The sequence below is a fragment of the Atractosteus spatula genome, chromosome 1 (assembly GCF_055471065.1).
Source record: "Atractosteus spatula isolate fAtrSpa1 chromosome 1, fAtrSpa1.hap1, whole genome shotgun sequence".
Classification (NCBI taxonomy): domain Eukaryota; kingdom Metazoa; phylum Chordata; class Actinopteri; order Semionotiformes; family Lepisosteidae; genus Atractosteus; species Atractosteus spatula.
In genome coordinates this window covers 12,564,941-12,637,029 of record NC_142706.1, presented here as the reverse complement: position 1 = coordinate 12,637,029, position 72,089 = coordinate 12,564,941, and the positions used below count along the sequence as shown (strand labels likewise).

The 72,089-nt window shown below is 38.4% G+C and overlaps 1 protein-coding gene across 1 annotated transcript; it reads right to left on the bottom strand.

The window, feature by feature from the left end:
* Nucleotides 1–11,665: 11,665 nt before the first annotated feature.
* chrna6 (cholinergic receptor, nicotinic, alpha 6) lies at nucleotides 11,666–52,777 on the bottom strand. The gene is made up of 6 exons (XM_088939137.1): nucleotides 52,636–52,777; nucleotides 32,739–32,878; nucleotides 32,229–32,273; nucleotides 19,108–19,217; nucleotides 17,915–18,914; nucleotides 11,666–15,051 (listed from the first exon to the last, which is right to left on the bottom strand). Exons 1-6 carry the CDS (start codon nucleotides 52,691–52,693, stop codon nucleotides 14,926–14,928), a joined length of 1,479 nt encoding a protein of 492 aa, XP_088795263.1. The 5' UTR covers nucleotides 52,694–52,777; the 3' UTR covers nucleotides 11,666–14,925.
* Nucleotides 52,778–72,089: the final 19,312 nt, after the last annotated feature.

Below are 72,089 nucleotides of genomic sequence, written 5' to 3'. Positions count from 1 at the left end.
CTTGTACAGTACTGTATATCCCCTAGGACTTCCAGCCACCCCATTTTATTAGTAATTTCCTCATCTTTTAAATAAAAAAATTGGATTAAGACTGGCCTGCAGGCGTTGTGTGCAGATTCATAATATTGTGCTTCCTGGGCTCAGTCAGTCCAATTCACATGTTTTTGCTACAGAGCTTTTTATTCTGTACTCATTTCTTCCCCAGTACAAACTTTTAAATCCCTTTTAGTTCTCTTTTCCTTCAAACGTGCACTGAAACCAGAACCCAAGGTGCTTCAAAGAAAGCAATTTGCTTCTGTAGCAAGCATATTCACACTGTAGTTCCTTGTTAGGTACAGTACTCCACACCTAAGACTTTGCACACAAATGGAAGAAACTTGTTTGACACAAAGATTCTGCATCGTTTTACTTTGGCAACTTTAAAGGCGGACATTTGGAGCCTTTTTTGGAGCCTGACAGATTGGAGGTAAATATATTTGCTTCTCTAGATAGAGACATGAATTGGACAGCAATGCAGAATTATTAAAAAGGCCAAGTGCTCTTTAGCAAGGGAAAATGTGGACATACTGTACATCAAATGATAAGCTCAAGTAGGATGACTTTCAAAACCTTTTGCTTAAGTGCAAAAACCGTACAATTCTTTTCCCTCAGTAGGCACTCTGGAAACAGACGATGACTCAGACTATTAAGCAAATAAAAAATATTGTACCCTTTTCCATATCCTTGATTTCTCCCACTACTGTATGTGTTTAACTTCAGGCTTTACAGATCTTTTAATAACAAAAGAACACATTTTCTCTGAAGCAAAAACCTTTGAAAATAGCTGATTATATAACGTAAAACAGTTTATCATTGAAAAAAGGTAATCACCCAATTCTGTAATGTTATGTTTTTTTTTCCATGAACAAATGTTGGTTTATTTAGGATTTGTTTATTAAATTCTTCTGCATAGGTTTACCACACGATTTTTCATGAAAAAAAGTACTTTAACAGAAATGTGTGAAGCTTTTATATTGAAATTATACTGACTCTCAAACCAGGAATAGTGGAGTGTCTCAAAAGTCCAAGTCTACTATTGCTTTACGTGTCTTTTTCATTCTCTCAACGTGCTATGAATGAGGTTGTTCCCTGGGACATTCAATGTCACCACATTACTACATCTGCTGTAGCAAATTAGTTGGGAAATGTCTGCAGAACCATATGGAGATTTATAATGTATAACCATGGGTCCCTTGGGATCTTTCTGTTTGGAGGCTGACACCTAGGAGGATGAGTAATAGAAATATGGATCATTTGGTAGGAATGTTTGGTTTAGGCAGGCAGAGTTTGAGAAGGAACAAAACTAGTGGTACTGTATTACTCTGGAGCAGAATGGTATTGTTTAAATTACAGATAATGCCAAGAGTTGTACTAGAACACCTGTTGTAGAATTGCAATACTGACATTGGAAATGGACAACCATGTCCAGTGATAATCATGGGGGGGCATCGGCACCATAATAATCCAATTTATTTTAACATTATTGTCGAAGAGCAAAAGAGGTATGATGTTCAACTGTTCTTTTTTTTTTCCTTTGTAATGAAAGGGACAGGGTTCTGACTCTCACATTAAAATTATGCAGATTTTCTGCTCCAGTTGTGGCCCCACTGGGCAGCTGCTGTGACTGTAAGGTAGATGTTATTAAATGTCTCTCAACTCCCGCTGCCAAGAACAAGCTGGTTTTTAAAAGCAAACGTTCCTGAAAAAGAAGCAGCAGGACTCCAAACTTTAAAATGAAGGAGAAAAGAAAACATCTAATAAAATGGTTGAAACCATACCTCGGCTTTTTCTCCACACGATCTTTTTTGTTTTCATTCTCATTGGAGATATGCAACTGAATGCAGACTCAAAGGCATATCCCCCTGGAATAAAAGTTTTTTTTTTTTATAATGCATTTTATAACTAGATTTTATGTTTATATTTCTTTAAATATTTAAGAGCCAATATTCACTTTTTTTTAGTAATTTCATCTAGTCACCTTTGCATAATGTCTTTCTTTGCTCTGGATGTGAATGAGTTTGCAATTGCTCTGGATTGCAGTGTTTTATTTTATTATTCAATGTGCATACTGTATATGCGTGATAAAGAAAAAAGATATTCATCCTCCAGCTTTTCATATTTTATTACTCCTTTCATATAATTTTGACCTACTTTACTCCTGTTAAGTGCTGTGTGTGAATACATTGACATTACTCCCCTTACTAATGGAACTTTTGTTTGCCATTCCCTGCTAGTGTGTTGTGCTCACATGTGTATTTACTCTCTTCTTCTAAAGTGCAATTTAACTGCAATTAGTTGCATAGGGTAGTTGGGCTTTACATTCAGGCTTTTATTGAAATATGGTTTATGGAGACTTAAAAGAATTGCTACAGTAATTGCCACAAATTCTTTGCCACTGGAAAGCAGGTGAAAATTCAGGTGCACAGAACACAGTTGCTGTGTTCATATGCAGGAACAGCATGGATCAAAATCTGCCTAACATACTGTGTGCATGTACTGTATGCATGCTTACCTTTGACTGTTATGGCTACTGTTTTAAGTGTTTTACTGACATTCAGTGATTGGATTCACAATGTCTGTTCGGTGTTCACCACAAGAGGAGACAGAGGAAAAAGGGCAGAAGTTGCTTTCTATTTTTTTATCTTCAAACATGGTACAGTATGTTGTATTATCCAGTATGCAAATAATTCAGCATTTTTGAATGTCTCAGTACACTGATATTATATTTGTTTATCATATGTGGTTAAAAGGACCACATTTTTTTATTTATTTTGCTCAGTAAAACTACCGAGTATGCTACTTTTGTGAAAATAAAAAAAAAACATATTAAGCTTTGATTTATAGTGTTTTTTTTATTTGGAAAGGAAATAGTTCATTAAAGTCAATTAATGAGAGATTTTGGATATAATTATCGCATTTGTGTATGCCAGGCTTGACAGCCATTGACTATAATTGGCCAATAGAGAATCTTTGAAAAGCAGCGAATAAACAGTGATGAGAAAGTAGCTTCAGAGAGGGTCTAATGAACTAAAAGAAGCTCATAGCCTATTACCACAAAAGAGCATGCAATTCTGAAATTCAGAACACATCTGTAGTTATCTCTGTGTAATTTGCTGTTTAAGGAGGGACTTTTAAAGTCTAAAACTTTTAGAAAACAATTTTGAAGCAACGAGAAATATCTACATTTTGTTATTTTTATAATATATAATGAGATGATATAATAATCTTATTTATTACTCCTACTCAATAGTAGTTTAGATAGAGAGAAGTGAATGGTGGATAATAAGTTGACAAGTGACAATTGTGATGTCACATCATCCATTCAATAAAAGCAACATACAGTATAGTACAGTAACTAAACTTTGTACAACATGTGTGCACCACAGTGTCTGTCAGTTGTCACCTAGATAAGATTTACATGCAGAGTCACACATTTTTAAGATAACATTGAATTACCATTCATTATCACACCAAGGTGTTAAAGTAAAGGGTATGTGATCTGTTTTATATAATAACCAGAACAATATCTAAGTAGACCTAAATGATTCCTCTTGTAACACTTATGTTACTTTTTCCTTGAAACAACAAGGTTTTGAACTGGACACAAATCTTCAAGAGATATGAAGCCCAAAACTGAACACAGTGCTCAAAGCAGAATTTCTGCATTTCTGCAGTATCAAGCATGTCTCTAAAACCTCCTGGATTCCTGAACAAATCTGACAATTTTGCATTTTATGTTCCTTGGTCACTCACTTGTGTTAGAAAGTGGAAGACTCTTTTTTTCTCAGTTCTTCTTGTGGCTTTACCAAGAGAAGGAGGTTTTCTGGCCCTTTGTTTACATTAAAGGAGACCCATAAAAACATGAGAACGATTACAAAATGGATAAGAGGTGGCTTCTTGCACCACTTGGTTAAAAAAATGCAAGCCATTTGCACTAACATTATTCTTTTGTGTTCTTTGCAAATGCTTTTATTGTACTTCTGTTAAGCTTCTTAAAGCATCCTGTATATGCTGTAGGAAGGCTCACAAGCATGTTCTATGTACAAATAACACTTACTTCCTTGAATGTGTCTGTGTAATTAATTGACATGTCTTTTATCTTGGTATCTGTGGTTTTCTTGAAATGGTAACTTGAGTTGACATTGCTGATCTCCTTCTGGACTTTTGTCTGCATGTTTCTGTATGGCACATTTGTATAATGTGCAATCAAGCAATTAAGAAAAGCTAGAAATGACTCGTGGGGAATCTGTAGGCCTATGTGAAGTAACATTTCCTCTAAGCCTTTACTTCACATGAGCCGTGGCTAATTCATCCCAACAGGCAATACTGTTATTCACAGAAACACTCTCCCTCAATCCTCCAGCACTGCCAATAAGGTCCTGCTTTTCTAAGCAATATTGACAGTGTTGTGTGTACGGTACTGTATATACTGTACACATAAATGAGCGTTGTAAGAACGCAAAATTATAGGAGAAACAATTTTTCTGTGTTACACTAAATTAGTAACAGCTACAGAAGTGAGTCAAAGTTTGATCCATCTCCATATATTTGGTGTCATATACCATTAGCAGAGCAGGATTTGATGTACTGTAAAAACTTTAAGACAGATCTGTGGACAGGCATGGGACATTTTGTTAGAATGCACTACCTGCATTTAGTGTTGTTATTTGATCAATTTCTTTATAAAAAATAAAGCTGTTGCATATAATTAAAAACTGGGTAAAGAAAGAGGATTGAGATTGTTTTGAGACCCATGTTATTTTTACATACAGTACCGTTAATAATGCTTATCCAAAACACAAAGCTTCCTACTTTTCCATTCTCATGCTTTCCTAAACATTTATCTCGTTATCGACACTTTCTTATACATAGAAGCAGATGTCATGCGCTGAAATTAAATAAAAATGGTATATTTAAGATCCGCAAACTATTTAAGGGTGATGGATGCAATTGCTTTATTAGTGCTTTATTTGACATTATGCTTCAAGTTCAGGGTCATCATTGGTGTAAAATAAATCTCTTTTTCCGTCATTGTCAGCCAGGTGAACATGCTCGTGGATACATTGAAAAGAGAACAAGTATTTCTTGCAAAGGAACTGTAGAACACGGTGCTTTCTTTGATAGACTTTGATTCCATCTACAGTACATCTCTAATTTGTTTGCAGAAATTTTAATCATTTTTAGCAGGGAGTTTCTTCTGGATTTCTGTCATGTACAGAGGATTAGCGGGTATTTTATTAAATAAATCAGACAGAATACGTTGCATATTTTTGCAGAAAATTCCTGTAGTATTAAAACCCATGGAGGGCTGTCTCTTCCAGATTTTCAGCTCTATTTCTCATCTTTCAGCATCCTCAGCATTCGGCATTGAGCACAAAGTTTCCTACCAACAGTGCTGAGCTGTGCACTCATGACCACCGGCAGCAAAGAGCTGCTGTCTCTGTAACTTGGCCTAAGTCACATGTAACACTTTATAGAAAGTGAAGGAACCCATTTTCTGTGGAACACGACGAGAACTGCTGCAGTAGTGAGCATTAATTGACAGTGAGCAGACACTGGCAGGACAAACATCGTACTTAGCTTGGAATTATTTACTCTGTTTGGAGATAACGTTTTTGTATGCCTTCATACTATGAGCATACTAAATATTGTATATGATTAACTATACCTGTACATTCAGAGCTAAAAGGTTTATTTCAATGCATTTTCTGCATGATGAGTAATATGTACAGTATACGGTATATATCTTTAATGAGAGCAAATGTAAATAACACATGACCACTCTTATTAGAGAAGATAAAAGGTATCAATGCTTTGTTTTGCAGGCAGTCAGAATCACTTACCATGATAGGTGGTTTATGAACTCCTACACTGTCAGCTCAATTTATTTAGTCATTTATGAAAGTGGCTTTGAAGCAATGTTTAACAGTTCTCACTGTAGATGAGGATAATTATGCCAACTGTCTTTGAAAAGCATGAATATATCATGTTTTATTGATGATAAATTAATTCAAGCTTAGATATACATATTTTATGTGAACCTAATCAAAATGTATTAATTAACCATCCAGGTTGACACCTAAACATGACAGCTAAACAGCCCTACTACAAAAGCAAAATAGATAATAAATCCATTATTTATACACATACAAATTATACGCATAATGGCATTTCAAATAAATGCTTCCAGACAGCACCTCTAATCAGTTAGATATTGTCTTGATTGTTTTGCATGCAAAAAATGCCTATTTTAGAGATGGCATCTAAATGACAAATGTGAACGAATTTGTTGTTTTAGCATTGGTGATTCACTACCCTTAGTTCCTGGGTTTGATTCTAACTTGGGGGCACCTTCTGTGTGGCGTTTGCACGTTCTTGCCATGTTCACATAGATTTTGTCTGAGTTCCCTACTTACCTCCATAGTCCAAAAGGTAGGCTAGGCTAGCACTGATTGGCTATTCCACACTTTCCCTTCTCTGAATTTCTACAATGGACAAGCATCCCATTCAAGGACAGAGTGGTCTTGTGCCCTGTACCTTTGGGATTGCGCAACTATCGTCAAGACAAGTGGCGTTCTGATAATGAATGGATGGAGGATCATGCGTTAACTTGACTTGGGAGGAAACAGCTACAGGACACATACCTAAAATGCACAGTTATTAAAATGCAACGAATCCAATGCTATGGAGTGTTACAATTCATGGAAAATTGTATGGGATGAATGTAAAAAAATACAACCTGTAATAAAGGCGGGCCTATTCGTAAATGTATAATTCTAACATGAAGCCTAAGTTCAAGTGGAAGTGAAAAATGATACAGGTGAATTTTAAGCTTTGAAGTGTCTGATAATTTATGTAATCTTTCAATCTAAGTTTTTGCAGGTAAGGATATTAACTATGGACATAAAAATGGTTTGGTCTACAGTAAGTTGGCCTGAATGCGTTGAAATAAAAGCATAAAAGATTCATGCTAAATGTCAGTGTTAACAGACACTCGGGAAGTTTAAATTTTGATAAACTGCTGTGCCAGAAGTCTGATTGTCTAGCCGGTGAAAGTACAATGATGACTCAACTGGCAAAAGCCTTGAAAGATTTAAAACAATTTTAAATTATGCATACTGTACATCCAGACTCCTACCAGTTCATTTGGAGTGCTTTATCATCTATCACAGAATCATCTTTATTTTTCACCACTTTCATATTAAAATTCATGACTAAGCTCATTATGTACGTTAAGCTATTAAGCTATACAGTATCTTAAATTGTCTCTAATAAGTGAGAATTGCCACACTGTGAGCTTTCGGCCATGATGATTGTGAATTTCTGCTTGCTTGCTCAAGGAAGCAAGTTTGAAAGCCATGATGCTTCACTGATTATCTTATCGACCTCCTATCCTCCGAGCTCTGCCCCTGTTTTCTAAAAACGGAAAAGTCAAGGGAAGCACTAGCCCTGAAGGATAAGGGTGAAAATCCCATGGTGCAATTTTGCCATACAAAAATATGCTGACTACGAAAAAAAAAAAGAACTGTTAATGCACAGGTACCATTTGTCAAATCTACACAAAGCATTTCCGGAATAATGCTTTGCATGTTAATTATTTATACAGTGTAAGGTCATCTAAAATAAAAATGTTTATTGGTTTTATCTTCAAGCAGAGATAATAGTTCTACGTATCAAGTAATCAATTAATCTAACTCTTTATGCACAAATTGCCTTATTCCTGCATTTTTATTCAGTTCCTTGGTTTTCATCCTTTCTCTAAAGAAACTGGTTTATCTCACTTATACTGTCTTTCATTACAGGTCTATTTACGTAGTTTCTCTTTGACACGGGATAGCCATTAGGTTTGGTTGTCTCAAAGCTGGGCTTAGATTTCTCTGCTACCCATGCAACAGAGTTACTAGCCTAATTAGTCCTGGTAAATAGCCAGGAACCTCTCAGCACACAGTATTATCTCTCTGACCTCTGTCCTTAACTGTTTGTGCTGTGGACTCGAAGTGTAAAAAGCACTGAATGCATTGATACACTTTGGAGGACAATTTATTAAGTGTTCATCTTTCCCTTTTCGGTATGAAGACTCTAGTGGAGAGCTGAATTTATGTTTGGACATTCCAATCTGGTACAAAATATACTGTATCACACATTAAAAAAAATAAAATATGACATACTGTACAGTATTGAATGTTATAAGCAAGGCAGTGTTCTGTGTTTCTTACGGTTTTGTTGCCTGTTGGTTTGATTTACAGTAGTTGTCTAAGAATGTTGTTCCTTTCTTGACCTGGAGTCAGGCTTTCACAAACAAAGAATTTTATTTGTTATTCAATCTGTGTGAACACAGGATGGATGTATTTCCTATTGCCAAAATCTAGGACTTTTGTCCTTTCTTTTTTTTCTAGTGAATAAATTAACTTCTACAGTAGGTAGATTTTTCAGGATAATGAGGAAACATACTGTAGTTTTTGTTTATATTTGTTGTACAATAAGCAATCATCTAATTTTATTTAGTTAATGTGGAGTGGGTTTTCTGTTTTGGATTTTGTGCTATTTCTAGTGCTTCCATTTATCAGTGCACAATGTCCGGAGCCTACATGGCAAGCAATGAGCGCAAGGCAGGGTACACCCTGGACAGGGCACCAGTCCATCGCAGGGCAAGCGCAAGCCAATCATACATGGGAACAATTTGGAGGTCACGGTAAAGGCCGAGGGGGGAAATTTAACCCGGACACCGGGATAACTCCCTACTCTTATCGAGAAATACCCGAGGATCTTTAATGACCACTGAGAGTCAGGACCTCAGTTTAACATCTCATCCGAAAGATGGCGCCCACTAGAGTATAGTGTCTCCGCCACTGTACTGGGACATTAGGCCCCACACAGACCACAGGGTAGGCACTCCCCACTGGTCCCACTAACACCACTTCCAGCAGCAACCATAGCTTCCCAGGAGGTCTCTCATCCAGGTACTGACCACACTCAACCCTGCTTAGCTTCAGTGGGCTGCCAGTTAAGAGCTGCAGGGTGATATACAGTATTTGCTGGCCAGTGTGTAATGCGTAAGTAAAAATGAACCTTTACTCACAAAGAAATTTGTTTTAGGCAAATAAATGTAAAACCCATTCCAATTTCCAGCAAGCTACAGGGTTGCTGAATAATCACTGATTGTTTTAGAGGTTTTAAAAAGGCAGTAGTTGTCTCTCTTGTTTGATGCCTGAGTAAGATACTCTGGGACTGTAGGACCTGCAAGCTGAAGTGAAAACTGTAGGTCATCTAAAAAGAAAAAGAAAATTCTCACAATATGGTGTTAGGTGTCATTAAAATATTGACTGGCTTACATTTTTTTGTCAGGTTACCTGTCAAAATAATACATTTCAACCTGCTCCACTAATTTTGAATTTCTGTAAGCAGTGGTGTCTGCACAAAAACAACTACGATTCCTAAAAACGGTCAAAAGACCCTCCTCATACAGTCTCCCCCCTCTCCCCCCAAAAAGCTGTACAACAAATATGATAAATTTATTAACTTATCATCCTGCTAAGATTTATTTTTCACAGATTGAGTGGGCTACAACCAAACACATTTTCATATGGAGACAGATAAAAGGAAAACATTCATGTCTGGTATTCCTCAGATGCATTGAATTCCACATGCAAAATTTTGGCCTTATTTATTTATCAGTGGCACATGTGAAGAATGTGTGCAGTATTTATGAAGGCATGTCATACAACCATAAATTTATAACAAGAAACTCTCTGTTCTATAAAACGTAATGCCACAGTTATCCAGTGATGAGTGAAATCCAGCGTTGGCTAGACTTCAGGTTGGAATATCCTAGCAATCTGTTGCAATGCTTCAGTCAAGACAGAGATATGCCATCAATTCACTTCAGAGACGTATTTACCATAAAAGCAATGTGTAACAGGAGGCCATTCAGCTCTTTGAAAACATTTGGTTATATATATGTCTGCAGTCTATAGCCAGTAATGCTTATATCTTGAGCATATGGCAGAGCAGGACTTTACGGTCCAGTATGTCATTTATGTCACTGGAGAAGATGGAGTTTAGTGTAGAGTTCTCCAGCTATCATGTTTCCAACCCTTGTAATGGCATCTTATGGCCCAGCCAGGGCCTTTAATAAATCAATGAATAAATTAATCTAATTAATTGACAATCTTGGTGACATAATTCAGGGGAAAGTTGTAATGAAGGCCAGTTAGTAATTCACTGAAAAGACTAGTTATTCAGAACACTTAGACTGGAAGTGACAAATATACTGTACTGTATGTCTTTGGAAAAAATCAATCCTTTTAGAAGAATTAAACTATTTTTAAAGCAGGGGCTTCACAGGATCCAATATAAATAAGTAAAGGGGTAAAAATGCACGGTGTTTTATTTACGAGGAATTCTGTACCTGATGTCTTTCTAAAGTAGCAAATTAGTTGATTGGCAGTACAATACGCACATGAATTCCTCACATCCTCAGACTAATGATTCCATCATGTACATCGCGGAAGAAAGGATAGTGTTAGTCACTGGGTGAGTCAGTGCTGACTGACAGTCCTGCTAGCTAAGCTGGGTTCTCCTTTTATCTGATTGATTTTTACATTTTTTAAGGTGTGTGATGTTTGAAGTCTGTGCTTAGAGTCTCGGCTCCAGTCGAGCTAGTCTTTTGGTCGTGGGCCTCCACTTTAAGCATTTTTTGTTCCCTGCTGGAAAGAGAGGTTACAAACAAAAGGAGGTCAGGCCCACCTCACTTAGTGAGAAACTCAGAGATACTGTACCTGTAGATATCCCAGATATAATTAATAATTATTATTTCTTACACTTATATTGTACTTTTTTGGCACTCCACTCAAAGCTCTTTACAGGTAATAGGAACTCCACCCTCCACCCACTGGCCAAAGCGCCAGTATGCTCACCACACATGAGCTATCAGCAGGGAGGAGAACAGAGTGATGGGGGTTATTAGGAAGCCATGATTGGTTAAGGCCAGGGGGAAATTTGGCCAGGATGCTGGAGTTCCAACCCTACTCTTTTTGAGAAACACCTTGGGATTTTTAATGACCACAGAGAGTCAGGACCTGTTTTACATCTCAGCCAAAGGACAGCACATTTTTCAGTATAGTATTCCTGTCACTATACTGGGGCATTAGGACCCACATGGACCAAGGTAAGTGCCTCCTGCTGGCCCCACTAACACCACTTCCAGCAGCAACCTTAGCATTCCCAGGTTTCCCATCCAGATACTAACCAGGCTCACACCTGCTTCAGTGGGCTGCCAGGTGTGAGTTGCAGGGTGATACAGCTGTTTGTGATGGTATGACTATACAGTATGTTCCCTAATTACTCTTTTACAGCCGCTTGTGCACTTTAGACATGACTTTTATGTCTTGTTTCCAAAACTTATTTGAAAATCCGTGAGCTACTCTGGCCTTGGGACATTTAATCTATCAAAAGATAAGAAAGAAATTGTGTTGCAAATACTGTACAACCCTTGGGTAAATGTGTGTTTTCTTCCCACACTTATGGAAGCATTAGATAATTTATAGCAAAATTAATTAGACAGAAAGGTAGATACAGGAGATGTGAAGTAGAACAATTGTATATTGGAAAAAAAAAATTCTCCAGATAGTTTTAAGGTGTTTATTTAAAATTCAGACAAGAAATATGATCTCAAGACTTTCATACGGCCATTTTCTTAAGAAATAAATAAAATGAATATATTGCACTCTGTGACAGCCTTTCCTGATGTGATAAATATTCCACATAGACACATAAACTATCAGAAAACAAAAAGAAAAATTAGGTACTGATATGAAAAAAATTACAATTGTACAATTACAGACTTTTATTAAAAGAACTGTGTAATGACACTGATAAGCTTTAATTGCACAACAGAACTAACACTTAAATAGTTATTAAATTACACAAGTAGTAATAAACAGCAGTTTGGCTAACAATTAATGATAAGTGTGAAAAAATATTTTTACAATAAAGAGCCCCATGGAATCAACCCCACAGAGAAGTAATTTGGAGGAATGAAGTCTAAAAGAAAACTCTAAAAAGAACTGTAAAGGAGCCATATCATTTTCTTTATTAAACAGGAAGATGTGACATCACAGAAAATGGGATATACAGTATACAAGAACAAATATGCCAGTATATAAACCTTATCTTTGAGAATTAACCTCCTAAACGCTAGCTAGGAGCTAGCCAGCAGAGCTCGTGACTTACAGTATATGATCTTGATATGCAAACATCACAGGAGGTCAATTCTTCACCTTTCTCTGTTTCTGTATGACTGTCTTACACTAAGAGGTTTTTTGTGATCATGTGAAGGGATAGTAAAAATGCCTTTTCTCATGTAGCGCTTGATCTTGAAATAAACAGAGTTGATCATCAGAAGGAAAATGTGTAATTGAAAACAGACAGAAAATTAGAAGTCAGGTCTGTTCAGTAAATACAAGAACATGAACTGCCATAATTAGGATTGCGGTGGTCTACTCTGGGAGAATAGCAGTCTTGAAAATCAGTTGAGCTACCCAAATAAATTTTATGGTGAGGGCTCATGCCTCTGACTTGAGGTCAAAGATCCGAAAAATCTGGTGATCCAAACTGTTTTTATGTTTTGTAAGAAAGACGTCAGATTGTAAAATGTAATGTTATTAATTTTGTTTTCTCCTGACAGCCTCCATGTCCCCATAGTATTTAACAAATTCTTAGGTACTATTTAATATCCAGTAAAAACCTTTTATCCTTGATCAGAAATGCCTTTGTATACAATTTATTTTATGTACTTGGATAACAAATCACTCTTCACTCTCCTTGAACATTTCTGGTTTTAGTTTCTTGACAAACCACCCAACCAGAATAAAACAGAAACAGAACAGAGAAGCTACCAAGGAAAGGAGCTGTTCCTGTGATAGGGTGAATGAAGGGCTCCAGTGAGAGCAATGTTGTCTATAAAAAAAAAGTACAGTATTCGAATTGTACATGCATTCATCACCTGAGACTCCAGAGTTATTCTTCCACTCTGAAAAACATAAATGTGTTTTTGAATGTGAATGTGAAAAACAAATCTGCCTTCACTGGTAATAAAAATGTTACTGAGCCATAAATAGAGTTTTAGTACACATTACTGTGCTGTGCCGAAGTGCCTTTTTTTCTTTGTGGCACAAGGATTGCACTTGGAACCAACAACTTTTTGGTTACAAAACTTCTACATTTACACTGTGAAAAGCTCCCTGGGAAGTTCCAAAATCTATTATTTATATTAGTTTTTTAAATGACCTATCATGTCAGTTGCAACATGAACGTTTTGTGCTTTTTGCTACAGTACGTGCAGCTACAGTAAGTGTTTGGTCGGGCAGCTGTTTTCCTCTAATGCAAACTGTAATCAGTCTCCTGAGAAAATATTTCTGCTTATTAGATTAGGGACCTTCATCAGCATGAGAATAAAATGACACAATATTTTGGCTGCAAAGCCTCCTTCAGGCATGAGAAGACTTCTGCTGGGAATGAATATGCCTTCACCTGCTTGTAGAAGTCTCCACAGCTAAAATATGATTTTTTCTTCTTTTTTACACTTCTTAGAATGGAATTAACCTCTGCTTGTTCATTATACATTACACAAACTGAAATCTGCAGTTCCAGCATTATTGTCCACTAATAAGTGGAAATTCGTCCCATTAAAGATCAATGAGTATCTAATCAAAAATGTTAAATCTTGAATATGTATTGCATGTTTTGCTGTACATGATGTGGTTTAATCATTTCGTAAAGAAATGTTTTTGGTCACAATTTTGAAGTATCAATGTATTTGATACTGTATATTTCTAGACACTCATTTAATTAATGTAATTAATACCCATTTTAAATACAACTGTGGAGCTGAATGCTATAGTGTTTTGAATGAGACTGATGAAATGTTTTGGGATTGTATAGCTAAATTGCAAGAGAAGTTGTGAATGTGAAGAAAATAACCAACAAAGAAATAAGAAAATAAGAATCTTAATCTTAAAATCAATTCTATATTTTATCTTTGAGTGTCCTATAAGGTACCTTTAAGAACAGCATAGCCACTAATAAGAAATAAATATAATTATATATATTATTTAAAGAAAATAAAACAAAGAAAGTAATGTCATGAGTATACAAATTAGGCCTCAAATTTCAGATTTCTCTGCAGCAAGGAAATTATTTTGCACAGAGCCTTTTGTGGATGATGCCAAGATAATGACAGGCAAAGATCGTGGCTGTTGAATTAGCTTCAGGGTGTCCAGCTTGATGTTACTGTAACATGAATGTGAGTCTAACACTAAATGTGTTTAAACAGTGCAAAATGAGATGCTTCTTACTAATAGCTAATTTCATGCTGGATCAGATACATCAAAAGGTTTTGCTTGAAAAATAATCCAATACAATGGCCAGGCTGGATATAACAGACTGGACACCAAAGAAATGTGTGCAACTTGCATCCACAGTGGGAATCACAAAACCAGCAAACAAGAATCGTTTGTATTTTTTAAATAAAACACTTTAGTTTAGGTTTTCTGATTACTAACAGCTCTTCAATGAAGGTGGTTTTCCTTTAAGAAAAGTGACAAATTGTACTACAGTGCAAGACGTCTCTTGAATAAAACACCCTGAGTAATCTGTTTTTTTTCTTTCTTGTATTTTTTAAAGATCTTGTAGATTGTTTTTTTTTTATTCTAAAATGCATCTTACTACTAAGCAGTTTAAGGGCTTCAAATCTGTTCAAGGGGAAAAAATAGCTAAATATACAAAACTGTTTTAAAATGTTCTAAAGTGACTTAATGTACAACACAAATTCAGGTTTACTGATCCAGTGGTTCTCGTGCAATGTTTGGTACTACAAACAATGGCGAATTATTTCATGAAGCCAATAAGAGGCTGGAGGAACAAGCCCAGTGTTCCCAAAACACAGACTAATACAAATACCCAAAGGAAAATCCTGTCAATAACCATGGCCACATACTTCCAGTCATCTTCCACCTGAAAGGGAAACAGCAAGTGTTTGTGAAACAGAAATGGTACATGGTATAACATCTTTTCCTCTCCTCTGGTTTTGTTCTACACTCATTTAGGTTTATTGATTTACAGCTGATCAAGTAGCAAGATAATTGCTACTAACCCTGAACCAATTTCTGGATTAATTTAGGTGTGTGGAATGTACAGTAATTGGACCTTTAGAGAACTTTCTTCTGGCAGGTCCCACCTGTGTCTAGACATCATTAACTGACCGCCCGTGAAGAGCTGCTTATTTAGAAATAATACAGCAAGCACTTAACAAGAAAGCTCAGGGGTGAATGGTTCAGCTGAATTCCTTCACGGCAACAAACTGCAGAGTATTTTCGCAACAGAGCGATTGCAGAAACACATTAAAAAGGTCTCATCATGCAAGGAGTTCGATTAAAAGGATAAATCAGCCTCACTAATTAAGAGCTCATCAGGAAGAAAAAAAAACCCAGAAACCTAAGGACCAGGACTGAGAACTACTGATTTGAGTACGTCTTCTTCAGCACAACAATAAATTATACAGTGGAAACTGTAAGTTGGATAACAGGAACCTTGATTACAAGCTTTGGCTGTGTTTTTTGTGCAGATAATGATGGCTTTATAGCAGTCTTGGGAAGTCTCAATGTTTTAAATATAAAGGCTTTTAAATAAAGTAGGGTACGTAAAGTGAGTGAGGTGATGCTTTTTCATAACTCGGAACAAACTATGGCTTTTGTAATTTAATTTTACAGAAAAATTCATTTTAATAGGAAAACTCTATTCCTAAACCCAATCCTTGCTTTATCCTGATGGGTAACAAACTACACAGAGTAATCCCCATTTTCAAATATTCCTAATTTCTTAATTATGAGTTAGAATTAAGACTCATGAATGCTAGATGCTGTCCTATGGATTCTGGAACTAACAGGCTCACTTTTTATGAAACAAGTAACCAAAACGTCTGTCATTGGGGAGTGTCAATGAGCTCTGCTCCTTCACAGTTTTTCGGTCCTAGATTTGAGTCCACTTTGGCGCACATTCTACATAGAGTTTGCATGATCTCATGTGATCACATTTCCTTCCATAATCCAAAAACAATCAGTTAGGAATTGGCATCTCTAATCTCTCTGTAAGCGTGTCTGTGCCCTGTGATACACTGGCATCCCATGCATGGTGTGTCCACCTTTCACCCATTGTCTGTCCACCCTGAATTATATGAAACAGTTATTAGAGCTATGGTGAGAAAAGGCTACAGTGTAAACATTCAAATAAATCACCCCCTGTTCTTGAGCTACAGACCATTAAGTTAAGTGACCCCCACTTGTCATTTACTGTACCTGGTCACAACTTTTTCCAAAAGAAAATTGGCAATGAAATTTGGTGCTATTTTAAAGCTCTTGAATGGAGCTATGTTCTAATTCCATTAATGTTTCTGTAAAATGTACAACAGAAAGGTTGTTTCTCTTCTCTACATATGGAATTCCCATTAGAAATTATTATTTCAGACTACGAGGTTGTGGCAATTTAGTAAGAGAAATTTAGAAAACAATTATTTTCTGCTGATGATAGATTTTTCGCTGTGTTTTTCATGCAGTCAAGTACTGTATAATTTGGCACTAATCTCAGGACATCTGAGACAGGACAGATGATAAAAACCACTGTCACATTAGGAGACTGTACAGATTGGTACATGCTGTACTGACTACAGGAAAACAGTGTAAAATGACATATCCCAGGAATAAATTGGATTTGTCACACTTCTGAAAAATATTGCCTAGGAGTGACAAAAGACATTCACAAAATAAAGGACAGACTCACACAAATGTATGAAATTCTGACTGATTTAATATCTCGTTAATAATATGTCTAATCTCATGAAGTCACTGCCTTTTGCTTGTGAAGAAAATTCCAAATAAATGTGAATATTTTATACCTGAACGTCTAACTTTTTTTCTTTTTAAATGTAAAGTTTCGTCATAAATATTACAAATTATATATATTGTATACGACATTATTTTTTCTTAAAGGTACACTGTAACAGGTACTCCGGGTGGAAACTGTATGACTGATACCCTATCAGTTGTTGATTTCTCTCAAAGGTTTAGCTGTTATCAGCAAGTTTTAAGTCTTAAGAGTATACTGCTAAAGCATATGACTTCCATATCACATAAAGACAGCTTACATAAGACTGTCAGACCTATTTATCCACAAAGATAGATCTCTCTCTGGTACCCTCATTAGATGCTGCATTGTAAAGTGAACTCACAGTTCATCTAGATACAAAATTATCACACTAAAATGTCATTAAAGTGTCATTTATTGTTAAAGCTATAGTTATTCATGTTTGAATTTTTACGATAGTATAAAGTGTTTAAGAGGTTTGGAAGAGAGAAAAAATCATTTAAAGCCACCGGTGTTTGGCCAATTACTGCAATTTAGCTTAGAAAATGTACTAAAAAAAAGACACAAAGTAGAGCTGGTGCTTTTTTAATATTCCTACAATTTTTAGCTGTAAGTTACTCTGTGTTGGGTTAGATATACTGATTTTAACATTTTCCCTAATTTCAGAAAACCAGCAATGGTCTTATAAAAATTGGTAGGGAACAGTTTTACGGAAATGGGATTGCATTAAAATAGCAATTGTTACTTATACTGAAGTAATGCGGAGTAGTTCCAGGCATACAAAATTTATTCTACAAAAATTGTCAGGCTGATTTTCAAGTAAAAGCATCACAGGGAACGTGTGCGGCATTTTTTTAAATTCTTACTCTCACCTGCGCATTCACTGTCCAAAGAAATCATTTTACCAATTGCAGCGATTAGGCCAGTTAGGTAAAAGCAGCGCCGGCACAGAGCTTACCTCTTTGGCTTTGTTCCTGCTCCTCATGTTCTCTGCGATGTATTTGACGCTTTCGATTGCCTGTTTAATTTCTGGAGAGACAACAGAGAACGCAAGCACAGTATTGATAGACTGGGGGCTCAGCTGTCGGCTCAGCTTACTGGTGTCAGGCTCTGAGGGCTCTTTAGGATGCTGACACGGACATTTCTTTTGATCTTTGGGCAGTTTGCTCTCTCCGTATTCTAGGCAGTTCATAGCCCCCTGTTGAGAAGCGCTGTTTTTCCTCTTTTTAGAGCCGCCCTTTGGCGTTTGCGGGTCCAAGGGTCGTCTCATGAGCATTATCCTGGGCAGGACGCCGAGGAAAATCGAACGCACCCAGACTGGCATGGTGTGCGTCATGGGTGTCCTGTAGTGGACGTTCAGGACGAAGACGGTGATCACGATCGAAAGGGTGACAAATATCATGGTGAACAGCAGATATTCACCTATGAGTGGGATTACCAAAGACGTGGAGGGGATGGTTTCTGTGATGACAAGTAGGAACACAGTCAAGGAGAGCAGAACGGAAATGCACAAGGTGACTTTCTCGCCACAGTCTGAGGGAAGATAGAAGACCAGCACCGTGAGGAAAGAGATGAGGAGGCAGGGGATGATCAGGTTGATGGTGTAGAAGAGAGGCAGCCTCCGGATGTAAAAGGAGTACGTTATGTCTGGGTAGATTTCCTCACAGCAGTTGTACTTGATGTCATGTTTGTAGCCCGGGGCATCGATAATCTCCCACTCCCCACTTTCCCAGAAATCTTTCAGGTTGACTTTAGAGCCAATCAAGACCAAATCGATTTTGGCTTTGTCGTATGTCCAGGAGCCAAATTTCATGGAGCAGTTTTGGTAGTCAAAGGGGAAATAAGTGATGTCCATGGGGCATGAACTTTTAAAAATGGCGGGCGGCACCCAGGTCACTGTCCCATCATATTTCAACAAAGCCTTTGTTTTGTCTTCTACAAGAAAGTCTCCAACAGCACTGATAAGAGAGGAGCAAAACAAAATGTTATTTGGAAGAGGTGAAGTGTAAGCAACTCATTAAATATTGTGATCCTCCAAAAAAAATGGTTAGTGTAATATGTAGTTAGTGTAAAAGGTTAGTGTAATATAAGTCTCAGTCTGTTACTGCTCATACATTTTTTGTATCCGCCTCTAAAATCCTCTTTACTTACTTATTGTAAAGCACAATATCAGGCCTCCATATTTTGTTGGATGGCACACGTATGTATTCAATTCCGTCATATTCTGCAGGAATCCATCTTAACTTGTAGTCATTCCAAATCTGAAAACAGAAGACAATAGTAGTATACCTGAGTGTCTTTAAATTCAGTGGGCCTCATTGATAGAGATTTAGTAAAAGGCTACAAAAGACACATTTAAGAACTATTCTGTCAGACACGTAATACATTTAAAAAAATAAGTTTGTATTCACAAAGGTGAGTGCACATAGGAGTGGTGATAGAAGTCATTACTGTACAGGTCTTTTTGTGCAATATATGCCAGGGACCTGTGCAATACATTTATATTTATATCTATAGTTACATCTATATTTATATTCATATGTGTGATATGAGTGTGATACGATTTTCTGTGTACTGTTCTGTTCTAGTTTGTTCTTGTGTGTCCGGACTGTGAGTAACTCTTGTATTGTATTGTATGTATTGTACTATTATTATATAATTTGTTACACTGTGGCTGTGTTGTGTGTGTTAAGCTGCTGTTGCACTGCAATTTCCCTCACGGGATCAATAAAGTATCTATCTATCTGTCTCAGTATCTCGGAAGCACACATCATATGTGAAGATGTTTCTTAAAGGTGTCTAAATGTCTTGAAATTGAACATGAAGTAAACGTAACAGTCAATTTTGCAACTCTTCCAACAGTAGCTAAAGAGGGGGATAGAATCCATGGATGGAAATATCACCAAAGCAGTGTTGGGGAAGAGTGGCAGAACTGGTCCAAATAGGCCTATACTGAAAGTCTGAGTTCTATTACATGTAAGGTTAAGGAAACAACTGCTAGATCAAAACTAGAGGATCACCTATAAGGAAGTAATATCACAGGGAATAGTCACCATGGATTTAGAAAAGGTAGATCTCAGCTGACAGATTTGTTGGACTTTTTTGAACAAGCAATGTCAATAATGGATACACATACGAATACATGTGGATACATATATGATATGGTATATTTATATTTTCAGAAGGCTGTGATTGTGCATCACTATGTACTATACGTATAATCATAAGTTGAATCAGGGCATTAAAAATGTAACTATCCATGTGCTACCCTTTACATAATTTTGCAATAGATGGTATAATTGAAACATGTTTTATAAGTCATTAACATCAAAGGCTGAGATAAAACAGAATGAAAGATAAATGAAAGAAAATGTCAGAGGATGTGTAAACAGAACAAAGAATACACTTTTACACTGCCCTGCGTGAAAACGGACTCGGCTGCATATACAGTACATTATGTTTTAATGCAATCACAGCTGCCTTTTTGAAATGAAAGCACTTTGTGTGCATATGTCAGGCAAGCAAAGCTAAAACCAATTTGAGCCACAATGGTGATGACTAACATGCTTTAAAATAGAATGAATCGACATCTATGCATAAGCTTAGTGACCTTGTCAGTTTGAAATACACAGGTTTCACAAACTGGCTTAACTCTCCTTTGAAACATAACATGCATGTGTGTATACAGTCCATCCACACAAAGTGAACGTTGCTTTTTCTTGGGCAAAAAAATGCATAGTTTTTGCATTTTTTACAATATCAGACAGCAAAAATAAGATGAAAAAAGGAGAGAGAGAGCCTCTTACAATCCGAGAAGCAGAATATGTCCAAGATATGCTGCTGGTAATCATTTCTTCTAAATCTGTTTTTAATATACATTTTTAAATGTTGAAAAAGCAACACGTTCTCATAGAAAGTGCACTTAACAGTCAGAAAGAAATAACCAGATTAGATCATTCAAACTAACGTATAAAGAATATCATTGAAACAAAGAAGTGACCATTTTCAGCAATATGCATGCATTTGTTTTACTGCTATGTGAAAAAGCTAAGTATAACTGAAATGTAATCATATTAATAATAGTTTATAATCAAAACACTGGCATCAGTGAGTTTGTTACAAGCAGAAAAGGTTTCAATCTGAATGACCAATGTTATTATGGACATGATATGAATTCTCTTTTCAAACGCAATCTCTGAATCAGCATTGGTGTCATATGGGGATTTCCAAAGCAGTATATGCAGTTGTATCCTAATTAGGGGACTGTGATGACCCTGTCTCTCGGCAAACTCTATAGACAGATGCTAAAAGATATGTTTTATTTTAGACAATACACCAAAACAAATGGACTGAGTGACAAAGGCAATTAATCAAGAGCGGTAATCAGCTCTTAAAATAATAAACTTGGTTTAGTTCAAACTGGATAAAAGTAGACAGCATTTCCAACAGTCGTTCAAATATAATCTGAGTATCCACATAATTCAGTGCGCTCTACTGATACTGTGATAGGTGATCATTTAGCTGATAGAACAGCCATGGGGACAATGCCATCCCTCAACTGCAAACTTGGGAAATGAGCCCCACACAAACAGATAACCCATCAACCCCAATCCTAATGAACAATGTATTTTCTCAATAGGTGCCTATGAAGACTAAATAATTGTTAAAAAGGGGAAGGGTATTTTATACGGGAAAGATGTCAACCACCTGCTGGTTTAATCATTTTAATCAAACACTCCAGTCATTACCTGTATTTGGGATTCCCCCTAAAACAAATTACACTGGATGCATTTTTTTTCCTTTTATTAGACGTATAATAAGTAATTTGAAATACAAGATGAATTTGCCTAAGAAAAAGTAGGAGAACTGCAAACTTTGACTACTCAGGCCAGATTTTCCTTCTCAAAGATGTATTAATCCCCCATGCTTGTCATTACAGTGTTTTAAAGTGAGATCTGTCATAATCTGTGTAACTACCACTTCATGATGCAGTGCCATAAAAAGGAGTTAATTAATCTTATGAAAAGCAGGTCACATTTGAGAACTAGAGAGCATGTGGAATCACACAGATATCCATCAAACATGATGAGAGACATCAGTGGGATTCTGTTCTTTAAATCTTCTTTAATCTAGTAATACATATTGCTGCTGAATTCTGCTCAGTTGCACCCAGTGACAAGATCCAGCTGAAACAGGATAAATTCTTAAAGGTTCACAAGCTACAATGTAATAGTTACAGCTACTCAAAATGTCCACATGGCGAATATTTTTTCATTGGATGAAATTCCGTATTCAGTACAGAATAGGTCAACTTTTCAATGGAGTTTTTAATGAAAGTTCGGGAGGAATGAAGGCAGCCGCGCTCATTCGACACAGCTGCTGCAATTCTCACTAATTCTGACGTAAGCAACCGGTCTCCATAAATATCAAACGTCACTCTCTCCTCTTCCTCGTTCGTTTTCTGCATGGTTTGTCTTCGCCTAGCTCGAATCCGTGCTCCCTTCTCATGGATCTACAAATCCGCCGCTCCGACGAAGACCTTTTTGCAGCGCAGGAGACTCTCCCACCCTTCTCGTCCAGTCCACCCCCCACAGCTCCCCTCACCTCCGTCTCATCGCCTCCTTCAGCCGCCGTGCCACATCAGCGCCGCTCATCTCCCAGCCAGTCCTCACAAGATCCAACTCCTCGCCGAAGACTGCGTTCCGCCGTCGTAGTCCCTCTCTCATTACAAACCCAGCCTCCCCGTTCCTCCACGGCAAAATCTCCAAATAACCCCCGCTTCTCTCGAGGATGTCCCTGCCGCCGCGCTTCACGCACATCGGTTCCCCCTTCTCCTGGATCATCCCTCGCGACTTCCAACCGGACCGTAGCAAGCCTCCAGAGGATACTTCGAAAACATGGCGTCCATTTTAAAAGAAACGCTTCCAAAAAAAAAAGCTTGTTTTCCCTGTACTTAACCGCAGTCTACATAAGGAAACATCAACTCCCCAGCTTCCCCCGGCGCCCTCTGATGACATCACTCGCGCTGCCGCCACTCATCCCAACGTGAGGACCCCGAGGCCGCCCGCGCCTCTGCCTGTCGCATCTTCTGTCTTGTCTCGTCTTGTCTTGTCCTGATTATGTCCGTGTCTGTCTCTTCCCCCAAGCAATCCATCCCTCTGCTGAACAACTGCACCCAGCCTCCTGCCCTAATCTCCTTGCTGCTGAGTCTAAGGCCCCAGGCTCACGCCCCCCCCCTTCTCCGCTTAATCTAATTTCTGCACTCTCCTCTGTCTCTACCTCCGGCGTCCAACATGGCTCAAGCTCCGCCAGCTTGGTGCCTTCGGCCCCGGTTTCTTTTCTTTCGGCCCCTGCTGCTGTCTCCACGGCCCGAAGGCCAGCTAGTAAACGACCCCCAGCTCAGCCAGCAGGCGGCCCTTACCCTCCCCCACCCCCTGGCGTCCAAGACGACTCAGCAGCCTCCTCAGTCCTTAACGCAGCCTTCGCCCCTGCTTCATTTCCTCAACAGTCTTCGGCTTCCATATCCCAAGCCACCGAGCTTCAGGCCCCAGATCCGTCAAACCCCTCCTACCACAATCTGCTTTCCGCTCTTCCTCCCTCCTCATCTTCTCCCTTCCCCGGTGTCCAACACGGCATCCGTCATCCCATGCCTTCGGCCCTGGATTCCAATCTCCCCTTTACTAAGGACTTTCCTCTCCGAACAGCCGTTCCTCTCCCAGCTCCTCCTAACGCACTAAAGTTTAGTCCTCCTCCCATTCCCTTTTCACTCCGGCAGCAAATTCTGAGGCGGACGTCAATCTAGCTCACCTTCTCTCTTCCTCCACTTGCAACTCCGATTCTAGAACAGTCGACCGCGGCTCGATTTCCGTTACTCTCAAATCTTCTGACCCTCACTCTGCTTCAGTCCTTCGAATTTTCGACTTCTGCTTGGCTTTCAGCATTTTCCACGACATCACGTGCTCCGCTTTTCCCCAACGTCGTCAGGAACTCGACGATTACGCGCACAGCATCCCCGATCTATCTGTCCTCTTCAAGGGCTCCCCGTTCTACGATTACCATAAGCAGTTCTTGGCCGAGGCCGCTGCCCGCCTACTCCAATGGAACCAGCACACCTACTGGGGAGCCCTCGACATTGAGCTTTACTGCCGCACTTTCACCGGTGTCCAAGCTCTTTCCTGCGACCAAGACTTCCTCTTGGACACATTCATCAAATCTTTGCCCAGATACTGTCCGCAAGCCCAACCCTGACTCCGCCCCTTCTCCCCCACAGCATCTATTCTCCTGCCAGGTCTTCTTCAAACCTTCCCGGTCCAAAGACGTTCGCGGTCGCCCCATCGTGATGATCAGAGGCCAACAAATCTCCAACATCTTCAATTCCTCTACACGTACCTCCCCCCTTCGTCGCTTCCTTCACATTTCCAGCTTCTGCGGCGAAGCTAATGCTCGCTCTGCCTGCCCCCGCCGGCCCTTCCATGCTCGCTCCACCTTCAGCGTTCCCAAAAGACTACTGGCTTTTCCGTCTACCCCAATCGATATCCCCACTCTTGCTTTCGGCCTGCTCCGTCACCCCGACCCCTCTTCCACCCACATCTTACTCGACGGCCTTTCCTTCGGATTCTCACCAGGCCCGTGCACACTTCCTTCTTCCTTCGTCTTTGCAAAAATTTGCAATCTGCCACCGCCGATCCCCCACTCCGTTGATTCCTTGCTAGCATCCAAAGTCGAGAACGGTTTCACGATTGGCCCACTTGACTCTTCCCCATTCCCTGCATACCACATCGATCCCATTGGTATAGCGGTCCGTCCGGGCTCGCCAAGGCCAACATCTCCAGTGCCGTTAAAGTTATGCCTCCCGACCCAGACCTCTGGCACCTCTTCGGAGTTCATTGGCGGTTCATTCTTCGCAGTCCGCCTTACCTTCGGACGTAGGAGTAGCCCAAAACATTTTCGGTACCTTAGCTGAAGCTCTCGGCTGGATCCCCTCGAATAACTATGAGCTTCCTTTTCTCGTCCACCTTCTCAACAATTTCCTTACCATAGACTTTCCTCACACCCCACCTGCAAGAGCCTCCACCACACTTCTTTCCGGTTTTAGGAAACTAGGGGTACACCTTGCCATGGACAAAACAACTGGCCCCTCTCATAATCCAATTCCTCGGGATCACCCTCAATTCCATCAATTTCTCCGCTTCCCTGCCTCGCGACAAAATCGACAAGATCCAGATGTATATCTCTATCTATTCTTCCGCCAAATTTCGCACAAAGAGGGAACTTCTCTCTCTGCTTGGCCACCTTGATTACGCCATGCGTATCATTTCTCAAGGACGGTCTACCTTCTCGACCTCGCCTCTTCCGTGCCCTCTCTTTACCACCACGTAAGCCCTTCAGCCAACTGCAAATCCGAGCTCAGGCTTTGGCAGCTTCTCTTGGCCAACTTGAATGGCATCTCTTTCCTTCGATGACCTCCTCTCTGACACTGAGGATATCCAGCTTTTCACAGACGCAGCCCCCTCAGTCGGTTTCGGAGGCTATTACAAAGGCCAATGGTTTGCGGCCCCTTGGCCTCCTGATTTCTCTCCAATCCCTCTCGCCAACCAGTCATCGGCCTTGTTAGAAATATTTCCAATTGTCGTTGCTGCTTCTCTTTGGGGCCACAATTGGAAACAAAAACAGTCCTCATCCATTCGGCCATCCATGCAGTAGTTCATATAATCAACAAAGGAAGGTCTTCATCCCAATTCATCATGAAATTCCTCTGCCGCCTTAAATGGATTTCTCTCACACATCAATTCATCCGCGTAGCTGCTCGCATTCCAGGCCACCTTAATGAGATAGCTGACTCTCTCTCTCGCTTTCAATTCAGGAACTTGGCACCAGATGCAAGACTGAACCCGTGCACAGTACCTCCCTATTCGGAACTCGCGTTCCTCTGAATCATCCTTTCCATCGCTATCTCCAGCTGGCCCAGCAAACTATCCTCTTAGGGATCGCCCCTCGAATTCTCAATTCTTACTGCAATGCCTGGAAGGGCTTCCAATCCTTCCACCTCTCCGCGAACAAGATTCCGTTCTTTTGACATTCTCACCGTATCATCCTTCGTTTGCTATCGTAGAAACTCACTCAAGGTACGAGCATCCACCGCCAAAGTATACCTGTGCGGCATCCACTCCTTTTCGGCACGATCTGTCCATCCCTTATCCACCCTCAAATTACTCTCCTTAAAGGCTTTCAGTGGCTTGAAAAACCACTTCCGAACCTACGCGCACCACTTACCTCAGACATCCTTGAATCCCGCATCTACGTCGTCAGGTCAGGTTACCACTCGCCCCGGGTCGACCGCCCTCTTGAATCTTTATTCTCGTTAGCCTTCTTTATCTTCCTAAGGTGCTCCGAAATTACCGCTAATTCCACATCCTTCGATCCTTCTTCTCAACCCTGCTTATCCAACATCTCCATCTTATCTTCCGAGACACTGACCTTCTATCTCAAGAAAAGCAAAACCAACCAACTCGGATCCGCCACTCTCATCTATTATTTCAAACTCTGTTCCTACGTAAGCCCTTTCGAGCCTCTATCCCGTTACCCACATTTTCGCACCGCCGCCGGAGCTTCGCCTACTGTCCCTCTGTTCGCAAACGAGACGGGCCGTATCATGATACCCTCCTAAACAATTCTCTGGATCAGGGGCCGCATCCTCCGCCGCTCGCTAAGGCATACCCGAGTATCTCATCAAGCAACTCGGCCGTCGATCCTCTGAGGCTTACCATGCATACATTAAAACTAACCCCGGTATCCTCAAGCAGGCACTTTCTCTCCTCAGCTGAATTGGCCCAATAACCTTTTGTTTTTGTTTTTTCTGCACTGGTGACTGGGGGTCCCGCTTGGTTCTTTTGGGGGGTCCTATCCTCCCCGTCCGACGGCCGGGAGGTTGGCCCTCAGCCAAGCGGGTTACGCCAAATCTCCACATCACAATAAACGATTCTAATTTCTCCCAAGCTTTCGGCTGCTGTCATTCCTCGTGAAATGGAGTTTTTAATGAAAGTTCGGGAGGAATGAAGGCAGCCGCGCTCATTCGACACAGCTGCTGCAATTCTCACTAATTCTGACGTAAGCAACCGGTCTCCATAAATATCAAACGTCACTCTCTCCTCTTCCTCGTTCGTTTTCTGCATCCCTCCTCCACCCCCTCTCCACCTTTGCAGCTACCCCATTGGTTGCATGGGGGTCCTATCCTCCCCGTCCGACGGCCGGGAGGTTGGCCCTCAGCCAAGCGGGTTACGCCAAATCTCCACATCACAATAAACGATTCTAATTTCTCCCAAGCTTTCGGCTGCTGTCATTCCTCGTGAACTCCTCTTTCTTGTTTTTAAGCCCTGCTGTCATCCTTTGACTATTATGGTGATGAAATCTGTCCTTGTACCCAGGCCAGAGTAAGCTCATGTTCGCAATGTTGCAAAGATGTCTTTTTTTCTTCTTCGGAATATTGCTCATAACCGCTCACGTCTCTCCCAGTCCAAAAGCAGAGAAGCTCATACATGCGTTATTTTCCCAGAATTGATTATCGTAATGCAGTGCATGCTGGTGCATCCAAGCATGTTCTTAAACTACAATATGATTAGGACTCAACGACTTGGACCTTAAATGAAACTAAAACACATGGGCCCTGTCCTATGCCGTTGGGGCTCTGTTTTGTACACTAAACTTTATAAAACCTAGAATGTCAATCAGATATTATACTGTAAAATGGATGATGACATGATCATGAAGGTGGATTATCGGATGCGCTTTTGATCACAGATTTTTTTTACTCAGTTTACACTGCGGGCAAGTATAAAGACTCAGCCCTGACAAAATGTTCTAATAAGGAAAAGGGGATAAAGATAACTCCGGTTGTGGACTACAGAGGAACCCAGCTACCCTCATCCCTGCCCAGATATTTCTAGAACCCTTTAAGTACTTTTCTCGACCCCTCCCGTTTCCAGTTCCATTCCCCTCCTACTGATGCCACACCTGGTAGTTTGCACCCCCATGTATAAGTGGGACACTTCTGACCTTGTGACCTTCAGAACCCTCCTCCGGGGCCAAGGGGCAGCATAGCACTCAGTGTTTCAAGACATATGGAAAACAGTCTTTTTTGTTGTTGATCACAAAGAAAAAACCCATTTGCTTAGTTTGTAAAGAAAGCATTTTGGTGATGTAAATGTTCATACTTTGGTTTTATTATTAAAAAAGTACAGGGAATTGGAAGGTCAAGATACAGTATGTGGGAAAATATTGGATGGTTCTATTCAGCAAGATAAGTTTAATGAGCAGTGACAGACAACATTGTCTCAGTTAAGGCAAGTTATGGCAATTTCCAAAATGAACGGCCAAATCATCTAAGGTGTTTTCTCGTGGGACATTTGTTAAAGACTGTAAGCTCTAAGTCTCAGATACAGGGACTTGCTCATGTCTTTTCAAAAATACTGTAGCTGCCAATCTCTGTTTGTGGCGTTTAGTCTTTCTGTAGATTATGGCTTTGATTTTACCGATGCAACTCGGCTACCACTTTTCATCTGTGGTGTGGAAGCAGATCTTAAAATGACCAAAAAATCTGTGAATGTTGCACCTACGAAATGGCAACCCAACAGGAAAGAACATACTGTATGGCAAGAGTCGGAGATGAGTTTCAGCAACATGAAACTACAGTGAGGGGAAGACAGTTGTCTTAACAGCTGATGGAGCCCAGTCCTGTGTGGTAAAAGGACACCAAAAAACTATGAAAGGTGAATGATACTGGAAAACCTTCCCCTGTATTATACATCCAAACATATTGAGAGTGAAAATGGAAATATTCCTGAAAATGGAAATGTTATGACTATGGGTTGTGAAATGTATCAAGTTCATACCGACAAAAAGGCCTAAATCTTAGGCGATTTTAGGTATTTCTATAGCACCTCAAACAATCTAGTGACTGTCTAGGTACAGTATACTAAATTGTGGGACATTGGTCGAATGGTTCTTTGACCTGCTAAAAGAAATATAACTGCTCATGCACAGTTAAAGGAGAAAATCAGACATGAAATAGCTATGCAATTTTGGATTTCACTGTGATACAGTATACTGTAATACTGTATCTCAAGACTATGAATGTTAAACTACAAGGCCGAAAATAGGTCATTACAGAAATGTATGAGGGTGTAAAGGTGTAAAAATGATGTATTTGAGAAAAGCAAATGTTAGCAGGAAATCTGTCACACATATTTCTGCGTGCCAAACCAGTTCTGACTATATGATGAATGCAGCTTTACCAAGTGCTGCAAAATGAAACAAGCTGCACTGAAAATCTGAAAACTGCTTTTGAGATTTTCCCCAAACAGCAATTCCAACTTCATCTCTTTTTTTCAAAACCATTCTGATTGAGCTATCAGGCAGTTGTGCACTGAAGGCCAAGTTGGACTTCGTCAGTATTGAATAGTTTTACTGCCAACTCCCTGTCACATTTCCACTGCTCTGCCTTCAGGCTGCACAGGTTGTGTCAATGTTTGGGAGGATACATTGTGTGAACAGCTGTTCTCGCTTGTGATCAATACATCGCCACAAATATCCTGGGTGCATGATGAACACTTACATTCTTTACTGAGTCTTTATTATCCTTGGGGGGGGGGGAGACAAGTTGTTTCACAGCAGCAGTGTTCAAACAGGAACAACAATATTACTGTACATATTTACACTGAAGGTAAAAGAGTTAAGTAACGATATGGCTACAGGTATAAATGACAACTTGGGGAGTCAGTATCTGTATTCTGATGGGAGTAACTGGAAATTATTAAACAAGGGGTGTGAAGGATCATAGCTGATGGATTTTGCTTGACGTGAGTGATAGATGGAGGAGAGGGCTGGAAGATCAGCACCAATGACCTTCTGTTCACAAGGTTGCCTACATAAATTCACACATTAGTCTCACTGAAATAGTGAGATGGCCTCAGCAAAAGTTGGCCAAGATGAGGCCAAGCAAATATGTAACCTTTGAAAATTCTTTATGCATTGTAGCCCATGTGTATATAGAATCAATACTATGGGCCTGGAAGAAGCCATTAAATCAGAAATGGCCCTTGGTAAAACTCAGTTGGACATTCCTGCATAAACCCATCAAACATAAACAGGTAAATTATTTAGACACAGTAAACAGACTTTGAAGCTGTCTCTCGGGCAGCTTCACTCCGGTTGTGGACTACAGAGGAACCCAGCTACCCTCATCCCTGCCCAGATATTTCTAGAACCCTTTAAGTACAGTACTTTTCTCGACCCCTCCCGTTTCCAGTTCCATTCCCCTCCTACTGATGCCACACCTGGTAGTTTGCACCCCCATGTATAAGTGGGACACTGCTGACCTTGTGACCTTCAGAACTCTCCTCCGGGGCCAAGGGGCAGCATAGCACTCAGCTCACATGTGACCCCTCTCTGGGTTTTCTGGGTCCCTTAATTAGCTGACCAGGGCTGTGTCATCAGCAAACTGAATCAGAACACCCACTGAAAAGGTGGGACCTGTTCAGTGGTATTTTCACAACTTTACCCTTCTTATACCTGCAAGTGGGTGTTCATCATGAAACTTTTCTAAAGGGTGTATGTGTTGAAATAGCACTTCCAGTGGCTGGTCTAAGGTTGAACACATACTGCAGAAGGCCCTGAAGGGTTTTGCATCTGTGTAAGGACCCTGCCTGCTTTTTGCCATGCATGACCAAGTAAGAACTTGTCCTCAACCTTCATTAACACATTCTCTTGGAAATACTCCCAAAGTCTTTGAATCACCCTTTGAATGACACTAATTTCATCCTTGAGAACTTTGAGAATGACCTACCTCAGGGTGATCCCACTCTGGTCCTGCAGTGCCAGTGTGTCTGCACGTTTATATTACAATTTAACTCTTGACGCCTTTAATCACCTCATTATTGCCTTAATTGGACTACTTTACCCAACTATCCCTCTTCAGGTGCTACTGTTTGAAAGAGGTCTAGAAAACACACAGCCACACCAATATTTCAAAAAACAAATTGACCTTCATCATTAACACTGATTGTTCTCTCATTTCTTATTGCTGTCACATATAGTATTGCTTCATTTTTTTAATATAACACCTTTAGGAAGAATCTCTTGTAACATTATTTCAGCATGATGCCAAATTATAAAAAATAAAGTTAAATTGTCACAAAGGTATTCTGCATTTCTGATGTCATTCATAATGGACACCTAGTGCTTACATTCTGCCCTCAGTGATATACACATAATTTGTAAAGATTTTTTTGTCCATTTACCCTGTTCTTGTGCAGTCCTTGTGTTATATCTGTAGTTTTGAGATGCAGGACTAAAGCAAAGTTGCCTCCACAATGCTCTGTTAAAAACCTTTAGATCTTTCTTCCCTCCGAGCTGTTAAGGAGATCTGCTTATCAGCAAAATCACAAGTATGAAAACGTCTTATGGAGGCAGCTGTCAAAAAAATGACAATCATATGTCCACAGCCACCCTGACTTTGTGATTGAATAGCATACTAATGTTTTCTGCGCTGTTTAGTGTGTGCCTAGATCTTAAGCTGACTTACTTCTACATATCAATAGGTACCCTTGAAACTTAAACACACTTTGTGCAAATCATCTAAACGGTAGACTTAATCTTCCCTGGATACTTCAAAACAACTAGTAAATACTTGGCATCTTTGCCTTTCCTCTTGGTCGTCAGTAAAATCCATAATTTTCTGGTCTCTTTTTTACTTTGTAAAGCGGTAGTTTTAACAGACATTGCTCTAAAGTTGTAGACAAGCGATGCAAACAACCAGAATGAAGCAAGAGAAGAAAATACCAATGTTGCCCGCAGCAACGTTCTCCAACGTTTGACGCAACTGTTTTTAAATAGAAGTCTTGTTATTGCAATCAGGCTGCAAACCGATTCTGCACAAAGACAAATAACACAGACAAGAAAAACACCAATGTCTCAAAAAGTGAGGCAACTCGTTTTCAAAAGGTTGAGGAGGACATGAATATAGTATCTTTAGGGTAAGAGTTTATTTTGTAAGCTTCAACTCCTAAGAGAAGATTAGCTTATCTTCTCTTAGCACTTAAGGTTCTTGTTGATGTATGACAGCACCCACTTACAATCTTCCTTATGAAATGAATTTCCCAAAGCTGCATATTGGCACTGATCGCTGTAATGTTAATTAGGTTAGACAGCATCCTCAAAGACCATTGATTTATTTGAAATCAAAGTGCCTCACATTGATGCAGATCAATAGAACTTACATGTCGCAGCCATAGGTTGGTTTCCATTATCTGATTTACTTCATCCTAAAAAACAAAAAATGATATGCAAAGAAAATTATGCAAGGAGACTTCAATAACTTCACGTTCAACAAACCGTAATTCTACAAGATTGCTTGCAGACAAATTGTCTTTTTCAGGGTCTTTCCTTATCTTTTGGATTAACATTACAGACTTATCTATAATCTATAATTATCTATATATTATATTATCTTATCTATAATTATTGTCAATTAGTAATACACATTTAATTTTGCTCAAAAACCTTACATAACAAAAGTAATCATATCAAATTAAATCAAAAAGATATGCTATGAGTTATATAACTTTTTAGCTTTATACTATACTGTATGTCCATGACTGTACTGTCATTCTTCACTTGTAGGTACATAGTTTATGTACTACAATAAATCACATTATAAATTTAAAACTAGAATAATAGTTAAGCAACATGTTTACAATATATTTTGTATGTAAGAAATGTGTTCTTACTACTTTGACCAGCTGTGAAATGGATACTTCGAACTCCACTGTCACTGGGTCAGATACATTTTCTACTGGCCTTATGAACTGGTTGTAGCGCCGGAAGAGTCTCCTGAATAACCTGTCTTCACCTTTGGATGAGAAGCAGTCTGTGTTCCAAGAAAAAGAGAGGGAAAAGAAAATCCAATAATTGTACATTTAAAACCCTTTCAACTTTTTCAATAGTCCGACCACTGAGAATGTTGGTGTTTTACAGCTTGATAAAATATTTCCAGAATACTTTTGCCAAAGTCTAACATGAAATTTTCCAAATGTGTTTCCACCTCACCGTCAGTGCCTGAAAATCTCCAGATTAGTCACGTGCATAGCACACGGGAGATGTTGTCTCAGTGCACACAGGAGAGAAGACGTTTCCAGTCAATGCACACTATAAGCCATTCCCTAGAACACCACAGAGATGTGTAGGCTGCCACAGTTACAGTAAGAGGCAGACAAGCAAATGATGTCAGATATACAGTAGCTGGTAAAATATTAACAGACCACTCAAAAAATCTAAAAGGCTTGAAGGGAGCTAGTGTTATTTGAGTGTTGGAATCTTTTAAAGCTGAACTGATCATCCTCTAGAAAGAGAAACAGAATGGGTCTTATGAAGAGTAAAGAGAATGCCATACAGAATCAGAATCAGAGATGTGAATAAAGATTTCACAAATACCCGATATCAGAAAAATGCAAATGTTCTTCAGACAGTATAGGGGATAACTGCACGTACTTTACAGTAAATTTTTATTATATTAAATATCAAGAAACATCTTCAGGACAAGCACAAGACTTCCTTATAGACCTTTCCTCCAGTGAAATAAGGAAAAGCCTTTTACTGCTGTGCCAAACTAAAGATTCCTCACTTCTGTCTATCTAGGGCCTGTCGTAAGACCACATAATAGGCAAGCTTTGACCTCATCTTTTTCCCATTCTTCTCCGACAAACCTGTTTTTCTTAATAATATGGGAGCTCTATCAGTTCTGGAACTTACTATGTTTCCCTGGATATGGCCAATATGGAGCTGGATCTTTCAAGGAAAAATAAGTAACATCAGCGCTGGCTGATTGGTGTCATCTTTCTAAATCTCACCAAAACTGATGAGATGCATTATATGTATCCATAAAAAACAAACAAACAACAAAGCCTGATTTATACATGAGAAGTGTACCCATAAATTATTTGCCCTAAAGATGTCTTGATAATGTCTGACATGTACTCATTTACAGACCCATAAACATGGTTGACACAGTACTTCAATTACTGTGTATGCCACATGACAAGATCCCTCAGGGAAGGTCATCTAATTAATATGACCAAGGCGACATTTTCTCATCTCAGCACAGGCCCAAGCTAACAACTTAAATACTGTCGAGTCAGGTGGTTTCTCAAGACCCATTACTTGATTGTGCCACCAAAGAAAGGATTCTATGAAACTCAATCATTAAGTGACCGTTCCCACTCTACTCCTATTGGAGACTACTGCTGTGACTGGGTTAGGAAAATGTAGCTCAGTACCAACCTGTTAATTAGAACCTGAGCTGCTGCCTTTTTGACAGCTCCCACCTGTGTATCCTTGCTTTATACTTCTGTGACAGGATTATTCTTGCTTTTCACTAGCTATATCACCAATGCCAAAACATACAGCCCGTGGGCCAGGTCTGGCGTGCCAAGCTCATTTGTTGGGCTCGTGTAGCAGGTGAGGTCGGAGCCTCAGCCAGGATGCAACTGGCACCATGTCAGAGTCTGCAGACGCCATCGGTGATGTTGCTAAATCTCGCATACACAGCAGTCCCTGTGGTTCTAAAATTGAAATTCAATTTCATATTCAAAGAGCTACTGTATATTGGCATGACTGATGACTTAAGCGTGTTGCCAAAGCAGATGCCATGAACACGACATTTACAGTACAAACACACTATTGGACATTTACATACATCACATAAAACATTATTGTAAGACAGGCTCATTCTCTATTCTTCAGGCTGTGTCAGGTGATGACATACTGGGTTGTTAGGGCTCTCTACTTCTGTGCAACCTCAAAGCCCTTGTTTAATGATGTCGCAAGTCTAGTCTTCCTTGAACGAACAAAACTGCACAACGGTGAGACAAAGCTTGGAGCAATGTCAGCGACTCCACTAACTACTGGTCTTACTGAAAGAAAACCTATTTCTTTTTCCTGACAATGACAAAAGCATATTCTTCAAAATAATGCTGTCTGTTTCAAGAAACGTGGAGAAAATTCTGTTACTTTGTTGAAATGAATGGAAGGATTTGCACGCAACAGGTGGCTTTTGCCCAAGGGGAAGAGCAGTAGTTGTGAATATATCGAATAGAAGGGAATTTATTGCTGTTTTTACATCACGGATGTCTAGCAGCTTGTGTCCTTGTGGCTTTTGTGACACGATGTCCCTTTAACCTTAACTATTGCTAAAATTCTTTCCCAGTTAAAAACAGCAGCACACAAAGAAAACAGTTTAGTAGAAATAAACAAATGCAAGCTGCTTTTCATTTAAATGCACACAAATTCTGTGTATTACATTTTTCAGGTTATGCTGATCACTAATCCCAGAGCATGTACTGTACATATATAAAGTAGATACACATTTGTTGTGTCTAGTTTTCACCAGTTATTGAATGAGATGTGCAGACAAACCAAAACAGAGATTTATCTTAGTGTAAAAAAAATACACTTATGATATATGAGTTTATAACTAAACTTTGGGACAGATAGCAACAACCAAGTTCAATTAGATTTGACTGTCAGTAATTAACAATCACTCCTGACATCATTTCCTCTCCTAAACACTATAAATACTGTACGCAGTCCTCTTCTCTGTGCATACTGTACATAATTTTGCATTCCTCCTCCACCTCTCAAGCAGGTTCATTCAAATTTAGACTAAACACTCCATATTCCTTTCAGTACACTTAATTATTGGTTGTTGTTATTCCTAGGGACTTTAAATAATCACAGTTAATAATGCTAAACAAACATCCCCTTATTCAGAAGACATTGAGTAAGTTTGTTAAATAGGTATCAAGTGAATACTGTATGCTTACCTGCTAACGCCCAAAATGTGGAACAATGTAAATGACACTATGAAATGGCTGTGCCTAGAATTCTGTTAATTTATGGTAAATTTGGCCCATTTGAAGCGTGTTTAAATTAAATCTGGCCTACCGTAGCAAATGTGTTTGACACCCCAGAGCATGATGCTAAAAGTGATTAGTTTCACACACCCATTATCAGACAGCTGTTTATTTCAACTCTCAGCTCATCCAAGATGCACATAGTACAAGGGAAAGCTACACCCTCAACCAGGACGCCAATTCCTCACAAGGCACACATATTGAGAGACAATTTAAAGACATCAATTACCCTAGCCAGTAAGTTTTTGGAAGACAAGAGGAAACGCAGGGAGAAAATGCAAACTCCACACAGAATTTGACTCACTCTAGAATTGAACCCAAGACACAAGAACGATGTGGCTCTGACACTACTCCACCACACCCCTTGTCCAATCACAAGCAAAATCAAATTAATCACATTCAATGTTTTTTTTTTCCTGTGCAAATCCCTACTAATCTGACAGCATTTTATGCAGTTCCTATTTATAAACCAAATGGAGCTAGAATATAGATGGAATATTTAAAGCTTGTTTTAAAAAACTGTAGCTGAAGAGAAAAAAATAAAAGAAGACACATGCCATCTGCGCATAAAATAATGAAGTCTTAATTTTGTCTTAATTTTATTTAAGCAAAAGTAATATAAATTTAAAAATTTTATGTAACATTGCAGTTTTTCTGTATACAGTATTGTCAGAGTACTTTGATGTGTTGACTAAAGATGTGTAAAACACCCAGGCTTTGTAAGACACTAGTGAAAAACAAAGTAATGCATGATGGAGGAAGAGACAAAACACAAATTGAATCATAGGGAAAAGAGATGGTTTAGGTAATAAACACTGACAGGATCCCAGAGTGAGACTTCTGGTAAAAATCCCCAAGAAGCTCTGGCATCATGAACATGTAGCAATGTCATCCTAATACCCCACCTCAACAGATGTCATAAACTGAACATGACTGGGCAAGATTAGGTACTTGCCAAACACGGTACTGGCAGACTATGAAATTAATGGCACTTCCAGATTTATGGATTATAACAGCAGATCAATAGATTTGACATTAGAACTAGATGATATTACACTTCTTCTCAACACCCTGAGGCTGTTCTTTTTGAATGGCATAAAAAGTAGGTCCCTCCGATGATAGTTTGCACTTGTACAGCAAATATTCTTGTTTCGATGAAGTTTTCAATTTTGTGCTTGTGTTCATTCAAACACAGGCTATAGTACGTGTGGACTGTGTCAGGTTTTTAATGTCTTGCTGGCATTAGTGGAGCAAAGGCTGTTTGTATTGTCTTCATCTCACACAGATGACTCCATGGACTTAAAGCAGTAATTTGGACTGGTTACGTATATCAAACTGGAGTAAGCAAACAAGAAAATTAAACGGTAAATCCAAATGAACAAAAATTAAAAATGCAGGGTGTTGAGATCTTTAATTACAAAGATATATAAACATCAAATTCCTTTCACACATTAGTTTTAAACAGGTTCCAATGCTGCTTTTGGAAATAATTCACATTACTTTTACTACCGGGTATTAAAGATAAAAGTATCTTTCTCCATACAATTATTTGAAAGCTATATAGCAAAAAAAATCCCAGAAACATGAGTCATTCTCTCCTTAAGTCCATTCCACAAATATACAAAACGATCTTGTCCATCATTCAGTTGTGTTAGGGAGAAAGTCAACAAAGATAAATATTGCATGGATGTGCTTTTTCTTTCTTTGACGGGATGTGGAACCTCCTTTGATATATATACAGTATACTGTAAGTGCTTATATTGCTCAGTTTTACCTGAAGACTGTTTGCAAATAAATATGTTCAGAATCTTTAACCATTTCTTACAGATGGAAATTCTCCTAAATAAACAGTAATTAAACTAATATATTTCAATTAAAACTCATTCATACAACAATAACAATAATAATTAGTCATCCTGCTGAATGACACAGTGGGCAGACCCGAGTGGAACTGTGAGTTCTGAGGAAGTCTCAGAGAGAGAATTAGTTTTCAGAAGGATATTGGTGGAGAGCGACTGTAATTGTGATACAGGTAAGCAGCTTAGTTGCCTGCTGTGTATAGAAAGGGGCTTGAAGCCTAGGTAGCTTTGAAGTAGTGGCTCAAAGAAGACTTTGCGCTATTGATTTAGGAATTTGATTTATTTCCTCACCAAGCAAAATAAAGAGCTCTAGTTTGGCACATTATGATTGGCAGTGTTTGTGTATACAGTAACTATTAAAATGTTGCTGCTATGACATCATAAATCCTGAGTTAGTCACGCTATAGTATGTTACATCTTCAAGAACTTTGGTTGAGGTGGCACTCCCAGTAGTGAAAGAATATAGCAGATGTTACTGTAACAGTGCGGGAGTGGGAGGAGCCGCAGCGAACACCGGTCAAAGTTTACAACCCGTCTGAGGGGAAGGAGGCACCAGTGTGAGGTTAGTGAAAAGCGGAAAAAAAAACACAAAAGGGGAAAAACAAAAGCAAAGGAAAAACGCACTGATGTGTACCGCGGAGTCCAGACTGGACTTACGCTATGTAACGGGGGCCAGCCTGGAAGAACAGGGAGCGCAAGGCCAAAACAAAAAGAGAACTCAACCTGTCCATCATGGCGGGACGGGGGAGGAAAAGAGCAGCCTGCCCCCGGTGGAGACAGGCGAAAAGAAAAAGAAAAAGAAAACGAAACGAAGAAAAACTACGGCCTTACGCTCACATCGCACCCCCCTCTGGGACTGTTGCTGGAAGGTTCTGCCCTTTCGGGGATCTGCTTGTCCCTCCCGGACAAGTGTGTTTTTAAAGCGCCTTCACAGCTGCAGCTCGTCCTTAATCAGCCAGGGCAGTTGAGGTTGCTAAGGGAACACGTCACCCTTTATCCAGGGCTCTGCCTACACACCCAGCACGCCCCCGCATAATGCCACAGTTACCAATAAGAGAAGGTCATTCCACCCATCTAGCCTAATCGGCAGTTAGGAGCTAATGGATCTGAATGTTTCGGATTCAGTATCATGGCTGCGTAACTTGCTCCATATTCCGACAGCCCTGTGTGTAAAAAGGTGTCTCCTGTTCTCAAGATTCAGATGCACTTCCACCAAGTGGAAAAGCAGTAGGTGTTGGTTGAGTCTGTTGGTTGAGTATCCTTGGCCTGTCCTGCAGCAGTGACTTATGAGCTGGAAATATCAAGTAATCAATGCTAGGTCTCTTCTGGCCACTCTCGATCGTTCTCCCCCATGCTGGTAAAAGCCTCAGAGCTGTACCAAGCTGATTAGCCATTGCTGATTCCAAATGAAGAAGGATTTAAAAACTGAAATGTGTAGGTTTTGAAGAGAAATCGGGTGATTGTGAGCTCCTGAGTGCTTCAAACAAAGTAGAGGTTGAACTCTATGATCCAGAAATCATGAGTTCGAAGCCAGGTCATAACACGAGCTGAGTGAGATCTGATCAGGAGAGCACCTCCAAAGTATGCTTGGTATTAGCTGGCTCTCTTGACATTGACTTCTGTGACTTGACCTGATACTGTCACGATTGTAGTTCCTCCTCCTTAAGGGCGCTCCGGCTCTTCCACTTCGGACCTGATTTTGTGCACCTGTCCCTTGTTCCAGCCTCCTTCCAGCCCCCCTTAAAAGCCAGACGCCCACTCAGTTCGGGGCCCTGCATTGATTCCCGTATCGTGTGAGCCCGGGATCTGGATGCGTCATGGTTTTAAGTTTCTGTTTCTGTTCCTGTTCCCTTTCTCCCTGCCGGTTCCAACCCGGTTCCCGTTTTTAACCGTCAGTCTCGGATGGACCGCCCGACTTTGGACCTTTTGCTTTGCGTCCTGGATTTCGCATTGGACTCTGTTTTGGATCGTTTGCCTCGGCCACACCTCCCCTGACCACCAGCACTTCATGGACACGCCCCCCTGTTTTCATTCCCGCTTCCTGCATGCCTTTTTCCCTCGTGTATTCTCACTCAACCCCAGATTGTGTCGTCCGCATAGGGTCCAGAAAGAACTCTTTCGTTACAGATACCTGCAGGCTGCCTGTGATGTCAGTGCTGCTCCTCCAAGTCAGCACCACCTATCCTCTTAGGTGCTGTGGACCTTATCACAAAGTCAAAAAACTAACAATGGAGTGCTGAGATCTCCAACTGCTTTTCCATCCATGCCACAACATTATGAAATCCCCTCCAAGCTACCTGTGCATGCTTAACCCATTTTAAAAGGTCTGTGCCATTTTTCCAGGAACGATGTTCAGATGCACTGTGCGTACGGAACATTTTTTACAGATCTTGTCCGGAGTTAATGGAGGCTAAAACCTCATGAATTAATCATCTGCTTTGACTCTGCATGCTTAAGAACATCCAAGATGAGTGTGTCATCATATTTTTTCTAAGATACAGAGCTGAAAACTTAAAAGGCAGACTTCACTTCCAAAGGATTGTCTTTATTTTTTTAGGCAGGGATAATAAATATAAGCAGACAGGTGATGTGTTCAAGCTGAGATTGTTGCTCGCTATTTACAATCTTCTGCAAGAGTTGCTGATGTTCACCATCTTGCATAAAGCACTGTAAATGTTAGCAAGGAAGAAGACTGGTACATCTCTTATTTTTAGTTTTCTATGATTACAAGGAAGAAAATATAGAATACTGCCAGTTGTTTTCAAACTAATAGCTATAAGTAGCTTCGTCTAAGAAACAGTTTTTCTAAGAGTGGTAAACATAAAAGTGGTTTATTTGGAAAATGTCGCTAACTTATTCCGTATTCCATGCCATGCTTAAAATATTCTGACAGCCTGAATATAAAAAAAAATCCAAATACAAATACTATATAAAAATCCAAAATTGCTTGATGTGGTCTTGAATACTTATTCTACAACATAACATATAGGTAGTAAATATATTCTTTATTAGTAATATATTTTAAATACAGCTTAGAAATATCTTCCACATCAACTACAGTATCTCTCAATTCTAATGTGATTACGTGGGGATCTTGAATTCAAAGCTGGAAAAAGGTTTCTTTGATCTGGTCTAGAAGGCAGTAGACAGTTTTGTAAAATGAAAGGAGGAAGACAGTAAATAGATGTTAACAAAGCAGAATAATCTTGGAAAACGTTTTACATGACAGCACGAGATGCTATACAGAAAATTGAAATATGGACTCAGAATAAATAAGCAATATTAACGGATTTTCCAAAAGAACAACAGCACTGCAACATGGATTAAAAATGCATTTCTGCCCACAACACATTTCCAGTTTCAACAGAGACAGCTTCCTGTAAAAATCTAATGCAGGATTTAATGAGTGCTTTACTACGTACTATAGTTTGGAGATGGCAGGATATTACATGCAAAAGAAAAATTAATGGAACATCAGTCACTGGATATAGACTTCATAGCATTAGACAAAAAAACAAACTTACAAAAAATCAATATTATCTCTGTACTTAGCAATTTAAGACTATCTGTGCCCATTGAGACCCACATAGCAAGGTGATATAATATATTTACAAAAAATGAGGTGCTTAAAAACGAGCAGCACGGTGGTTCGGTAATCTGCATTGCTGCTTCACAGCATTGGGGCTCTGAACCTAATTCCTGGGGTGCTATCTCCGTGACGTTTGAATGTTCGATCCGTGTCTACGCATGTTTCCACCCACAGTCCAAAGATATCCTGGTATCAACTGGCTTCTGGTGAAAAACTGGCCCTGGTGTGAGTGTGTATTTGTTTTCTAATGTCTGTGTGTGCACCCTGAGATGGATAGGTGTCCCATCCAGGGTGTATCCTGAATTGTACCCACTGCTTGCAGGGATAGGCTCTGGCTCCCCTGCAACCTGGTATTGGATAAAGTGCTTAGAAAATGGATGGATAGATACGCTTAAAAAAGTGAATACATTTTTAATAATATCTATGAATAGTATGAATTGATAATTTATCAGTTTTGAAGGTTTTGTACATGCACTGAGATGTAAAACAGTACAGTGTACAGCGTCACACTCCTTAATTACTTCTGAATTAAGGGCATTTCATTCACTAAACTGTGCAACATAATAGGATGAGTTTAATGATTGCTAATTATTTTGTCCTCCATCATGACCAAACTTACCAATGTTCCAGGGGGATACTGTACATAATTAATTACATTCAGAACAGAATGTAGGAAGTAAACTTATAATGATTAACGCTGGTTGTGCATTGCAGTTGCAAGATATCTCTCTGTCCAAAGCATGAAGTGTGAATTTAGCACATTAAAGTCTTGTCTTGCAATGCAATGCACACCCACCATTAATCATTTTAAGTTTACTTTCTTTTGCAAATTAAAATTAATTTAATTACTGGGCTACTTTATCAAGTTTCAAAAGTTCACGATTCTCTACAAATAATCTGAAAGCTATAAGATGATGTAGTTTCCTACCATAAAACTAGGACCAGGCTGTGTCTGATTCTGCTCTTGGACATCCAAAACTCTGAATGAGTCTGCTCTCTGAAGCTCCTGGTGCTTTCCTAAGCAACTGTGTGGTGAGGTGCTGAATGAAAAGTCCAGAAGTGGTACAATCACAATAAATAAAAAATTGGAAGGAAAAGATCTCGGGGAAAAAACTTTTTTTAAAGCTGTGCTATTTAAATTAAAAACTGTTATATTTCTAATAAACCAGAGGAATAACTTTATTCCCCAAACCTCTTCCCATTAAGTGTAAAAGGTAAATTCAACCAGGTCTTCAACATTTAAAAAACAACTTTCAAACAGGATTTTAAAACCTGAAATTACATTTACTTGTGTGTGATGTATATGTAACTGCCTTACGGGGTCAAGAGAATCCACTGTTTTTGAAATACAGAAAAACACATCTTAATCATGGTTTCTTAGTACTGTATTGAGAAGTGAAAAAACAGTATCCAAGGATCAATTCAACTGCCCTGTGTTCCCAAATGTATTCAGAAAAAGTATTGATGGCATGAAACAGCATTTCAAGGGTAGTGTACCAGAACATATCATACATCAGAGACACGATCAAACATTTTTGTTCACCTATAGAACACATATGGTACTCTGATGGTTTCTGACTACATTTTGGCTACATTGTTCTATAAATAGCCTTATGATGGTTTCTGATTGGCTACATTGTTCTATAAATAGCCTTTTCACGGATGACACTGCGTCAAAACGTTTGCCAAATTTAATTGTGCCTGATACTATCCTAGCTGAAAGTGTTTGCTGGTGTACTGATGATGGCAGACAACACTGTTTTCTATTTGCTTTTAGTTGCATCCCAGGGGAAACTAAAAGCACAGCTTGTCTGTACAGTATTGGACTAATACAAAGCAATGAATAACCATGCTGTTGTGTGGGCATAGCCCAGCACTGTAATAGTTTTTTTTATTTTACTTTTTACTTTTTATGCTAGATGTGCAGAATGTATTGTATTAAACGTTAAACAGTAAACATTTACCTGTGCTGCACCAAAGCACTGGAAAACAGTAAGAAATCACTGTAGATACTGTATGTGAGCTTTGTTTGGTACCTGTGACTAAAGTATTGGAAATGACATTCAGAAGACCAGTTTCTTTACCCTTAACATACAATGTTATTTTTCCTAAGAATCATGAATGTTTACTCCCTCCAAATAAATAATAATATAATATCTTGGATGAAATATAATGTAAATAGATCTTTTCAGGTTATATAGGAATACATTTTATCTTCAGTTCTCTCAAAGTAACATTACATTGTTCCCAAAATGTGAAATACAGTATGAACATTCTAAGTTCTCCTTGTAAATGAGTAGAACTGTAGTTGCTGAGTTGCCTAAATTGTGCAAATGAATATAAAATTTAGGCCAATCCACATTAATATAAAATATTCCACTGGATGTACACATTCAGCTGAGCTTTGTAGCTTCCTGGCTCACCATATTAACAGAATGTAAACTGCATGTACATTTTGAAGGTCTAATCCAAATCCATATTATTATTATTATTATTATTATTATTATTATTATTCATGGTATTATGGACAATTCCATTTTCATAAACAAAGGTTTTTCTTTTGGCCTTGTCAAGTGAAATTCAGGTTTACCACATTCATCCTTGTGTTTCAAGTCGAAACTTCCGATTGCTCCTGCAATGACCATCCCACACTACAGTACTTCCCACTAGAGAAACAGAAAATAAATCTACAAAGAGCCCGGAGCAGTGCAAAGGCTGTTAGGCACACTATAACATATAATGAACTGAATCTCCAGAGCCTTCTTCAAAGAAACCTTTGTGACAGGTAAACTAGGCTTTACAAAGTCCTGTGGGGGACTTAGCTTAACCCTAGTCTACATTAATCACACCACAGAAACTGAGCCCTGAGCTCATTAGTTTTATATGAAGTATAGTCATAACCACACAGCTCGTTGGCACTCTCCCAGTTACCTGAAAGAGAAGTATACACTACATACTATCCCGATCTGACCAAGCAATATCCTTATGATCTCATGTAACTTGACTAACTTTGCTTTAAGAATACCGTGCTTCTGGCCTCATTCATTTCCTGGGTTACAGTTATATTGAGCACAACAAATAATTTTACGAGATATTATTTGTATTGTACTATATAACACTTTTAATAATATTCTATTCTGATATACTCCTAAATATTTTCTCATGGGTAACACTAAATTAATTTTAAATTATTCCATGGTGGAATCTGGTGGGAATTCAGCAGTATCCAATTTGTTCCCTCTTTATTTCAAGACTTCCCTTTCCATGCGTAATTTGAGGGCAGAGCAGAGTTGAATCCATCATAAAATTTCACTGGATCCTCCTCTGTGGGACAGTTCACCCCTGTCAAGGTTTCTCTGGTATTACAGTACGTCACTGTAACAGGCCCATACTGTATGAGCCCTGTTACACAAGCAGAATTCTGCTCCATATGCTCATATGAGCCCTTCATCAAACAGAATAGAATCACACAGAAATTTCATTTCATTTCAATTTCAACATTTCCTTAAAATGGAGGAATGTATTATAGAATCAACAAAACACCAGACTTGTGTACATACAGTATTTTGAAAACCCCGGAAAGAGGACTTTAGTCTAATACCTTGGGATATTCTTCATTATGACCTTTATCCTGGTCAGATCTGCTTTTCTGAATCTGTAACGATGAATCGCATACTGTATATGTTTTCACCATACTGTGTCACCTACAGGACCTTTAGAGTGAAAGGCAAACAAACTCAATCTGTTACTTACAGCTACACTGAAACTGTAAGATGCGTTAAGAAAAAGGTCTTTCATTACATCTTTCTATCAGTTGGATTAAAATGAATCCTCGACTTGCAAGTTGCACAACCATTTTATGGTTCTAGGTCATCACTGACTTTCTACAGCCTCCTCTGAAAGTCACGTTATCACCTGGGACTGCTTTTTGAGACGGCATTTAACAGCAGTGGCATCTCACCAAGAACATGTACCTAAACTGCATTAGTGGAAGGCTTCAGGCCCTGAGAAACACATTGCGATGACTTACAATCCGGAGAAACTTCTGCAATTTCTTCACATAAAAAAGAGAGGTAAGAGTGCCCAGCTTATTTGAGTTCTCAAGCTCAAATCAGCACACACAGGCCACATTACAAAGAAAAACATACAGGCAACCGGTATTTGTTTTCCAATGATTAGTAGATTTGGAATTAGACCTACTTATCCATTAGCAGGTGCGCATTCAACTAAGAAAAGAGCTGGCTTCCTGCTTTTTGCATCGGATACTACTTATTTATCCATTAGCTAGCTGTGCTCTATCTAAAAATGATTATAGAACATCTATAATAATAATTCCTTACACTTATTAGTGCTGTTCTGGACACTCCACTCAAAGTGCTTTACGAGTAATGGAGACTCCCCTCCACCACCACCATCAGTGTGTAGCCCCCACCTGGATGATGCGACAGCAGCCAAAGTGCACACAGTACACTCACCAAACAAACAAAAGGCCAGAGTGGATGTCATTCTTAAGAGCCAAGCTGATATTTCTCATTAGCACACAATTAGATGTACAACTTCATCAGCATTCACAGCCATACTCCAGGATGTGAAGTAATGCACAAGGAATACAGGATGGAAAAACACGAGGAAAATGAGATCTGAATAATGACATACTGTACACAGTAGCTTTTGAATTTATTCATACTCTTGGTGAGCTGGAACTAAAAGTTGATCTAGCATGAAAATCCAGGTGTACAGTCAGCAATTCCTGATGGAAAAAAATAGACATGTATGTATAAATAGAATACCTGTCAAAAGGAGTGGTACATGTTTTCTGATTGCATGATTCTCAAATGTATTCGTACTGTACCTCATTAATCAGTACTGTATGGCTTTGGTTTTGATCAACTTTGGCTTTGATAGCCTCGAAGAGATGCTCCCAGTAGACTTGTAAAAGGTTGATAAAGAACCGGTGAGAGATATTTGACCACTTTCTCATGGAGAACATGATTTGTATTATCCTACTGAAAATTCTGAGAGCTTTGTGATAAAATAGTTTTTGCCTTAAATATCCTGGTAAGCTTTGCAACCCATTTCATTTCTAACTAGAACAGCATGGCCAGAAGATGCAAACCCATCCTTAAGCAGAACTGATCCATTTCTATTCTTCACAGTGGGGATGGCATTCTTTTTCAGCATAAGCTTCATCTTATTCTTAGTCCTGGTGTGGGAGTCCAGAATAATTGAATGAATTGCTTACACTTATATAGCCCTTTTCTGGACACTCCACTCAAAGAGCTTTACAGGTAATGGGGACTCCCCTCCACCACCACCACTGTGCAGCACCACATGGATGATGCAGCCAGAGTGCGCCAGAACACTCACCACACACCAGCTATCAGTGGGGAGGAGAACAGAGTGATGAGGGAAATTTGGCCATGAGACTAGGGTAAAACACCTACTCTTTTCAAGAAACACACTGGGATTTCTAAAGACCACAGAGAGTCAGGACCTTGGATTTATGTCTCATCCGAAGGATGGTGCCATTCTACTGTATATATACTGTAACTGAAATGTAGCATCCACTTGGGTAATATAAGTAATTAATTGCTATTGTGTAAATGCTATAAAGCATTGCATATTTTTATGGATTAATCATTTCAATATACAGTATATGAAATATAATGGAACTACAAATGTTTTATTTAACATATAATGTTGATTAAATAAATTTTGGATTATGCAGAGTGAACTACATGAACTACAGTAGATGTTCCGTGTTGGTAAACAAGAAATTAGGTCCTTCATCTGTGACAAACATGCAATATGGCAGAGCATACTACTTGGAGAATACAGTATATGAAGTACAGGTGTCACTGCACTCAATCTGTGAAGCACATGTAAGGATCAAATACCACTGCACCATATTCATCAAAAGGCAGTGAACTAATGATGCATAGCCTGTGTAGCCTCATTATAAAGCCCCATACAGGGGAACAGCATCAAAGCAGAGCTCCAGTTGGGCTCTAGAACTCAGTTTATTTGTGGAGCGCCTTATCTCGTGACTCTGTTTCCTCACTGAATGTGTGATTTGTAATGGCACTTTATAATATCACAGTCAATAAATGATTAAATACTAGAATACAGTGAATAAACAGTAAAAAACAAAAGAGTTTCTTGGTCATCTTCGTCAATGAGAATTTGTTCTAAATTGACATACCTGGTCAAATGATTAAATAAAAAATTATAGGCTCTATTTATATTAACGTTTTTGTCCAGAAGCAGTTATGATAGAAATACGTTGAAAGATATTGCCTGTACGTATGCCTTAGAACTGCATGAAAACAAAAAGGCTAACAAAGCTTTGAAGGCAAAGTGCTTTCTGTGAGTTCTGGCTAGGGAATAAACCATTACACTTTGGAAAACAATCCTAGCAAGCATACATACAAAATTCATGAAAGGGAATATGCATGAGTAATACATACAATTAAACTGCAAAACAAAATATTAGAACAACTTTACTTTGCAGGAAAGAACTCCGTAGGTATTTAGATATTTAACTATATCCCTCAGTTTATAATTCCTACAGTAATAAGAAAACCAATGACACCCAGAAAGGCAGAGTTTCATAGCCCTGTTTGTGACCACGTTGACTCCTTATGTGTAAAAGACACCAAATTTGGATTCTAGCCCAGACTGGACACTTTCATGGTTCACTTGAAAAATCGGAAAATTCACTTTCTGTCACACTGGGGCGTGTTAGGAAAAGTGGTGTACCATGGCTTTTCAGATGACTGTAAAAATAAAAAATTGCATGTGTGCTCTACAAAAGATTGTAGACAAAGGTCTTGGAGTGATGGTATTATCAGCAATGTATTGTACAATGTAAAATGATTACACGGATGAAGGTAAATTAAAGCAAAATTGAAGGACTGTTTAAAACATAAAAGCCAAATTGATTTGATTTTTAATTATTATTATAAGTCAGTTCTACAGGCCTTTTATCTTTCTCCTCTGAAGGACACATCCAGAGAGACACCTCCTCATGGTGGTAGGAAAATTGAGATAATCTAACAGGTTAACAGGGTGTTTACTGTATGTTACATAGTGCTCTGCTTAGTGAATGCATGCATGCTTACAGTCCTAACTTTGACAAGAATTACATCTTTGTCTAGCACAACCAAAGACCTCAAAATTGCTATCAAGCTAACTGTAACCTCTCCTAAGTCGGCACAAAGATAATACAAATAGTATAAAGTCACTGAGATTGCAAACAGTCTCTAATGTCTAGGACTAATATCTTGACAGTATCATGCCATTAAGTTCATTAGGTTCCATCGAAGCAGAACTGAGAAAAAACAACTTTCAAAAACTATAACCCACTTTTATTTCCTTCAGATTCTGTAATATCTCACCTCATTTAAGACAGGTTGCCAAGTTTGGAACAGGCAGTTGTTATTAATTATATCTAACCCTGTACTTTCTTCTGAGAAGGCCCTTTTTAATATCATGCCATCCAGTTAACTCAAACAGAAAACAACTTACAGATTTTGAAGTGGTTCACATGTAGTAGGGTCTTATAACCAGATACTGTTGTAGTCTGACACAAGTGACCAGTGCTGAGCGACAAAGTGTTTGTTCCTTTTAAGAATTTAAGTCCCAATAATACTTCATTTAATGTTACTTTAAACATGACCATCACTGTCCAAAATCTCTCTCTGGACTTCCGTGGTAGTAATAAATAAACAAATCAAAAGACTCAAAACAAAATCTAAAACCATTGGAGAGTATACTATATTTAATTTTTCCAGGACTGTTTTTTAGCTCTAAACTGGCTATAAACTGGGAATCTAATTGGAAACAGGGCTCAACAAAAATCAAACAGCTTGAAACTGGTAACTGGTAACAAATCACCTTTATGTAGTGCCTATTAATTGGTATATACTTTAACCAAGGGAGAAATAGTACTGTATATGTGTGCATTTCATAGAAGTACTACTATAAAATTAATACTGGACATGCTGTTTAATGTTTGTTGTCTTATGCAAACTTATATTCCCCATTTGAAATGAAAAAAATATATAAAAGCTTATATGTTTAACTGGTCATTTAAATTTCACTCTAATGAAACTAGAAGGGTGTGCATTCCACTCTCAGGCAGAAGCCAGGAGACAAATTTCAGCTCGTCTGAGACAGGAGAACAGAAGCAAAGAAATGTGTAACACACTCGCAGATGACTGTCCAGTTCGTGAAAACAAGGAGACAGATTGAGAGCTGGGTTTATGTAGGCAATACGTTATCATGGCTCGTGTCAGGAGACTGGCATGTCTTAATATAAGCCCTCATAAGAAAGACTGCTCTGTGAGGGGAATTAGAAGAGAATTTCAGGCATAATGATCACCTAATCAGCCCTCAACTTGCTGATAATTTCATTTACATATCAAAGAGAAAGGAAAATAACATGTGTAAGAAGCTGACATACAGTAATAGAAAGTTACATCTCAAAAGAAAAAATACCTCAAAAGTTGAGCTATCATAAAACAACTAGAATAGGACAAATCAGTACGAAAGGTCTAAAGAGGAAACTGAGAAAAGTATATGGAGGAAAGTGAAGAAAGTATAGTTAAGTGATACACTGTTTACTTCTCTGCTTTGAGAAGAAGTCATCTACTGTATAAAAAAACAGACAGTTTAAGCACCTACCAGGAAAATATGAAGCAAGTGAAGTGTAGGATTGTAGGTTTTCTGATGCAAAATCACCAGAAGATAATGAGAAGCAAAAAAGTGCATTTCTAAGGGGCAAAAAGTATTTCATTCTTCAACATCGCACAATACTCTTAGAACGATGATGTGTGGGCCAAGAGATTGTCAACATTTTAACGCTTGTTCACATACTGTAGATGGACTACACCTCCTAAAGGGCTCGTCACTTCACAGATCTTCATCATACTTAAATTATACTGAATAAATGTACAGTAACATCACCATGAAAATGATGTCTACAAGCAGCATGAACATTCTTCAGGAGAAGATTCAGGTGAGGGAAGCAAAATAGATGTTGACATTCTGTTACAAATATGTTAAAATGCCTTGAATAAGTGTACCTATGATTGCTATTAAGGTGTAATATTCCATCCATCCATTTTCTAACCACATTATTCAATACAGGGTCACGGGCCAGAGCCCATCCCAGCAAGCTACAGGCACAAGGCAGGATATACTCTGGACAAGACACCAGTCAACCAAAGAGGAGCAATATTTTCAGTGGAAAATATAATTCCAGTGAATAATACTGCACTCTCTTTAGAACACAGAAAGGGACTTTTATTTTAAATCAATAGTTTATGCAGGTTACTCCTATCAACGTTGTACCTCAACAGGACTTACATGTTACCCAATAATTTAGGCCACCACAGTACACAGAATCAGCATGATATTTTCCACTAAACATCTATGCCAGAAGTTACTGTAGCAAACACATTTCAACATTTAAAAAAAAGCAACAGATAATTGTAGAGATCAACACTTCATATTTCTCAAAGTTAGTCTTAGTATTTTGGTATACTTTAGATTGTGATTATAGCACTGAAAATAGGCCAAGTGTTGGAATAATTTAAGAGCAGCCCAGCCATATTTTGAAACGTGTTACCTAATAAACTACTGCTTAAAGACATAGATTTCAAAATCGGTGGCTACTCCAAACCTGCACTGCAATTTCCCTCACGGGATCAATAAAGTATCTATCTATCTAAACCTTTTTTTTCCCCAAAGAACAACATAGATTTGGAGGAACAGATAAAAGCCCAAAATTATGTTTGTTAATGCTTTGAATTAAAACGTAATTTATGATGTAGAGCTAGCAGCTGCATTTTAACAGATCAGTGACTTTTTTTAGCCAGAAAAGGTATGGCTGCTTTTGTTTAACAAAATAGGACAAGAAAAACAGAAAACAACTGATACACAGCGAAACATATTATGTCACATATGCGCCTTGTCAACATAAATGCTCTAACAATTCTTCTGTGTAACAGCCTCAAGCATGAAAATTTTGTGACTAAAATGAAAAAGCCTTTTCAGCCATAAAACAACAATCACAAAACACAGACAATAAACAATGTTTAATTGTGCTTTATCTAGTAGTTGAACTTAAGATATCACCAAACCAAATATACCGTATTTAAACAGGGGTAAAGATAACCGTAGTAATTGTAAGATTACAAATAGTCGTAGTATGAGAAATGAGAACAGAGTAGACGCATAGTTGTTTCATTAAAAAAAAAGTTTCCACCATGAAATACAGTAGTGAGGTGAAATATGCGATGCTTTAAAACATCTCTCTGCATTCAATGATATACAGAGAAACAGAGATGCACTGAAGTGTCACTGTAATAGATTGGTCCTTTCCCCAGTCTTTTTGAACTCTGTCTTTTGATAAAATACCTGCTGAAGTGAGAATAGAGCCTTGTTTAGCTTCGATATTTTTGGCCTCTGAAAAAAAAGTTAAGATTCCCCAAAGACGATTTAATATTAAATTCTAAACAATTATCTTTCACAGATAATAAAAGGAGAGAAAAGCACACACGGGGTGAACGAATAATATTCTGTAAAAGCCCCAAACACTGTGGATAAATCAAAAGTAAGAATAACAAGACGCAACTTAGTTGCGGATCTTGGATCAGAAGTTTGGATAAACATTATTCAAATCTATATTTAACCAGAATCGGAGCTCAATATAAGTAAACTGCTAAAACAATCAATAAACAGTAAACTAAAAAACGAAGGCATACTGTATTTGAATATGTACGTATACAGCAAAATGCATTACTATAAAAACTTCAAATACTTATTGATTGTTTTGATTCCGTTACGATATTACTTTTTGTTTATTTACCTTATTTTATTTACCATTAATATGCAAAATGAATAGGTAGTGTTTTTTTTACAATGGAACTCGGTATTTGGCTGGAGTGTGTCCAACGCATGTCAAATTTATTATTTTTTATTTCGTTAAAAAAGTTGTAAAGACATGACAGCAGGAATATTTGACAAGACGTAGGTTTTGACACAAAGCTCATGCTACCTTACAGCTCGGTTTAAATAAATGTAACACAATAAGACGTCGTTTACTCCTTTTATATATTTAATCCTTTTAATTTACAAGATGTTAAAATGGCCATATTTTCCCAGTTGTTGTTTTTTTACCTTCTCACTTCAATTATCGTTAAGCACTGCAGCGCTCACGACTCACTTTAAACTAAAAAAAAGGCGAACGATTTCGTTTCCTTACCTTTCGTTATCAAAAACACAAAAAGAAGGAGTAAAGTGGTTTTCCCCGTAGAATTCATCTAGCGTGGAATGAGTCAAAAGAGTATTTTGCTGGAAGCAGATGAGAATACAGGCTGGGATGTACAGTAGCAAGCTTGGTGAGCGGCTGATGGAGCGCTCTCTGATACTGATAAGTTCATGTTGTCCCACCCCTCAGGCACAACCTCTCTCTCGGTCTTCTTAAAGGGATGCCAGTGAAAAATAACCTGAACGCCTTCTCGGATACTAAACTAAAAACCTTGATGTCTATGTTATTCAGAGTGAGAATAAATGGCTGTGATTTTTAAACAGACTAAACATACAGTATATTTTATATTTCAGCGTATGTGTTACAGTATGTGTTCACATGAAAGTAAACTACGTTGTACGTTGGTGAAGAAGAAGGAAGAATTCTAGGAATAGATAAACCAAACACACACGGGGTTGCACAGTATGTGTTTTTGCCATTTAATACACAGGTGCAATCAAATATCCGGGAGCCTTCAACAGTGTCTTCTTTTTTCTGTGGCATGTTTTAATATTTGTAAAAACAGCTTGCACATTGCCCTCGCAATGACGAAAAAAGTGTAAAGAAAAAAACTTTCATGCAGACTTCGTTCCACTTGAGACTTCTCACCAATACTATTCTCTTTCGTGTTCACCGTCAACGACTGACTCCCTGTTCAGAAGTCAAACGGATTCACTGTCTTTCCATTCCGCCAATACAGCTGTTGTTTCAAAGTTGTTTCAATAACGGTTTTCTGAATCGTTCACAATGTCATGACGGGAATAAAGTTTGAAAGGCAGGTTTATTTCAGACGTTGAATGTTCCAAAAAAGTAATGTTTTGTGTGCTTTATTAAGTGCCTTTTCATTTCAGCTTGTTGCATTATAACGCGACTACAGCTAAAATGGCATCATTGCTTATACAGTATATACAGTAGATATATTATAGGCTTCTTTATGTGTGTGCCTATTGCATAGATACAATGGTCTACAGTAGATTATTTGCTTTTCAAATTGCACATCATTGACTTTTGGCAAACAGTCAACTATCTCCCTGTCTTTAAAAAATATCTTTATATCTCTAACCATCTCTATGAGCTAACATGACAGAGATGTTTGGATTGTATATACAATCTCATACACACAAGGTCCAACACGGATACAATCCTTGTGGCTCATTATTCGCAGTCCAAGTGTGCCCCAGTGATAATGCGAAAAGAGTCACAAATCTCATTACCTTCTTTTAAACGTTGACTTCTGTTGTCTAAAGGTACCACCGCTCAAATACTGGACGTCACTGCCTGTGTGATGAGTGCAGCTCTCCCTGCCCTTGCCAGGATTTCATCTTAGTCAGTTGTGAGCTTAGAGCACGCATAGTACTCCTCTCGACATTGGATACTACCAGCACACCAAAAGCTTGGTCTTCGGCCACAGCAGGGTTCTCCAGTGCCTTGATTTCAGATGGGAGTGACATCTCACAGATTATGAGCCCTGTTACCCATACAGTATTTATGCCACCTGGACCATGTTGGTATCATCCTGACTATGGGACACCTCAGGGCTACACACCCACCTCACTGTCCCCTTGTCCATTCCTCTCCCTTATGAGTGATTGTGGGCAGGTTCAGGCTCACTGGACAAACACTGACAGCAAATTCTTTTTGTTATTTTGCTCAACACTGCTACTGTAATGGCCCCATACTCCCACCCCTTTAATTCAACAGATTATCATCATCCCACCCTGCTGTTTGTTTTAACAAAACCTTATGTCATAGGGTTCCATGTCACCCCATTGAAACAGAGCCTGGAATTCTGCGGTGGCAGAGAACCCAGTCTTTCTGAGTAGTGGAGTGGAGCTGCTCATGCATTTCATGACTCCCACCAGGAGCAGAGCTGAGCTGCTCTCTTCACACTAGTATCCACTGCAGGCAGCAGTGGGGCAGGCTGTCAGCATTTCATCTAGGCAAGTAGGCTGCCTACTAAATCTAAAGGAGTAAATGCTTCCAATCTTGACGTGTACAAAGCCGGATATCGTGGCGACCAATTCACTATAATTTGTAAATGTTCCTCTAGTGGCTGCTTCCTGGGGTATCATTTTTGTTCTGGTGGGGCAGTGTATTGCAAAATCCCGAAAAAACATCAAAAGGCTGCAGCAGAAACTCCTTAGCTTGTTGTGCTTTTGCTGGCAAACACAAAGGAGGTCAGGCCCTAAAGCTTGTGTCTGTGTTTTAGTCATATCTTAAAAATGATTGCTGACACTTCAATATTGGAACTGGAAATTGTAAAACATGAACAGAATGTGATTAAGGTATTGTATCATCTTTGTACTACTTAATGGAATAATATTGAACTTTATTTTACATACAGGTAGCACATTTAAAACCAATCATCTAAAACATTTGTACAATGCATAAAAAAACACATCACACAAAATAAAACTAAAGGAAATTGCCATTACAATACAGCAGATACAGGAGTAACATGAGTAAGGTCAGTAAGGCAATATGACTTGCATTTCTGATTTCTTTTCGGATGACATTCACAAACTTTGGGGCACAGCAAAAAAAAGTCCTATCACTTATACAATTTGGACAAACCGTGGAAACAAAGGTCATGCACAGGGAAGTACAGTAAATACAGGATATCAGCTAGATACATGTAGAGCTTTAAACCTAAGCAGAAATATGTTAATATCAACTTTCCAACCTGAGAGAAAGCCATTGAAGGATTTCTAGACAGGAGAGATACTGTACCTACTGTAGTTGGGATAACAGTTGAAATCAGAAAATTTTGTAACTTACTGTGTTAGGAATAGCGTATAAGACTCTTGCAGGTGAGGCATTGCTATAAACAGCACAGACTTAAGACATGGATACCATAGGACACAACCTTGCAATACTTCTAACAAAGAAAAGCAAAGTGATTGAAAATCACTCCCGAATTCTTCTTTTGGATCATAATGAATTTATGCAGGTTTACAATAACATCTCTGTCATCTTAATTAAGATGTAAATCATTTTGTGTCATCCAAAGTCTTATTTCAGAAATGCAAACTAAGAGTACTGTAACAGTTACCTTGGTGAGGGATTTATTGTGGATATAGAGCTCAGTATTATCTGCATATACAGTAAATGACAATTATGTGATGGTAATCGTTACTTTGACAAATGGTAAAATGGTAAAGTACTGAGTAACCCAGGACTGTGTAGCCCACCCACTCTCAGAACAAAAAACATCAAGATAAATAATAAGCACTTAGCAAGGTATGATTAGTAACCATTTAAAGGCGATAACAGGGATTACAAAGACACCTGTCAATGAAACAGCAATACTTCACTAAGCACAGTTTCTATTAGTGCTGATTCACCATAGCACTCCATGTCCTCGCCATTTTTTAATTATTCCATACTGTATATACTTGTATTAAAGGAGAATGCTTGTTTGTCCGTCTGTGACCTAGAGCACACTCAGGACAAGCTGTAATTATGCATCTTGCTCTTACTTGTATTAAAGGCAAAATGCAATGAAAAACAGCATGTGAGCTCTCAGCCAATTACAGCGTGGCATGATCTGTATGTATATTGTATGACTAGTGTCATTTTAATGGTTCTCCTGTTTCTCTGTGTGTGCAGGGCTCTGCTGTGGTCTTGATTATTTTTCCTTATTGAAGTTCATGTGAGCCACAGCCTAGCCATCGTAGCAGAAGTACTATAGCTCATTTAATCAGTTTCCTACCTCTTCCTAACATGTAGGAGTGAAGGCAGACAATGCTTTATCTATACAAACTCTGACTGAATGCTTTGGTGCATGAGCCAAATATGCCTTCTTTAAACTAAACAGCAATTTAAAAAGAAACCTCCTCTACATATCTCATTGATTTTGTAACTACACTCTGTGGCAAAATGATCAGTAATACCATAACTGATACCCCAATTAAGCCCTCATACAACATATCGCTTATATGGAAGACATACTGTACTGTACAGTACCTGGCAGACAGTCATTGGAATGCATTTCCATTGAACACATGGTATAATTGCCTCTTTTAGTACTGATTCTTACAGCATTAAATTCTCTGCAACAAATCCCCAGTGCTAAGCAAGGTAATGTTGTTGGCAGAATGTTATGACTCACAGTATTGAATGCAGTAGAGATCTAAGAGAACTAAAATAATGTACCCAAAACGGCTGCCATGAGGAAGTCATTAGCAATTTTAACAAGAGCAGTTTTAGGGCTGTGTAATTCTTTAAAGCCCAACAGAAAGGGTTTAAAATGTTTATTCACAGTAGGTGCAATTCAGTAGCACTTTCTGATATACTGTATTTGCAAAAGACATGTTTGAAATGTGCCAAAAATGTTTATGAACTTAACACTTTAGAGTCTCCATCAGCTTAAGATAAGGAAGCCATGGCTGTTTCTTTAAAATGGGCAACATCTTTTAAGGAATTATCAGTAAACATTATGCTTGCAAATGTCTGATATTTTTTAAACAATAATACTAATAAGCAGAAAAGGTCAAACAAAAAAAAAAATAACCCAGGAAGGACTGACCTACACTGATCTTGGATGGTCAGGAAACTCAACAAAGAAATATTTAACCGAACATGCATTAATATATAAATTTAAGAGGAAAGTTGCAGAATACATAAGCCTATTTTTAGCACAGCCCCAGGAACAAATACAGGATGCGACAACACAATGTATGATATCTGAGAATATAAAATGAATCTAATATCAGAAAATGTGTAAAATGTGTTGTGAGATTAATAATATTACTCAGGAGCACATCAAGGTGGTCCCAAGAAAATCTCAGTAGTTTTTTCTTTCACTTTCTACACCTACAGAATCTAGCACCAATCTGGCCTCAGTTTCATTTTTCTGCAGAGATAGAAGTCCCTGAGTATTACATTTCATACTGTATATCGCATCATGAAATCTTCAGATTTATTTCTGTCAAATTTTAGAATTCACCATATATCAGATCATTCATACAACATCAAGGTATACTGTAAGGCTGGGGCACCTGTTTCTATGCAACAATCACAAAACATTAAGTTCTTCCTCACAGACTAAAGGACCTGGTTTTCTGGGGTGTGTTTCTCAGAGACATTGGAAACTTTGATTTTGCCCTTTTTGTACTTATGCAATTACAGTATGGCATCAAATGGGAAAGCACACTAAAACTGGGTCCAGGTGGTATTCATTATGAAGGTATTTTATCTGGCAGATGCCCCTTCCTTTCCCCTCATACAGTATTTCCAATACAGACATTCACACCTATACAAATATCATAAAGGATAACTACCTTTAATGCATTTTATTTATGCTGTAATTCACATGGTAATTCTTTCTGTATTTACTTCTTCACTTTGCATAATTTACTGTACCCGGCAGTGCTTTTATTTCACTCCGCATTGCGTGCTGGTGATGTTCCCTGGACACAGAACTCCCGCTTCACCTCCTACACAAAATGCTGAAAGTAAAGAACAACAGCTATGGTGTCTGCTCATTATACCTATTTATTAAGACATTTATATAATCCTCTGGTGATTAGTGCTATTGGGAAGAAGGTAATCTGTGTTGTTCTTTAAGAAACTGCAACCACCAGACGATTTATTAGTTTTATTGACTGAATATATTATATTATTAATGGGTTTCAATGACATCCTATTCTGCAGATTTTTTTCAATGGGTGCAAAAAGAACTTGTTTTCCTTATAGTGTGCAGTACTGTATGTCAAGGTGTGGTTTGCTCATTCATGGCTGCAGGAACATTCCTTGCCCTCTAATGATGTAGTTGAAGAACGACTCTTCTTGTGGTCTGTGCAGCAGAGACAAGTGTGGCTTGTTTGGTTACTGCTTCCAAGAAAGTCTCTCTGGGTGTGGTCCATGTGGGGTTGTCCACATCACAGGGAGAACTCTACAGAACAGGGAACTGTGGAGGACTCTGTTGAAATGCGCTAAGATTCTTCACCTTCATCTTCTTCTGTCTTTTGACTGGGACTGTCTTTAACTTTGAGGCCCTTTGTGGGAATGGGGAGATATGGGAAAATATGAGAAAGTTGTATTTCTCTTTGTTGTATTTTTCCCCCAAAACAATAAATTACAAAAAAAAATGTTCATGGAAGGAAAAATAATGTTTTTCAACATCATTGCCAAATACCCTGACCTGTTTTCATTCAGGAAATTATGTTTACTGTTTATATCTGAATTAAATGAGTTTACTGAAGATCTCCGGCACCAGATTTATTTCTTATTGTCCACATAAGCGTGATTAACGTGACTCTTTTTGCAGTGGAATTTAGATAGGTCCAATTAAAAATAGCTAGAGAATGAGCTTTCCAAACAGAACAATGTGAAATTCCGTGGATTAAAGTAATAAATAATGCAATAATATTCACGTTAAAGGAGAATTGACTGTATCTATTCTTTAAATGGACAGATATGTTTAAAGATCTCCCCTGTTTTCTGCAAAAAAGCCTGAGCTCTTATTAAAACAAGGTTTTGATTTTCTAGGAGGAATGCATTAAACTATGTCCACTTGAAGAGAAAGGCAGTTCGATACCAAACCAATTTCAAACTGCAACAAGTAAAGGTACAGAAACCATATTATTAATTACCATATAGACAATTTTCCTACTGTAGTTATGAGCATTGCAAGATACAGTTACATTAAGATTACTTAGAAAGTGAGTGGTGTTCAACTGGAACAAAAGGGGCAACATGGACCTTAAATCACGAGATTGTGTTCACTTCAAACATTAAAGGTGCTGTACCAATTGTAGATGGCCTACTGTAGTTACAGTACGCGCTAAAATGTTTTAAATTTTGATACAGACACAAAGCAAAATTAAAGCAATGCCTTTAATAATACTTTCACTATTAACATTTGCACAAAATTAGTTAGTAAAATAATAACAGCCTAGCATTACAATAACAGAATTAAAACAGACCTTGCCAACTCATAAAAGATGTCATGCTAAGTGGAATGATTACACAAGCAATGTGACACTCCAGTTTCTTTTTATTATGATAATAGCTTATGGTGTTTGTCAAAACCTGCAAGAGGATGTATCAGATCATAGAAAAAATACTACATAGAAATGTCCTCTCAAGTAATAATTTTCTTTCTCTGTACACTGTATGTACTGTAGGAGCTGAGGTTTTATTTTAAAGCAGACATACACCTATTTTAGTTAAAGACCTGGCAGCCTGGTTCTCAGGCCTTTTCTACTTGTGGTCTGAACTGTCTTATCCGATTCACAAACACTTTTGCCTAATATAGAGCTATCCCAGATAATGGTACAATCAGGTCAAAAAACGGAAAAACACTGCCGTAGTTTTATAAGATAAGTTGGAGAATCTTGTCTGAACTTACCACCCTCTTACACTGTATAATACATATACAGTACGTATACTGTATATAACATACAGTACTACCAAAAGGACAAGATAAATAAATAATGACATTTCCCTTCTTGTGAATTCATAATAATAATTATAATTAATTAATAAAAATTGCTTACATTTATACAGCGCTTTTCTGGACACTCCACTCAAAGTGCTTTACAGGTAATGGGGAATCCCCTCCACCACCACCAATGTCCAGCCCCACCTGGATGATGCGACAGCAGCCATAGTGCACCAGTACTCTCACCACACACCAGCTATTAGTGGGGAGGAGAGCAGAGTAATGAAGCCAATTCATAGATGGGGATTATTAGGAGGCCATGATTGGTAAGGGCCAATGGGAAATTTGGCCAGGACGCCGGGGTTAAACCCCTACTCTTTTTGAGAAATGCCCTGGGATTTTTAATGACCACAGAGAGTCAGGATCTTAGTTTTACGTCTTATCCGAAGGATGAATTGACCAAAAACTGCAACATCTAACATTTTAAAGGGTAAAATTTCAGTAAAAAGAACTGTAAAACTTTCCAATTTCAATCTTTTCAATCTTCTGTTAGTGAGAGTGCCCAGGGAAGCGATATAGAAGTGCAAGGAATTATTATTATTTTAAAATGTTCTTAAGAAAATACAGGACATTAGAATAAAGATTTAAGGTCCCTTTGCTTGTTTATTGGTACAAAACTGTTAGCACATCTAGCAAGCTTTGAGTGGTCTGTTTCAAATGCCGAGAGCATAAGGCTGTGGAGAAGGGATAAACCGTTCCAGTGGAACATTAAACAATTTAAACTTTCTCCCAAGTGTTGAGTTTTTAAGTATTCAAGGAGAAATTACAAATTAATTCAGCTGACGCTTTAAGTCAGAGCAACTTACTGAATATCTGTATGGCTGAGCCCTTTTTTCAACCTTTCAGTTAAGAGTGCAGCACACTAAATAGGTTTTCCTCATGTCAAATAAAACCTGCTGCATTCTGGAATTTGAGAACTAAAGTTAGCCCCTGATATACTGTATAAGGCTGGCGAAGGTGGGATTTTAGAAAAATGAACCTGGTCAGTTCTTGAGCGGGAGACTTCCAGAAAAATCAGCTTGTTGCTGTGAGTCAGCGGAGGCAGATTCAGTTCTTTGAAAGCCAAGCGTCTTCTTTTTTTTGTTCAACTTGATCTCTCAGTTATTTAGAAGGTCTACAGAAGGTATTTGCAGTAATCAATGGCAGAAGTGTAATATTTGTAGCTTGGCTCCATAGTACTTCATAAGTATCTTTACCTCTAATTAAATGGATGTTTTGAGTAATTAACTGTAAAATAAAACTTACATAACACCAGGTATATTGTAAAAAAAATATACAGTACTTTTTAAAAGAAAAATATACATGACAACAAAATAATTTGAGTTTTCTTAAATCTTTAATTGCTCATGTTGGAAGAAAAACTAGCCAAGACAAGGGCCTCCAGGAAGTCAGTCTGACACTCCTTCTGTAAGTGGAGTTATACAGTAGATCAATAGGTGGTGCTCTTCTCCCTGGCCAGAATTTCTAAACCAATGCCCCATTAAGATGAGTACTATGAGCAGTATGAGGTACCATCTACCTTGAAAGCTCGTTCCCAGTTATGTGGTTAGTTAAGATCAGCCAAAAAGTCCTAGATCTTTTGGTTGAACAATCCTATCTTGGCTTGAACAATCTATCCCACCAAAAAATTCTTGCCTAATTCAATGGGCAAAGCAGTTTCTCTTTTCTCCACCTGATCTGTGGATGCAATGAGGCTGCTGGCATGTAATGGCTGCTGTGCATCACCCAAGTGGGTGATACACTGCAGCGGTGGATGCAGAGAACCCCCCGTATGAAAGCATTTTGTTTTTTTGTCTGAAAAAAAGTTCCATATAAAGGTAAGGAATGATTAGTTCAGTACAAAACAAGCAAATTAAATGTCCTACAGATCATCTCGCATTTGGGAGAGATGCAGTGTTCAAAGTAGTACATTCTCACATGTTGTACAGTTCTGTATTGATGCTTCTGGAAAACAGGATGAGAAAGGGCTGTCACCATCAATCAGATAAGAATTTAAAACCTTTCATCTGCTCAGACTTAAAAAAAACTCTCTGTTACTTAATAGGATATGCAAGCAGGGATTTTCAAATTATTCTTTCAGGGCTCTACCAAATATTGTTATATCAGATGATTCTCCACAACAGGGGATTTAACCCAATTAAATCAACATGAAGACTTCACCTTTGGCTACATACTGTAGTTAAAATAGACTCCGAATGAACATTGTTTTTCACGGATTAGACATTTTTTAAAGAACAAAGAGAGAAGAAAAAACATTAAAATATCAATATTGCAAATGAGATACATGATTACTTAATCATGAAAGAGTACTATAGTTCAAATCCGAAATCAGTTTAAGCAGTATCTTTCATGTGAAGAGATACCCATACCAGTACTAATGTTAACTTTACTGATCTCAGACTACTATAGGGTATGTGTAGGCTTTACTGAGATTATTAATTGTTTTCCTCTAAGAAACTAGCATTATATACTGTATATATATCAAACAGATATTCTATAGCGATATTTCCTATGGTAATACCATATAATCTGTGGGTAAAATATTATATTCTGACTGGGAATTCTAAGGATTTTGAAATATTCAAAATGTTTCAAGAGCTGCAATCGGGCGGTGCAGTGTCTCTGTGGCTAAGGATCTGCGCCTGTGGCTGGAAGGTTGCCAGTTCGTATCCTGCGTCCGGCAGAGGAATCCTACTCCGTTGGGCCCCTGAGCAAGGCCCTTAATCCCAACTGCTCCAGGGGTGCTGTCCAATGGCTGACCCTGCGCTCTGACCCCAAGCTTCTCTCCCTGTCTGTGTGCCTCATGGAGAGCAAGTTGGGGGTATGTGAAAAGACAAATTCCTAATATAAGAAATTGTATATGGACAATAAAGTAATCTTAATCAAGAGCTGCAATTGCCTGTGTATTCAGACATTGATAAGAACATTAGTATCACTTTCTTAAATGCACACAACTGCATTTAAGCCTTCCTTACATTCCTATAAAAACATGATGCATTTTTGAGTATGGAACAAGCAGCACAGCCATGTTTTGAAATGAGTACAGTGGCCTCTAAAGAAATCGCTGGATGAGATCCTTGGATCAATTAGTTATGAAATTGGCTGGATCGGCTGAATGGTCTCCTTTTGTTTGTAATTATTCTTATGTTCTCCATAGCTTGTATCATTAGAGTGTGCTCATGTGTTCATGATGCATGATTTCTTTGGTTAAGAGTATTTTTTTAGATAGAAAGGACCTCTTAGGTCAGTTATATACATTTATATAGAAAGTATTGTTAGAGCTGTTGTGACTATTGACTTGTCTTTAAAATCTAGATCCAGTGGGTAGCACCTGGCTACTGTCAGTATTTCTGAAGCACCGTGTCTCAGGGGCTTCAAAGTGAGGAGATGTTTGCTACAAAGTAGTGGTGTGAGTGATTCAGTGATTAAAGCATCAGCCATCTCAAAGCATTCATGCAGCAGTGCCAAGGGTGGATAAGGCATTCAAAGAGATTTTGTATCCACAGTGCCTTGCTAATAAAGTCTTCCAATGCTATGTCAATGAAAATCTGTGATTTCATGATAAAGACAAACGTAATTAATCATAACTGACATGGGGCAAAAATTATGCATATACAGTATATAATGCTTGACTTTGTATAATTAAAGTAACATTATATCGTCTTTAATTTATTTAAAGTCATTTAGATAACTTTGAGTTTAGAAATTTGGTATCCTGAATTTCTTATTCTTTCATATTGCAATATTATTAAAATCAAAATATTTGACATTTTAGTGAATTTTCTTTTTCATTATGCATTTCACTCAAAAAAATGCGTTTTGAACTGGCATTTTGGCATTTAACATTTTGAGGTAAGATTGAGTAGTTTGAGCTTTTGTGTTAAGAATAGTCACACAGAGTCAGCACAGTCATCGTGAAATGTGTCAAAGCAATTATAAAAAACTGTAATAATGCATATACCTCTTTAAGAAACCTGCTGTGAAGTAATATAGTAATATGTGTAATATAGAGTGCTAAAATTAAATTACAGAATAATTTGTAGTTATCATTTGTTATTCATTATATCATTATTGGTATGGACATAGAAAGTTAAACGGTGAATTTATCTACAGGCACATTTTATGCTTGGAAGCCTTATGGATTACAATCCACTGGGTGCTAAAGTCCCTTACCAGTTCCCAGTTTTAGACTGGCCAGAGGATTCAACTGGATCAGGAATGTGGCTGATTAGCTAATTTGCATAGTTAAATGCTTAGGTGGAATGGGAGAAAGAGGATGCTCTATGCTTTGGCAGTGTGGGATCATGATTGGTAGAAAACAACTTGTTAAGGGTATGCTGTACAGTATAAATGCATGGAGGTCTCTCACATGCAGTAATTATTTTGACAAATATCCAACACTGTGAACCATGAAGTCAGTAATGACCTGTACCAGACCCTCCAACACCATCATCTCCAGGGTCTGCTTTCTTGGGAAAGTATTTTTTTTTTGAAGAGAGGAAGCCAAAGTTTAAATGACTTAACATTTCTTAGATACAATGCTATTTAGATCATTTGAAGAGCCTTAAATATGTGCTGCCTTACTACTTACTAAATGAATTTCATTGAAGATGGTCATCTTGGATTTAGGACTAAACTCTTATTAAAAGTCAATATCGACCTTGGGCCATAGAAAATTCAGGGCCCTACACTAATTTCCAAATGTTTTAGGACAGAGAAGAAACAGGCATTTAAGTCAAGATGTGATGTGCCTGCTGAAGTCATTATTAAAATGAAAATGAAAAACTGAACCTTTTTTTCTGTTTACAAAATGTTTATTTCTTGTGTTATGCGAGTTAAATTGCGAGATAGTGTCTGTACTTTTTGTAATGAACAGGGGAGTAGATCAAGGTTGCTTGGACCATGTTCAGTGATTTTGTTCTGACCTCTATTTACAGTACACTTCTAAATTAAATTTCCTATTTAGGGATACCTATAAAATGTATAAGTGTAGTTACACAAACACACTTAAACAGGATTACTCCATCCTGAAAATCTGAAACCCTTTCTAAAAATTGATAGACCTCAATATGTTTGTTAAATATTGTCTTATTTCATGTCACAGAAGATGCAGATGATCAGGCAGGTCACTGCAGTGCAATGAATCTACATTTTAACTATGAAATAATAAATATAACATTTTTGAAGACTTCTTTTTAACCTAGTGTGGACAATAATTAGATTCCACCAGTTTATCTTTTTTTTGTGAAAATAAATTATGCAACTTCAAGAACTAGATGCAAATTAAAGGATTAGGGAAGAGCAATTAACATTTTTGTCACCTCTGCATTTGGGTTCAAAATAAGGTGAAACAGCATTAAAGCCTCGAATTTATATAGAAAGCTGAGAACAGTTTAAAGAAATAGAACTGGGTCAAAACCCATTTAAAGAGGTGTTGTTTTATCTAAAATGAAACTTGAAAAGTTCAAGCCAATGCCTGAACCAATTTTAAAAATATGAATCTCTCAAATCACAAAAATACACCTACTAATCTAACATTGTCTTTTTAGTTTTCAGATTTACAGGGTTCACCAGTAAGCTTTAATTAACTGTACAGGAACTGTGGAATATTGTTCGTTGTTTAAAAAAAAAACCCTCATTATCATGATCACCCATTATCTGGAAGCTACTTTTTAATGAGGGTCATGGAAACCTGTTAGAGATGCTTGCTATAGCAAGACGGGAATATACCCTGTATGGGACACCAATCCATTCAAGGAACAATTTAAAGACACTAATTAACCCAGCAAGTGTGTCTTTGCAAGGTGGGAGAAAACTGGAGAACCCAGAGGAAAACAAGCTTTGGATGATTAGCAACAGGCGTTGTTTGAGTATATAATAGAGACGTTTTGATTCTCTCTCCACAAGAAGGGTACTCAAGAAGTTGGCAGTAGGAACCTTGCAGCAGATACAGTATCTGTAAAAAAGCCAGTAGCTCAGCCTTTCCTACTGAGACAATAAATATCAGGTAGTTTACCTCGTTGGTGGCAATGAAGGCTAACGTTTGTTCCATTTCAAGTTAAAAGAGGAAGTCTTTTTTCAAGCATATCATAAAATTATGTCACACAACTGAAGAGGATTCCACAGTTGAAATGCAGTGTTTTTTTTATATTTCATGGGGTTTATAAAAAACGTTCGGGAGTGACGACAACAACCAAGCTCAATCAGACTCAGCCGTCAGTAATTAGCAATCGCTCCTGACAATCCATTCCTCTCCCAAACACTATACATATCTAGGAGATCCCTCTCTCTCTCTTGCACGTCTCTTGCATCCCACCTTCACCCCATCTCCACCTCTGCAGCTGCCCCTTGGTCACCGGGAGGCCAGCCCTCAGCCAAGTGGGCTAAGCCACAGTTTCACTCCATGACGCTTTCATCTTGGGTGTTTGTCATTCCTTGTGAAATCATGGAATTAACCTCTATCCGTTCCTTTAAAGGTCATACTGTGATGCATTTCCTGACATGATTATTAATGACTCTTCAGATGACTGACAATTGCACTATGTGTTGAAATTTTCATTCCAATATTTCTGTAGGAAAGGCAACATCCAGCAAAAAGGCAGGAAGAGCCGGCAGTGAGAACTCAACATTGCCTGTGGATGTTCTGACTTCACCTCATTAACAATGAATTTGCTCATATTTGTTCTTTTCTAAATTTGTTTTGATTTCTGTTTTTGCATAAGAGGTTACCAGAAATATCACTGACATTTCCACATACAACAAATATATTAAATGTTTTAAAAATCAAATTATTTTTTTCAATCCTTTGGCGTCTTGAAATAACGTATTCAAATGCGTAATCCATAATCCTTGCAAACTAAGTAATACACAGATGTTTTCTACTCATATAATGTGACAGGTCTCTAGATAATGTGCAGCTACAGAGAAAAGGATCCATAATATATACTGTATATTAATATATATAAGAAAGAGAACACAACGTTTCGGCCGTGGAGCCTTCTTCAGGTGTGAGAGAGACAGGGCAGTAGGCAAAGGTAAAGTAGCGGGAGAACAAAGGTTGGGAGGGAGGGAGGAGGAGTGAGAGGCGGGAGCAGGGGACAGAAAGAGAGGCCAATCAAGAGGTGTGAAGTCAGAATGGGTGCAGAGAGGTGTGAAATGAAACTACCAATGAATGGAGAAAATTTAAAAGAACAGTAGTCTGTCGTTAAGGGAAGGGAGAAGGTGTGATCCTAGCTGCAGAATAATTTTAGTTTCGGTGGTCTTTCTAATGTATGAGTTCAGAAAACCGTCTTTGAGAACACAGACGGAGAGATTAGAGTGGTCGTGGCCGTCAGAGGTGAAATGAGAAACAATGGGCTTGGAGAGATCTTTAATCTTTACAGCCCTGACGTGTTCTCTGAAACGGTCTCCGAGTCTCCTTCCTGTTTCTCCAATGTAGATGGCTGGGCATTTACTGCAAGAGATACAGTAAATAAGGTTGCTGGAGGTACAAGATGCTGTCTGGGTGATCCGGAATTGTCCTGAGGGGCCTTGAATGAGTGTGGTGGTGGCTGTGTATTTGCAGGTGATACAGCGAGCTCTGTTGCAAGGGAAAGTGCCTGGTGTGGATGGTTGTTGAGGGCTTCCGGATTCCGGATCACCCAGACAGCATCTTGTACCTCCAGCAACCTTATTTACTTACAACCTTATTTAAGAAGGTTCCACGGCCGAAACGTTGTGTTCTCTTTCTTCTTTTTTTCAGCATGGAATAAACCTATTACTTGTTCCTTTGCAGCCTACGCATGCTGACGCAGCTACCCACCTGAACTATTAATATATATACTGTATATTAATAATGACATCTTTTTCTTTGAACCTTGTGCAACCTCAGAATGGTTTTGAAACTTACTGAGTGAGTTTGAATTGAAAGGTCTACATTCATGAAATTCATATATATTCCACAAAATAGTTTTGTTTTTTTCAGTTGCAGACATAATATGTATAACTGGGCAAGCATTACATCCACTTTACAGCATACCTTTATCTCTGTGTGTGTTCCCCCTTGTGTCTCCATATGTAAGAACAGAGAACAAAAAACAATTCACAGCAGAAGTTAATTATTCATAAATTACAACTTAATGCAGAGAAAAGGTATTGTCTCTGAATCTATTAAGACACTTTCTCCTGGTTTCTGTGACAAACGGGTAGACGTAAGACTCCAGCCAAACAGCCTCGCTAGTGACCCGCACTGTAAACTATGTGTTTCTAATAATGGTAAGGCTGCACCTGATCTGCCACAATGAATGAGACCCTGGATTTTGATTTTCTTAAACAGACAGTGAAACACAGCTGCCAAAGAACCATCCATCCATTTTATTAATGTAGGTCATTGAGCAGGTTGTGAACACTGCACACACTTCACAGTTAACGCCATACCTTGATGAACCACTTTAGTGGTCATCTCAATCATTCAATTGGATCATCTCAATCGCATGGAAATGTGAAGTGCCCTTAGCCAAATTTACTGAGAAAGTACAGTATAAAGCGAAAGAACACACTGAGCTTTAAATGAAATCGAAATCATGCTCTCCTTTGAGCTATGAAGCTGAAAGCGGTGCACTTGCCCAAATGTGTCACTCTAGTGTCTGCTGGTAGATATTAATACAGTGACATAAGCTGAAGCCCTTTACAGTTATTGCTGAACAATAAAAAACGCATCACAGCTTACCAGCTTGCTTGACTCTTAGAGGATTAAGATAAATGGAGCAAAACACATCACTGCAGAGCTTGTTTTGTGTGAGTTAAAGAAGGAAATCCAAACTGCGAAAGAATATATTCCACTAAATATATATATATATATTTCTTATTAAGGTTTAAAACATTGTCTTGGATACCTAAAACTGATGTGGGTGAGAAGATCCAATAATGTCTGCTCAAGTGATGTTCAGAAATACCAGCCAGTGGAAATGTGAAAAAACAATTTTGAAATAGTTTGCTTCTCTCTTTTGCACTTTTAGCACATTTTCTGAGACTGGAAAAATGGTATGTGAGCATAATGCTGTTTCTTCAACACTGGTCCACAAAATGGGGCTCATGGTGGCAGCATTCAAAATAAGAAAAAGATGACACCTTAAAAACTTCCAGATCCTGTCTTCTGTGTTTCTCAGCAGCCACATTTTTTTTCTTGATAGCTTGGACAGTCAGCAAAAGGTCTGTCAAAATGGGGGTACTTTTTAATATTTTTACATAATTATTTGGCCCTATTAGAAAAAAGGTTAAATATTTTGTGACAAAGTTCTGATGAAAGGCTGACACTAAGATGAGGTTAATACATAGTGGGGATGATACATGACTCAATGAAAAATCAGACTTATGCATCGTGTAGAAAACATCAGACCAAGTCCTGGTCTGTGAGATTGCCAGTAATTCCAGGCACAGAGTTTGTAAGACAGAGCCAATACAGCATTTGTACATTTTTGTAGTTTTCACTTTTTAAATTTAGCAAAAGAAAACAACACCTTACCACAAACTGTAAAATGCAAGGTTCACTGTTATTAACCACAACTCATATGAATGATCATTTTGGGCAGAGTTTCTCAATCCAAGATGACTAATTTTAACTCAGAAAAGTTATCAGAAGGGACTCCCTACTGTAATTCTATGTACAATAAGGAAAAAAAATACTATAATGGCTTATTATAGTCTTTCAGTTTACAAGACTTTTTTTTTAGTGGAGCACATCAAGATATGCATTTTTGTGGTTCAAAATCACAAGTGGCATTAGGCTGACAGCATAATTGTGAAAAAAGTTAGTGTGCCTGCTTTGCTTCTGCAGATTCATGATAACTTCTTGCCAGTGTCTGAATCCATTTGAGGGTAACCTGGGCTCCTTTGCTCATCTCTCAGTGACTTGTCAAAGAACTTGCCTGAAACATTTAAGAACTGAGTCAGTTGTTGCTCTTTAAATCTATTTGAGAAAAACGTAAATGAGATATCTTCAGTTGGTTCCCAGTTTCCTTTATTTCAGCAGTAATTCAGTTAATTTCACAACTATCATGTCATTTGGTTTTCTGCTATAAAATGAGAACATACTATAAGAACACAATCTGCTATAGACAGACATCTCCTTCACAGAAGAAATTAAGATTTCCTTCATTAAATCTCCTTTGTATTTTCTGATGTAGAATATTCTTATTCTTATTCCTCCATCACAGGACACACACACACTCACACCAAGGGAAAACTTTCCCAGAAGCCAATTCGCCTACCGGTATGTTTTTGGACTGTAAGAGGAGACAGAGCACCCCGAGGTTGGAGCATGCAGATGTTGAGACCCTACTGTACAAAAACGTCAAAGATTCTCTGGAAAGAGACACAAAGCTAAATTATTTTAAAGACTCATCTCCATTCTTCAGCTGAGTCCAAATCTGACTCCATATTCTTCCCTATTCTATTTTCTTCCAAACTGTATCAGCTTTAATTCTGTTACAGAAGAAGTGCCTCAGAGCAGTCACAGAAGGCACTTTTTCCAAGTTTATTAATTGTGTTGGTCATTCGCTGGATCTTCTCACAGACAACATTCCTCAAAGGAACATTCTGAGGAAGAGAATCTTTCATTTTGGGAGGCGAACAGTTTCATGCATCTAGGACAGATACACATGCACAACACTTTGAAGAACAGCATTGTGACAGCATTGTGCTGATGTAATATCTATTGACTTCTGCCTGTTCTACTGTAAGCATTATCTATGTAATGCACCGGGAGTATTCTGGCATCAGATAGATTAATCTGGGGTCTTTTAGCTGTACTGGCACCGTTCTCCTGGCATTCCTTGCGAACACTGACTCTCAGAAACCAGCGTCAGGATTCCCATTGGTAGATGTGGAGAGCTGACAAGAAAATTTAAGACAAGGGTTGAGATAGGGGTCACTAGATATATATATATCCGTACTGATTTGAAATGAAGTCAAAAGAACAAAAAAAGTAAAACCACTGAGCTGTTACTTTGAAAAATGAAGTCCTACTCAATTTCAAATGTGGTTACAGTAAAAATGAAAATGCTTGTAGGATGTTTCACCAGAAAAAAAAACATTGTGTCTTTGATTTATAGTCCTGCATGCTTAAAGGGTCAACGCAGGCAGCCTTTGAGCGTACCTGAGGTAATCCCTGTAGATTATCTCTGTCTGTATCGAAACAACACTTTCTTCTCTAATCCATTGATTGCTGGCTAATGTCGAATTAGAATCACTAAACTACTTAAACTTAAAATTAGAACATAAAATTATGTAGACTGGCACCATACAGTATATTTTGGTGCAGGAAACTAGGATTCATTCACAGCACTCTAACAATACTGTAAATTGTTCTCCATGGATTTTATTTTTGGTGATTGTGTGATCATTTATGATTATTGTAATAATTGTAATGGGAATGGGAAGATTTTTGTTTAACCATTGGCTAGTCATTTGCTAAAGCAGGCTTTAGCAAAACATTCATATAATGCAAAAAATGCATATCATTCTCTTTCTTCTATGAAAGCACATTGTGTTAGTATCTGCTCTGAATATTTATATTTAATAAAACTACAGTACTGTATTTACAGAACGTTTACATTTCCTGACAAGCTGGGTATGTTTTTAAGCCATATTGATTAATGGTGCTCTACATGTAGTGTCACTGGTTCCACGTGTTCAGCAGGTGTTATGGTCCTTGCTAAAGCTGACAGGCATTGGAGCCAACCAATCATGGAATGCACTATTTGATAGCCCTTAGCTTTCCAGTTTAACAGAATTTACTAGCAAAACAAACACAACACGAAATTCAAAACATTTATGCTTTGTCGTCTTTAACACATTTCACTTAGCATGTAAGGGTTTTCAAAGAAAAAATCGAATCCAAAAGAGGTCAAAAACCAACAAGGGGAAGTTTAAATGAACCAGTTCAATATCTTGTGTGTCCTCAATTTGGAGCTAGCAAAACGTG

Bases quoted from the DNA above. Each gene is read 5' to 3' on its own strand.
- chrna6 (XM_088939137.1), bottom strand. From the start codon at position 52,693: ATGAATTCTACGGGGAAAACCACTTTACTCCTTCTTTTTGTGTTTTTG. The intron at 32,274-32,738 runs GTAAGAACACAT...TTTGTTTTTTAG, and splicing joins TTTCACAGCTGGTCAAAGTA to GATGAAGTAAATCAGATAAT. The intron at 19,218-32,228 runs GTAAGTTCTATT...TTCTGTTTTCAG, and splicing joins CCAACCTATGGCTGCGACAT to ATTTGGAATGACTACAAGTT.